Below are 72089 nucleotides of genomic sequence, written 5' to 3'. Positions count from 1 at the left end.
CAAGAGTAAATAAACCAATCAATAACCGCTAATTATTACATTTCCAATAATGCTAATAACTTTTGATTGCATTAGCCTATTATCATGAAACATGTCTCAAAATGATCCTTGGGACATGCCGACAACATACATACTAATTATGTCATATTAAGCAAAAACTTCCTGTCCGCCATTTGATTTCATGTTGAAAACCCTTTTTTTTTAAACTCATCCTCAACCGTTTGTCTGATTTTCACCAAAATTGAATCAGATCATCTTCAGACCGTGCTGACAAAAAGTTACGGATTTCGTGTCAATAGACGAAACCGTTTTTGTACAGCGCTGCTTCAGATGTCAGGCATCTTCACAAATGAGTCTGAGGCTATATCTCTGCAAAGCTTTGTCATAATTAAGCCAAACTTGTGTGTGCCATTGTCTAACATGGAGAATAGGCTCACAGACACTCACACACAGAAATGAAATGGTTCAACTATTATATGAATAATCAATAAGCATGATTACACACACACACACACACACACAGAGAGAGAAGTACATGCCCACACATTTTGTTGTATGTAGATATTTGAAATAAATTATAGGTGACACACAACTCACAGAAAGACTTTCTTTTCTTACATTTCTATGTCAGGTTTCATTGCATTCATATTCTGACATAATAGTAAACATTTGATATACATGTATGAATAAATTGTTGATCTTTCACTCAATGTGATCTTAAATGCTTGAACAGTAATATTAAATAATAGTAATATATATTTTTCTAGATGAATCAATCATCGAGACAATGAACTGTAATGTTTTAGTCTTTAGTGAGCCCATTAGTGGTCTTCCAGTGACATCTAGTGGTCGTAAATGCAATTTATCATACAACACTGTCTCTTTAACCTTTATAACTGTTATATGTTGTCTTAATTTCATTTCAAAGAAGCATACGCAATTTGTGTATAATTTCACAGTCTAGATAATAGTACTGCACTGATTTTAAATAACCTAGATATGGCTGACAGTAAAAGAATAGAACAGAATTACAGACACACACAAACATGAAATGTTTAAACTAGTATATTAATACTCAATAAGCATGCTTAAGCCCACACACAGATGCACACATTTTGTTATATATATAGATAATTAAAATAAATGATGGGTGATAAAACCTATTGCAAGTCTTCTGTTTTATGGGCTTCTATGTCATTTTTCAGGTTTCATTGCAATCATAATCTGGCATAATTATAAACATTAGATATATCTGTATGAATAAATTGGTAAACTTTGACTCAATGTGATCTGAAATGCTTGAACAGTAATATTAAATAATAGTAATATACATTTTTTCTAGATGAATCCCTCAACAAGCCCATAAACTGTAATGTTTAGGCTTTAGTGAGCTCATTAGTGGTCTTCCGGTGACATTCTAGTGGTTATAATTGCAATTTTTTATTCAACACTGGGTTTTGAAGCTTTATAAATATTACAGTGTTCTTTTTTACCTAATCTCTGTTAAATTTTGCATGATTGTTTAGAAAAAATACAGATCTAATGCATGTGTGATTATATTACCCCTTGTTTTTTTGCAGTTTAATGCCATTCACAACAGAAATCTTTTGTTTTTTAGGCCTGTTTAAATGTTATCTAACCAAAGGACAAAATACAACATATTTTTTCAAAGTTATTGATCTAGAGAGTCCTGAGAATATTACTGCAGTGGTTTGATCAAGACTGAACAAAAAACCAGGTGACCCAAAACATTCAAATTCGTGGACCAATTTTATGAAAAGGCTATAACTCGGGAACAAAAATGAGATATCTTCACCAAACTCAGAAACTCATATGCATGAACAAAAACTTTAGTCAAATTATTATTTTTTCTCCATATCTGCCACTTGGTGGCGCTACAGGATGAAAAAAAAACTAAAATGGCTATGACTAAGCAACCGCTGATCCAATCAACTTTGAAAATTGGTATGGCCCAATGTGGCATAAGTGTCTATGAGGAATTTCACTTATCTTAAAAAACATGGCCGCCATTGGCCAAACAACTTTAAGCACCTATTTGACAAGGTTAATGGAAGTCGATCGGAACGAAACTCGGTGGGCATGTTCGACTCATTGCCCTAAAGGTCTGTAAGTATTTTGAAAGAAATTGCCCACAACATTGTCACCTCCCACAGAACACAACAAAGCGATTTGATTACAGCGCCACCTATTTTCCAAAAATGATAATGCATCATTTTACTGGAGTTTTACTGGCTGTTTCAATTACACTCTTCCAATAATTGCTTTTCTTACTCGTTGCATTTGGTCTGATGCTCCATGCCATGCTTAGCTCCTCGCTGTGGAACTTTTATTAACGATTTTCAGCCATTTCAATTACAATCATGCAATTATTAATTTCATTATTCATTGTTGCATTTGGTCTGATGCTACATATGCTTAGCTCCTGATGTTGCCGCTGGAATGCTTGGCCCCGTGATTGCTGCTTGCAGCTATATTTAGGGGCCAAGCACCGAAGGTGCGTAGGACCCTCTTGTTTTTGTTGGCGTTCTTATTATTATTATTATTATTCTTCCGACTGGGGGTCTATGGCAGCCCATAGAACCGAATGCGGGAAAGTTGTAATGGTTGGACATTCTGATAGAGGACAGTGCCAACATTAAGTACACCAATTTAGGTGTGTCTAAGACATTCCCTCTAGCGCCACCAACTGTCCAAAATTTCACTTTAATTTTGTTAATAACTTTTTGACCGTAAGGCCAATCATCAAAATTCTTTTTACATCTAATTTCTGAGCTCATGCCAATTTGATTGCACCCTAGCAAGTCATTTTCCGTCATAGAAATGTGGCCGCCATTTTGAATTTTTTTGAAAAACCTACTTTTTCGAACTCGTCCTAGACGGTTTGTCCGATTCACACAAAAATTGAACCAGATCATCTTGAGTCAGTGCTGACCAAAAGTTATGCAAATCAAATTGATTCGTCAAACCGTTTTTGATAAACGCTCAAACAAATTTTACGTAGCGCCTACAAAAATGGTCGTTAGGCTGTATCTCTGCAACGATTTATCATATTCAGACCAAACTTGGTACATGTCATAACAAGCATGGCCTGAGGCTACTTGCTGCGTTTCAGCGCAGCGCCTCCTACTGGTCCGGAGATATGAAAAACTGCTATTTTTGCTTATAACTTCTAAACAGTTTGTCCAAAAATCATAAAATTGGTATTGCTAGATTCAGGGCAACATGCCGAGTCGACTGATATCCAATTTTACCATTTTGGCCATTTTGACTGTCGGCCATTTTGAACTTTGTGCTAAAATGCTGTATTTTAAGAACACATCAACGGATTGTTACGAAACTTGGTATGGGTCATCAGCACAATGTCCTGAAGGAGCGTGAGAAGTTTCGAAACAGCGCCACCTAGTGGTGATCTTCTTTTTTAAAATGCTTATAACTTTGGGTGTGGTCGACTTATTTTCACCAGACTCATGAAATTGGACTCCTGAAACCTTACCGAGTCCTACGATACCAAAAATGCTAGGTTCCGCCTTACGGTTTGTGTAGCGTTGTGATTTAGCGCTTAAAAAACATTTGGCTATATCTTCGAAACCGCTTGTCTGATCGAGACGAAACCACCGTCAGAAGTTCGGAAACATAGGTCGATAGCTATACGCCAATGCCCAAATGCCAAAATATTGATAGTAAGGGGTAGTAATATTCAATCAAAGTCAAGAGTCAGTCATTTTTTACATGCTTTTTCATATATATGTCTATAACTCTGAAGTGAATTGAGATATTTTCACCAAAATTGACACACATATGTATGTGCTCACTCTGAGGACACATACAAAAAATGGTGGGACTGAGCCTCTTGGTCGCGCTATAATAGAACAAAACATGAAATTCCCATTGACTTCAATACAGTTTTGTGAAATAAAATGCTATACTAAACAAATGCATTTGTGTAATATTACGAAACTCATAATGTGCCAACAACACCATCCCCTGAATGTACTCAAAATATTTTGCAACAGTGCCACCTAGTGGTCAAAAGTTATAACTCAATTTACATAAAGGCTAATAACTTTTGAAAAGATCTGGCTATTGACATGACGCTGATATTAATAGATTCCTTGGGTCAGGCCGAGAACATAGATACCAAGTTTTCCTTATTTGGCTGAACTTCCTGTCCGCCATTTTGATTAATGTTGAAAACCTACTTTTTCGAACTCCTCCTAGACCGTTAGTCAGACTTTCACTAAATTTGACGTGGATCATCTTCAGACCATGCTGGCAAAATGTAATGGATTTCGTGTCGATATACGAAACGGTTCTCATTTAGCGCATCAACGAATCAGCTCGAAGGGTTCCAAAATGCATTTGAGGTTGTATCTCTGCAAAGCTTTGACATATTTGCACCAAACTTTGTATGTGTCACCGTCACCTCACACTGACCATTCCAAACTAATTTGGTAACAGCGCCACCTATTGGTTACACGTGATAAGCCAATAAATCCTATTACTAGTTGTTGTGTTTATTGTTTTCAAGCCATTTTGCCTAAAATAATCTTAAAACTGTCTTAATTACTCATTCCTGCCGTTCGTCTGAAGCTTGCTTCTGTAGTGCTTGGCCCCGTTATTGCTGCTTGCAGCTATATTTATTATTATTCTTCTTCTTCCACCCCAAGTCTATGGTAGCCCATAGAACCGATTGCGGGAAAGTTGTATAATTTGGCACACTAATAGAGGACTGTCTGAACATTAACCGTAGCAAATTTGAAGTCTCTAACTCAAACTCTCTAGCGCCACCAATTGTCTAAACTTTCAAAAACTTGATGCTAATAACTCTTGAACCGTAAGCCACAAAATGAAAATTATTTTTTCCTGTGATTCCTTGGCTCATGCCGAGTCGAATGGACACCGAAATTCAAAAATCGCAAGGCTTAGTTTTTTCGCTATCGTCAATTGTTCGTAAAACCTACTTTTTCGAACTTGTCCTAGGCCGTTGCACCGATTGTCACGAAAATTGAATCAGATAATCTTCAGACCACGCTGGCAAAAAATTATGGAATTCAAGTTCATTTCTCAAACCGTTTCCGAATAGCTCATGAACAAATTCTTCGAAAAGCACGCAAACGTGAACGTGAGGCTATATCTCCGCAACGGTTTGGCCTATTGAGACCAATCTTGTTGGGTCTTATAACAACCTTTCCCTGGGACTACCTGCAGTGTTTCGGCGCTGTGCCCCCTAGTGGTCAGGAGATATGAAAAATGCATGTTTTTGCTCATAACTTCTGAACGGTTTTGCCAAAAATCACAAAAGTGGTGTCTTTAGATTCAGTGCATCATTCCGAGTCGAATGATACCGAATTTTCCCAATTCTGCCATTTTGGGCGTCGGCCATTTTGAATTTAGTTGTAAATTGCTGTATCTTAAGAATGAAGTTCCGTATCGTTTCGCAAATAATTACAAAAATGTCCGGCTCCATGCCCTGAATGTACACAAAAAAATTGGGGGCAGCGCCACCTTGTGGTCAATAGTTATAACGATTTTTTGGAAAAATGCTAATAACTTTTGCATACATTAGCCTATTGTAACAAAGCTGATGTTGATAGATTCCTTGGGTCATGCCGAGAACACCGATACCCCATTTGTCAATTTTGGCAAAATTTCCTGTCCGCCATTTTGATTCATGTTGAAAACCTACTTTTTCGAACTCCTCCTAGACCGTTGCTCAGATTTTCACCAAATTTGATTTGGATCATCTTCAGACCATGCTGGCAAAAAGTTATGGAATTTGTGTCGATACACGTAACCGTTTTCAATTAGCGTACCAACGAATTTGCTGGAAAGATGCCAAATTGCATCTGAGGCTGTATCTCTGCAAAGGTTGGAGATATTTACACAAAACTTAATATGTGACATTGTCACATCACATTGACCACGCCACATCATTTTGGTCACAGCGCCACCTATTGGTCAAGAGTAATAAACCAATCAATAACCACTAATTATTACATTTCCAATAATGCTAATAACTTTTAATTGCATTAGCCTATTATCATGAAACATGTCTCAAAATGTTCCTTGGGACATGCCGACAACATACATACCAATTATGTCATATTAAGCAAAACTTCCTGTCCGCCATTTTGATTCATGTTGAAAACCTTTTTTTTTAAACTCATCCTCAACCGTTTGTCTGATTTTCACCAAAATTGAATCAGATCATCTTCAGACCGTGCTGACAAAAAGTTATGGATTTCGTGTCAATAGACGAAACCGTTTTTGTACAGCGCTGCTTCAGATGTCAGGCATCTTCACAAAATGAGTCTGAGGCTATATCTCTGCAAAGCCCATTAGTGGTCTTCCAGTGACATCTAGTGGTCGTAAATGCAATTTATCATACAACACTGTCTCTTTAACCTTTATAACTGTTATATGTTGTCTTAATTTCATTCCAAAGAAGCATACGCAATTTATGTATAATTTCACAGTCTAGATAATAGTACTGCACTGATTTTAAATAACATAGATATGGCTGACAGTAAAAGAATAGAACAGAATTACAGACACACACAAACATGAAATGTTTAAACTAGTATATTAACACTCAATAAGCAGTAGCGGTTTTAGGCACGGGCGAACCGGGCAGCCGCCCGGGGCGTCATTTTTTCGTGACACATTGGGGGCGGCAGCACGAGCAGATAAAAAAAAAAAAAAAACATCTGCATCGCTAAGCGGTTTTTCATCATTTATATAATTTCACTGTGTGTGGAACTGGCAAATTGGCGCTCCCTGCAGCTGCCGGTGATAAAATGTCAGGACACCGGCGCCCCTGCTTGCTGAAAATGTACCGCGGGCGACATTTCACCTCTGGGTCTCTCTCAAATGGAACGGACAGGGCGCGGGGGTGGACGGGGACGGGGGATCCACACTAGTAATATAATTAATAATAGGCTAAAGTCAGTCACACACCTCGACTTTCTTCCAAATAACGCACATTTCATTCATAATGTTATAATACAGGCCTATAGTTCCTGCAAATGAAACTAGGTGATACAAAACGATTAAGCGGTCATCAAGGTGAATTGGTTTAGTCTTGACTTCTGGTCGTGAGTGACAGTTGGGGGGATGGGAAATCTGTTGATTGTCGAGTGCCAAATAAACAGAGATGGAGAAGAAAAGGTCAAAGCCATCAGATGCCCAATTTCGAAAAAAAAGAAAAAAATAAGAGGAGAAACGAGCAAAAGATAAAGGTATGCAACTATGTTCTCTCTCTCTGTATGATTACAGTATCCATTTCATGAATGAAGGGCTAATGTTAATTGGTGGTGGGTATAACTCTTTGTTAGCCTTTTTGCTATGATGCTTGCTATGCTTATACAACAATAATTTGATTTCAACTCAATCACGAGATCTAATTTATAATATTGTGCTTTGCAATAAAACTGTTACAAGTTCAGTTATCATTTCCATCAGTTGGTTTAACGTTAGGCCCTGTAAATAACCAACGGCATTTTCAAATCTGTAGGTTAAAGACGAACAGTGTGTCAGGCATAGAATTTGTCATGCATAGAATTTGAGGCAGTAACCAAAGAGCTAATGGTTCCTCCATGAAAGTTAGATTAATATACAAATTTTGGTTGAAAAATATCCTGAAACCCAAAAAGATTTTGGTGATTAAAAAATAAAATCCCATTGTTTTTGCCTATACATATAATTTAAAGTCATTTTATTATTTAAACAGCTGAGTCCTAGTGACCATAGCATAACATGAATAAAATATAATTTTTCAATATATACATATATATATATATATATATATATATATATATATATATATATATATATATATATATATATTTTACCATTTGTTTCTATGCTCTAAACAATGTGATGACATGGGGGGAAAAAAACGAAATAAATAAATGTTTTTTTTTGGGGGGGGGGGGTCTAGGAGGATATAGCATGTAATGACAGACATTTAATGTGTAAGAGCATGTTTATGTAACCCTTCTATTATGTTTTGAGTCAATTTGACCCCAGGCTGTTTTAGCTTTATAAAACATTATCCTATGGTCTTTTGATTTCAAATGCAATTCAATTGCAATTTCAGGGGCACTTCTAAAATATTTTGGAGCATCCTCTGCCACTGGTCAGGATGAGCCAACCACCTCCTCCGCTACACATATGTCTCCACAAATATCTGATATTGAGGATGAAGACCTCTTTGCCTCTACTTCTCCCCAGCATGAGTTTTCAGGTGTGCATATCGTGTGTGTGTGTGCGTGTGTCAAGTCAAGTCAAGTCACCTTTATTTATATAGCGCTTTAAACAAAATACATTGCGTCGAAGCAACTGAACAACATTCATTAGGAAAACAGTGTGTCAATAATGCAAAATGATAGTTAAAGGCAGTTCATCATTGAATTCAGTGATGTCATCTCTGTTCAGTTAAATAGTGTCTGTGCATTTATTTGCAATCATCAAGTCAACGATATCGCTGTAGATGAAGTGACCCCAACTAAGCAAGCCAGAGGCGATAGCGGCAAGGAACCAAAACTACATCGGTGACTGAATGGAGAAAAAAACCTTGGGAGAAACCAGTGCAGAACTTTGTTTTGGGGGGGGGGGGGCGCTCGAAAGGGGGCTCGCCCAGGGTGTATTTCAATGTAGAACCGCCACTGTCAATAAGCATGCTTAAACCCACACACAGATGCACACATTTTGTTATATATATAGATAATTAAAATAAATGATGGGTGATAAAACCTATTGCAAGTATTCTGTTTTTATGGGCTTCTATGTCATTTTTCAGGTTTCATTGCAATCATAATCTGGCATAATTATAAACATTAGATATATCTGTATGAATAAATTGGTAAACTTTGACTCAATGTGATCTGAAATGCTTGAACAGTAATATTAAATAATAGTAATATACATTTTTTCTAGATGAATCCCTCAACAAGCCCATAAACTGTAATGTTTTAGTCTTTAGTGAGCTCATTAGTGGTCTTCCGGTGACATCTAGTGGTTATAATTGCAATTTTTTATTCAACACTGGGTTTTGAAGCTTTATAAATATTACAGTGTTCTTTTTTACCTAATATCTGTTAAATTTTGCATGATTGTTTAGAAAAAATACAGATCTAATGCATGTGTGACTATATTACCCCTTTTTTTTGCAGTTTAATGCCATTCACAACAGAAATCTTTTGTTTTTTAGGCCTGTTTAAATGTTATCTAACCAAAGGACAAAATAAAACATATTTTTTCAAAGTTATTGATCTAGAGAGTCCTGAGAATATTACTGCAGTGGTTTGATCAAGACTGAACAAAAAACCAGGTGACCCAAAACATTCAAATTCGTGGACCAATTTTACGAAAAAGGCTATAACTCGGGAACAAAATGAGATATCTTCACCAAACTCAGAACTCATATGCATGAACAAAAACTTTAGTCAAATTATTATTTTTTTTCCATATCTGCCACTTGGTGGCGCTACAGGATGAAAAAAAAATCAAATGGCTATAACTAAGCAACAGTTGATCCAATCAACTTGAAAATTGATATGGCCCAATGTGGCACAAGTGCTCTATGAGGAATTTCACTTATCTTAAAAAACATGGCCGCCATTGGCCAAACAACTTTAAGAACCTATTTGACAAGGTTAATAGAAGTCGATCGGAACGAAACTCGGTGGGCATGTTCGACTCATTGCCCTAAAGGTCTGTAAGTATTTTGAAAGAAATTGCCCACAACATTGTCACCTCCCACAGAACACAACAAAGCGATTTGATTACAGCGCCACATATTTTCCAAAAATGATAATGCATCATTTTACTGGAGTTTTACTGGCTGTTTCAATTACACTCTTCCAATAATTGCTTTTCTTACTCGTTGCATTTGGTCTGATGCTCCATGCCATGCTTAGCTCCTCGCTGTGGAACTTTTATTAACGATTTTCAGCCATTTCAATTACAATCATGCAATTATTAATTTCATTATTCATTGTTGCATTTGGTCTGATGCTACATATGCTTAGCTCCTGATGTGGCCGCTGGAATGCTTGGCCCCGTGATTGCTGCTTGCAGCTATATTTATTATTATTATTCTTCCGACTGGGAGTCTATGGCAGCCCATAGAACCGAATGCGGGAAAGTTGTTTTGGTTTGACATTCTGATAGAGGACAGTGCCAACATTTAGTACACCAATTTTGGTGTGTCTAAGACATTCCCTCTAGCGCCACCAACTGTCCGAAATTTCACTTTAATTTTGTTAATAACTTTTTAACCGTAAGTCCAATCAACAAAATTCTTTTTTCCTCTGATTTCTGAGCTCATGCCGATTCGATTGCACCCTATGCCGTCATTTTCCGTCATAGAAATATGGCCGCCATTTTGAATTCTTTGAAAAACCTACTTTTTCGAACTCGTCCTAGACGGTTTGTCTGATTCACACGAAAATTGAACCAGATCATCTTCAGGCAGTGCTGACCAAAAGTTATGCAAATCAAATTGATTCGTCAAACCGTTTTCGAAAAACGCTCAAACAAATTTTACGAAACGCTTAGAAAAACAGTCGTAAGGCTGTATCTCTGCAACGATTTATCGTATTCAGACCAAACCTGGTACATGTCATAACAAGCATGACCTGAGGCTACTTGCTGCGTTTCGGCGCAGCGCCACCTACTGGTCCGGAGATATGAAAAATTGCTATTTTTGCTTATAACTTCTAAACAGTTTGTCCAAAAATCATAACATTGGTCTTGTTAGATTCAGGGCAACATGCCGAGTCGACTGATATCAAATTTTACCATTTCGGCCATTTTGTCTGTCGGCCATTTTGAATTTTGTGCTAAAATGCTGTATTTTCAGAACGCATCAACGGATTGTTACGAAACATGGTATGGGTCATCAGCACAATGTCCTGAAGGAGTGTGAGAAGTTTCGAAACAGCGCCACCTAGTGGTGATCATCCTTTTTTAAATGCTTATAACCTTGGGTGTGGTCGACTTATTTTCTCGAGACTCACCAAATTAGACTCCTGAAACCTTACAGAGTCCTACGATACCAAACATGCTAGGTTTCGCCTTACGGTTTGTGTAGCGTTGTGATTTAGCGCTTAAAAAACATCTGACTATATCTTCGAAACCACTTGTCTGATCGAGACGAAACCACCGTCAGAAGTTCGGAAACATAGGTCGATAGCTATATACCAATGCCCAAATGCCAAAATATTGATGGTAAGGTGTAGTAATATTCAATCAAAGTCAAGAGTCAGTCATTTTTTACGTGCTTTTTCATATAAATGTCTATAACTCTGAAGTGAATTGAGATATTTTCACCAAAATTGACACACATATGTATGGGCTCACTCTGAGCACACATAAAAAGAAATGGTGGGACTGAGCCTCTTGGTGGCGCTATAATAGAACAAAATATGAAATTATCATTGACTTCAATACAGTTTTGTGAAATAAAATGCAATACTAAACAAATGCATAGATGTAATATTACGAAACTCAGAATGTGCCAACAACACCATCCCCTGAAGGTACTCAAAATATTTTGAAACACTGCCACCTAGTGGTCAACAGTTATAACTCAATTTAAATAAAGGCTAATAACTTTTGAATAAATCTGGCTATTGACATGACGCTGGTCTTTTTAGATTCCTTGGGTCAAGTCGAGAACATAGATACAAAGTTTTCCTTATTTGGCTGAACTTCCTGTCCGCCATTTTGATTAATGTTGAAAACTTACTTTTTCGAACTCCTCCTAGACCGTTAGTCAGATTTTCACCAAATTTGACGTGGATCATCTTCAGACCATGTTGGCAAAATGTTATGGATTTCGTTTCGATATACGAAACTGTTCTCATTTAGCGCATCAACGAAGCTGCTGGAAGGGTTCCAAAATGCATTTGAGGGTGTATCTCAGCAAAGCTTTGACATATTTGCACCAAACTTTGTATGTGTCATCGTCACCTCACACTGACCATTCCAAACTAATTTGGTAACAGCGCCACCTATTGGTTACACGTGATAAGCAAATAAATCCTATTACTAGTTGTTGTGTTTATTGTTTTCAAGCCATTTTGCCTAAAATAATCTTAAAACTTTCTTAATTACTCATTCCTGCCGTTCGTCTGAAGCTTGCTTCTGTAGTGCTTGGCCCCGTTATTGCTGCTTGCAGCTATATTTGGTTTTATTATCTTTCATAGACATACATGATAGGAAATGTGTGCATAGTTGGTGGAGTATGCTGTTTAAAAGCTAAAAACACTGAGCAGTTTTACAAAGCCTTCATTATGATGCACAAAAAATATATATATATATATTTTTTAATAACATTAGCATGTAACTCGCTATGTCCCTGAAATTTTTTTGTTAAATTAAGCTGATCTTTTGGCTAACAGACGAACAACCCACTACATTAAATAAATGAATCGGGTTGATTATCCACAGTAAGACAATCAGGTCTTCAGATTAAAAAAATAATTATAAATTAAATAATATTTGGAAAAAAGTACATTTCATATCATCAGAGTATGAGAAAGGAAGTGAAAAGGAAGTATCAGTATTGTTTTAATTTATATAGCCTATAATTATCTGTCATGCAGTTGATAAATGACACCGCAATAGTCTAATGCAGTGGTTCCCAACCTTTTTCAACTCGCGGCCCACGCAACCAACATATGTTTCCGCGGCCCACTGAAAAAAATTATAATAATACTCTACTGTTGAGTTAATAACTTAGTACTCAGCTAGATTGTTAACTGTCTTCATTGAATGAACTGGCAATGAATAACTCGGGCTGGCACCGCTTGGCACAACTGCTGTTGTTCTGTAGCGTATGCAGCAAAAATATCTAAGATAAATTGGTAGTTTATTCTTAAACCAATCAGCGAGCTCGAATAGTGGAAGCATAGTTACAGTTTGATATTTAATATTTAAACAATAAAAAAAATCTTATTTTATTATATATATATATATATATATATATATATATATATATTTATATATATATAATGTGACGAGTCAGCTGCCTCCTCCCTGATTGTCACCGGCACCCCGTCCTAAATCACCGCCCTTCACCAGGCTCCCGACTGGAGTGGGTGTGTGAGAGGAGGGGTGCTGTACGAGTCTGGGCTGGCGGCGTGTGATGGGGCACACCTGAAGGAAATGGAGCCTCATCACCGCCACTGTTTAAAAGCCCAACGCGCCTCTCCTCAAGGGACCGGTCTCTTCCCCATGCATGCACACTGGTGTCCTCGTGGGTCCAGGAAGGGTGCGTTGAGGGCAGGGCCGTTTGAAGGAATTTGGGGGCCCCAAGCAAAATGGACATAGAGCCCCCCCCCCCCCAACCCCCCCCCCCCCACGCACGCAAAGCCTACAGGAACAACAGCATAGCCATACAGTTTAAGTTCACCCGCACTTTATATAAATTAAAAAAAGTTTACAGTGCAAATACTGCTTGAAAAAAAATAGTTTGGTGGGAATTCACTAGTGATTTGCACTGTTTTTTTCTTCTTCTAATAATATGACAGCACAAACTTAGTTTAAACTCTGGGCTGTGCAGGATATCAGCTATAATTATAGAGCTTGTGGTACCTTTTGCTTTATAGAGGAAAAATCAGCACTGAGAAGTGATGCATCTGTTGATGTTGAGGATGTAGTTGATGGTGTAGCTGGGAAAATAATTGAAACAAAAATCTGAAATTACCTGTGAAGTACGTTTTACCATTTCACTGTTAGCATATTGAAAGAGGTCACTATTACCAGCTCAGGGGTGCGTTAAATGAACAACTAAGTATCCTTTTTTAGATTTTTTTTTTTTAAATGCATAGAATGCAATGCATACGTAAAAAAAAAAAATAAAAAAATAATTATTAATAATTGTTTCTCTGTCTGTACTTGTACTTTGAACAATGAAAATAAAGTTGACAGATGAATTAAGTGCATTTAAGTGCCATTCAGGTGGGTTTTTAAATAAAGCATTTTCTGATGCACATTAAACACCAAACATTAATTTATCTTTTAATTATTGAAAATTAAGCAAACTAAAGTTTTTGTTAAGAGCAGTTCTTTAGATGTTGTTCATGTGTTCACATTCTTATCGAGTGAGACATCAGACGCGAGACTGAAATCACCGCGAGCGTCACGCGCTTCAGTGCGTCTTCAAGGAAGACGCGCTTCTGCTCCTTTCATTAACAGAGACACGCAGAACATGCAGGATTCATATTTAAACAGACTGTTTCTGCTTAATATTTACAGATATTAGTCCGTATCGTGGTTTGATGTAAGCCCAATGACCTATTTTTAATTATTTCATTCAAAATCTGGCAAATTACGTGTCATTCTGCGTTAAATTGTAAATTCCGTTTTTATGACTGGATTCCGCGATTCTTGCAATCGAAACACGCCACGACGTTCTCTTTAGGTTTGCCTGAGCCCTCAAATCAAAACACTGCTGACTCCTTGCAGTCTGCGATTTCTGATCTGTGTTTTCCTTATCCCGTAAAAAAAAAAAAAAAACATATTACAGTAACCATATTCCTTCCGTTCGAAAAAAAAAAAAGCAGAGATCACTTGACTTGGTTGGCTGGCTGCTGTCAGCGACTACTGAGAGGGGCCCCCTTGAGGGGGATCCCGATAACAGTGTCATTACACGTTACTGCATTGAAGATCAAAGGGGCGCTCACACAGTGTCATTGCATTTTATTCTTAACCAGTCGTTGTCTTGGGGCCCCAGGTCAGCTCGGGGCCCCAAGCAATTGCTTGGTTTGCCTGCCTTGTTGCGACGGGCCTGGCTGAGGGAATCCCGCGCCACCAAGACGTGAGCTGCCGGACCCGCGATCCGGATGGGAACCGCACCCGTATACACGGCCGACGGGCCAGGATGCTGGGCCGTCCATCCCCTACCAGCGCCGCGGCCAACGAGAGAGACGCGGCCGCTAGGAGAAGCCGCCACCCCACGCGCCCCGGACCAAGGAGGGGAGCACGTGCGGCTGCCGGACTCCACCCCTTGCCTGGACCCTTCCTTGATGAACACTGCCCGACCTACACAAACCCCGCAGCACGACGAGGACACCAGATTCCCTGTTATTTTGGACACATTCCCCCTTTGGCCACTTTTATTCCCTGTGTTATTTTATGATTTCTGTTAATAAAAGCCTCTCCGAGGCCTGACGCCACGCCTACTGTGTCTGTCTTGTGCTCCTCCCGTGACAATATATATATATATATATATATATATATATATATAAGAAATTATGTTATTAAGTTGTGACTTAGACATTTTAATGTATATGAACAATATTATTATTTATTTTAATAGCATATGACAATAGTGTATCTCAGTGTGGTATTGGAACAGCTCCAGTCAAGACTGCAAAGTCCTGCAGAGAGTTGTGCGCTTGGCTGAGCCCATCTCCGGGTCTGCTTTCCCCTCTCTGCAGGACATCTACCTCAAACGCTGCAAAAAGAGAGCTGCTAAAATCATCAAGGACTCCACCCACCCCAGTAACCATCTCTTCATTTTGCTGTCATCTGGTAAGCACTTCCGTAGCCTAATGGCAAAAACCCATGACACTCAGGAAGAGTTTCTTCCCCCAGCCAATGGAAAACTGATGCATCCTGAATAGCAGACTGCGAAAAGCTGACAAGGTGATTATGCTCAGTATGTTCCTTATTAAGCGCAGCTGAAGTGTGGCTCTTTACAATACGCACCAGCACGAACTGTGTATTCTCTTTGATAGTCATCAATTCTGCTCTGTATATCTTTAGCTCTCCACTCATGAAAGCAGCCTGGAGACGACTGTTTCTTCAATCTGCGTACCTAACTGGCCCATCATATCTGTGAGGTGGCTAAGAGCATCCCTCTCAGTATAAGGTGTCGAAGTTCAAAGGAACTCAGCTGTGGCACGACCAACAGGAGAATTATCTGTTATCTGTAAACCATGACCCCCAATGTGGTCATTGTGAGACCTTGACTGACCCACCCCCCTTCTGCCACCATCACTAAAAACATCATTCCCAGAAGCTCCAGCGAGCCAAGCACCTCTCCCTCTGGGAAAACCAGCGGCTTCCATGAATATCCTGTCCATTTCAGTATCATAGTGATTGTTTTCAGTCATATCTTAGTCACAGTTACTTACAAGTTATAAATGAATATGTATTATAGACCGCAAAAAGAGAATAATGAGACACTAAAACAACACTCCACTTAGAAAATATGTATAAAAAGTAAAGAAAAAAAAAAAACTATATCAGTGTAAGTGTGCTCAAAAGTCCTTATTCAAACTGTGTTAGGTCATCGATAATCACTCAGCTGTGGTCATGTTTTGTGTATGCGTTAACTGTCTTTGGCCATAACACTGAAGATACAAACAGGATTCAAACACAGCTGAGGAGCAGCAACCACGGCCGATCTGCATCGAGCTGATCAGGGATCCAAAAGAATCACGGCTCCAGTGTCACGATTGTTGTCCCCAATGTGGCCTTAACGCATCCCACACAACCGTCACAGATTTTGAATGGACGACGCACACAAGACTCTGGTTGTCTGTTCTTTCTTTTATTCCCCGCAGCAATGATGTTCATGTCTGAGAAATACATCAAAATGTATTATAAGACAGGGTGATAACACTGCAGACATAGAAACACATGAAATGAGGATAAGTGTGTGTACTCCATTAAGCTATCTGATGTTGCATCAGAAGCAGCCCCTTAATTTCACCGCATGAGTCACGCGGCACAACTATAAGTATCCATCAGACATATAAACCCATCCAACTCACTGCACATTTATTGATATAATCACTACAAACGATTACATCTGAAAAACTCTTATTAAACACACTTTTATCACCTTTTTAAAACACCATAAACAGGAGAGAAGAAAAACACGCTTGCCGCAGCAGTGTGAACCATTTTCTGCTGAATTATGGTAAGCATGCAAGGACAAAATAATGAATGTCTGCAATGCTTTAGACACTAGGAGGCACTAAAATGCCTTTGGATTTAAATTCACGCAGAACCTGATTTTACCAAGTGAGACATGTTCCTGGGACAACATCGTTGTTGACCCTGGAACAACATTGTGATTAACCAATCAGATTTGAAGAACCAGTTTATAGATTTTGTGAAGTTTACGCTTACGATCACTGTTTGGTGCTTGTACATCAGTGTCATTCATCTATCATTTCCTCTGATTTTAAGGATCACTCATGGTTAAGGTTAGGATATGGATATGGTCAAGACTACATTTTTTGAGTAAAATGTTGTTCCAGGGTCAACAAAATATGTTGACCTAGGAACACATCTAACTCAGCAATATCATGACATGCTAAATTCACCCTCTAATTTCATGGAATTCAGCATCCATTAATATCATTATAGTTAATGTTCTTTTTAACTCCGTTACACATGCAGATGTCATATTGCTGTTAATTTAGGTTACAAAGGTTTTTGGATAAACTAACTGACAATACCAAAGTGGCTAACAAACTATACTTTTTTCAGTATTGTAACATTGCTGCCATCCAAAGCCAATATTTAATCTGTGATCTGTTATTTGTTGATTTGTGAACTGAGATCTGTTCGGTGACTGATGAGTTTCAAATGTTCAGATTTGCGAAAAATAAATAAATTTAAAAAATAATTCTAAATCGAATAATAATATAAAAAAAAAATTCCATGTCAACTGAAGCCTTTTCTTTTAATTGCAGTTGTTAGTGAGCATGTACATTTACTGGAGTGAGTAGTAACTCTTTATTAATACAACTTCCTGCACAGGGAAAAACATTTAAGAGCTTCAAAAAAAGATGTAATTGTTGAAATGTTTATAATAATAATAATAATAATAATTGGATGGCCATTTATGTAAAAATATACCTTTGTCCACATAATGTTTTAGATACAATATTTAACGGCACTGGTTAACTGATAATCTTAACTAAACATGGAACCTTTGGCATTTCAGTAATTATAAAGTATGCATACCATACAGTCTATGGTGCTTACCAGATCATAGTGTGTCATCTAGCGTCCAACATAAATGAAAAACCACTTGCAACTAAAGGGATAGTTAACCCAAAAATGAAAATTCTGTCATTAATTACTCACCCTCATGTCATTCTCTTAAACTCATTCTTTCCTCACTTTCTCTCTTCCTGCAGCTTGTGTGAATGTGTGAGTGTGTGTGTTTAAGTGTTAGATTAGTTTTATATATCTTAGATTTATCCAATAAAGTCTTATTGACATTGAAAAGAAAATTACAGTGTCTTGTGTTTTGTGCTTACAAGTTAATGTCTTAAACTGCCGATCTTGTTACTGTGCTAATTGATAGTGTTTCACTATAGTTTTGATATTAATATCCAGCGCAGATTTGATGTTAAACGGCTCATTCAGTGAATCGCATGAAGGGCGTCTCAGTGATCAGCCGTGAAACAGTGATTCTGTTCAAATTCCCTTTGAAATCTTAAATGATTCCCTTTTAGGTTTAACAGGCTGGAGACTGCAGATGTGGCAAACTTGCAAGTGACAAAACCAACAAATATTGATAAAATTCTGTAGTGCAGGGCAGGGGTCTCCTGAGATCTTCTGTCCTGTAGCTTCAACACCAATCAAACACACCTGAAACAGCTAATTAAGTAGATTAGGGTTTACTTGATAATTACAGACAGATGTGTTGAGGAAATGTTGCTTTGTTTATTATTTTATGTTTTGTTGCTTTCTCATGCAAAATGACTAAATATGATCCGAGCTTTTTCCAGCTAATATTAGGGCTATTAACCTTGTGGGTCCTGTGTTAATCAAGGACATTAGATCATTGTCTTAAGCTTTTCCAATCATCTTTTCAATTCGAAAGTATGTGTACATGCTTGTCTTACTATGCAGTCTTTTCACTAAATGTAATTTGCTCAAATAATGATCATTTAAAGCATTTAAACAGTTTATTTTAAAACACATAACAATATACATGTCATACCCCAAAAGTTAATAAAGTGCAACAGAGACATCAATCTTTGGCTCTCTGAAACCAGCCAAGATGAATCACAGCATTGCAAACTTGGCTGAAGAGAGAGAGAGAGAGAGAGAGAGAGAGAGAGAGAGAGAGAGAGAGTATACAAGGTCTAAGGTATAAGGCCACATGGGATTCATTATAAAATTACAAATAGAATAAATAGAATAAGCCCAGCTTCCACCAAAGGCACGAGTGTCCTTTCTAACATGACATGTGTGAGGCTGGGCTGGTGTAAGATTAGCATCTGTGGTTAAAAAGTTGTAAAAAAAAAAAAAAAAAAAAAAAGATTTGTTGGTCACCCTTTTTAGGTGGCCCTAACTACTACTTGCATTAAACAGTAAGAATAATGTAACAATGTAACAATGTGATTATCAATCAGAAATTTCAGAAGTGACTTTGAACAATTTAACGGAATCACAAAAATGACTTTTTGGATTCAAAATCAATTCAACACTTAAATATTTCTATCAAATCTGTCTACTCAAATCTGCAAACCGGGTCCAACTTTTGGCAAATACTGTCAACTTATCCAGACTGTAAATTGGTTCAAAAGTCACTAGAAGTTAGTTTTAGGGTTTATTTGTTGCTTTTTGATACACTCAAAAAAGTCAACTAGCCACTTGTTTGATTTGCAAAATACAAATATGTCTGATTAATAAGAATATAACACGTTTACTTATGTTAAATGATTCATTCTTGTTATTTGTAACTAAATTATTATTCGAAGCATTGCAAGTTTACTTGATTTGATTAGATGCATAATGGGTGCTACGAATAAATCATGTTCATTCAACAATTTATTTTTTTGAGTGTACAAGCAACTGCTGAAGAGCTAAATTATAATTGTATGAAGCATTCATTTGGATACATGTATCAGCAAGAAGCACAGCCGTATTAAAAGCCATGCTCCATGAGCCCCTTTTACACTTTGAGCACCTGCCACTCCAAAGGTCTCTGCATGGCCCCCCTTACGAAAATTAACCATGGTTTTACTATAGTAAAACTGTAGTTTTCCATGACTGTAGTAACTGGTATTTTTAAAAACCATGGTTATGATTCCATGGTTCTACTACAGTTATATTGTAGTAATACTACAGTAAAACCATAGTTACCATGGTCTTTGGAGCAAACAATGGTTTTTAAAACCATGGATCATTACCATAAATTGGTTATAGTGTAGCCATATGGTTTTACTAAATTATCTTGAATTACATTTAAGTCATTTTAGTTACAACAAACATCTACAAAATAACAACAGAAAGAAGTTCCCATGATACAGACTTTATTACAGAAATTACATAATCTGAAAGAAAATATAAACTTGCATTTGTTCTCACGTGTGACATAAAACAATAAACTACAAAGTTGTACAAAATTATTGCTGATAAAGTGGTGCTGTGCAATGGTTCAGTTGCTCATTTACAAATAAAAAATAGCAATTTGTTCTACTGTAATAATGATTTATATACAAAAATAACATTGTACAAATAAACATGACTAAGAGCACCTTTAAATACACAGCTACCTCCTCTAAAATGTCTATAACCTGTAAACACGTGCCCAAGCATAAATTTGCAATTTATACTGTATATTAACATGATTACAACACCATTACTTAACAATGAATTACTTCATTACTTAAAAACACAACTAAAAGTTTATTTTTCTTTTAAATGGAAAATTCTTACATACTACAAAATAAATTCAGAAGAAATGAGCAGTTCTGTAAAATAATGTTTAAAATGATATCCACTCACAAGAGATGAAGACATAGAGTCTCCTCATGGGGGATGAATACTCCACACTTGAAATTCAAAGGGAAATTTTTTTGTTCAAAAACATGTGATGCAGCATCCATGCCAGTAGCTGTCAGTATGAAGTCTGTCATATAGGCCAGTAGGTTACAGTCCAGCTTTGGTTTGGTTCTGTCTTGACCTTCAGCCCAAATGGACGCAGGAGCTAAAATGAGAAGAATACACACCACATTAACACACAGCTTGCTGGAATACTCAACTGTACTATTGAGTAGCCATGTAACAATGTCCAAGTGCAATAATGTCCATTCAGCCAGTGTTTTCATAAATAACCCATAAATTATTAGGGCTCCAAAAGCCAAGCAGAAAGAATGTACATTATATGATCAGCTGAGTGTATTCTCCTTTAAAGTGTATACTCTTGAAATGTTAAACAAAACAAGAAGTACTAGTCTCATATATACATCATTTCACAAAAGAGAAAATGGGTTGGAATAAAGGACAAAAGACATCTAACCAACAAAGGGATAGATCTCTAGACACTCAATTCAATCTTAAATGCATAAATAATAAGGAATTGAGAAATACCCAGATAGATAATCAAGAAAGGGTTTTTATTTACCTAAAGCTATTGTATTGTTTCAAACTGGACCTATTTTATGGTTATTTTTTATTCCTTTTACAATTTAAAAAAAAGATTGGCTCTGTTATATTTCACTTCATGGTAAGAACAAATCAGAACATTCTTCCAAAGTTCACGTTTTGTGTTCCACAGAGTCATAAAGGTCTGAAAAAACATGCGAGTAGATGATGACAGATATAAGATATTTTTTTTTGGTAAGTTAATTATCCATTTAATATTTATCATATTTAATTTGGGGAGTTATACTGACATTTGTTAGACAAACATTCATTGGATTGTAAATGTACTTGCCAATAGAACTCACTTTCTTTCAGTCCAAGAATTATTTCTTTTTTTTTTTCATGTTGGTATACACTGGACAGGTCTTTTTTAGCAGACTGGGGACCAAAAAAAAATTAGATATACAGTACATACCATATAATCATTATATGTTTATTGATGGCATTCACTACGACTTTACTATTTACCTACAGTAAATAAATCAGCAAACAGCTGATGGTTTCACACTCTCTCTTTTCTGTATTAAAGAAGATGATAATTAGAAATGACATTTTTGCCAGTCACAAGTTATCATTAAATGTAATGTTTAAAGGGTTAGTTTATGCAAAAAATGAAAATTCTATCAGTAATTACTTACGCTCATGTTGTTACAACCCCGTCATTTTCGTTCATCTTCTGAACACAAATTAAGATATTTTTGATGAAATTTGAGAGCCGCCTCACTCCTTCATAGGCTTCTTGGTAATTTCATCCTGCTGGCCCAGAAAAGTTAGTAAAGACATCGTTAAAATAGTCCAAGTGACTACAGTGGCTCAACTAGAAGTTAATCAAGCAATGAGAATACTTTTTGTGCACAAAAAATAAAAATATATAAATAACAACTTTATTCAACTATTAACTTTCTTCAGTGTGGGCCTCTGACGTTATGGAAGCATATGGGTAGCATTATTCAATTTGGGATGTAATATGCAAAATGACAATGCAATATGTAAAATGGCAATGCATTTCTGTATTTACATTTACATTTTCCAATACATTTGTGCAACCTTTGGTGCAAAATGAAAATGAAAATTAAATTACATAATTTTCATTTGCCATTTCCTACACCAGTTTTAATATGTAAAATGAATATTAATTGTAACGCTTTATAAGTTGCAAAATTAAAATGAAAATGTATTACAGAAATGATTAGATATGTCTAACATGTTCAAGCAAAAACTGTGGCAAAATGATCATTTAAATGCTATTTTTGTTAAATGCATTAACACTCACAGTCAAGACACTTACGATTGCATTTTCATTCAATGACCCTCAATGAATGTAGCAAAATTCAAAGTGCACATTGAAAATGTATTCCAAACCAATCAAATCTCTGCCCCCTCCCGCCCTGTCAATCACTGCGTGAACAAGGCGGGGCTTACAGAAGGTCAAGAGACTCAAGTGAGAGAAAATGGACAAGACAGTTGGCCGGTGTACGTTTTGATCATTTCGGTTTATGGCTTCAATATTTCATTCGCACTTGTGGGCGGAGCTGAAACGCTGCTTTCATCTGATTGGTCGAATCGCTCCGCCTTCAGCTCGGTCTTTTTATTCTTTCAGGCAGAATAAGAGTCAGTGCGAGTGAAGCACTATGTCTGAAACCACCGCTCACTGTTAATTATCATAATATTTGAATCAGATGTAGCTGGGCACATAATTCGTGCTGTCGATACCTGCAAATTATTTCTAGGTTGTAGTATTGTATGATTATTGTCCCACTGATAAATACAGAGCAAATAGTTCTGTCTCTTTGGATAAAAGTGAAGTGGAAATAAAAATCAATAATAGACTGAACAGTTCCATGTCTGTAACATTTACCACTCTCATTTTTAAGTCAAAAGGCACTAGGTATGTGTGTGTGTGACATTAATAAATAATTGTAAAAATTAATATAGTTACATTTCTAAATAAAAATAGTAAAATTAGCTCTATGCTGCTCAGTGCTCATGCTGCTCAGTGCTCCTGTAGCCTAACCCAGAGCGCCCTCTCACGGCTGTAGACGGTAATGTTTTCTCTTGGTCCTGAATAAATGCGATTTATAGTCCAGTGCGACTTATATATGTTTTTTTCCTAGTCATGACGTATTTTTGGACTGATGCAGCTTATACCGAAAAATACAGTTAACATTATTATTATTATTTATTATGACAGTAATTGATACAGGCTAGAACTTAAATGTTTCACCCAATTCAGCTCAGATCTTCAGACTCGTCCGACCCGTGTTGCTTGTATAACTGGCCAGACTTACCTTCCCAAAAAATCCTATTTAATTTTATTTCATAAATTTAACTATATTTATTTCCACTTCACTGTTATCCAAGGAGACAGAACTATTTGCACTGTATTTATCAGTGGGACAATATTCATACAATTATTTAACGGGGTCTCTTGCAGGTCTCAGCAGCACAAATTATGTGCCCAGCTACATCTGATTCAAATATTACGCTAATTAACAGTGAGCGGTGGTTTCAGACATTACACTGCTTCACTCGCACTGACTCTTATTCTGCCCTGAAACAATAAAAAGACAGTGCTGAAAGCGGAGCGATTCGACCAATCAGATGAAAGCAGCGTTTCAGCTCCGCCCACAAGTGCGAATGAAATATTGAAGCCATAAACCGAAATGATCAAAACGTACACGGGCCAACTGTCTTGTCCATTTTCTCTCACTTGAGTCTCTTGACCTTCTGTAAGCCCCGCCTTGTTCACGCAGTGATTGACAGGGCGGGAGGGGGCGGAGATTTGATCTGCTCGAAATGCATTTTCAATGTGCACTTTGAATTTTGCTACATTCATTGCAGGTCATTGAATGAAAATGCAATCGTAAGTGTCTTGACTTTGAGTGTTAATGCATTTAAGAAAAATAGCATTTAAATGATCATTTTGCCACAGTTTTTGCTTGAACGTGTTAGACATATCTAATCATTTCTGTAATACATTTTCATTTTAATTTTGCAACTTATAAAGCGTTAAAATTAACATTCATTTTACATATTAAAACTGGTGTATGAAATGGCAAATTAAACCTATGCAATTTAATTTTCATTTTCATTTTGCACCAAACGTTGCACAAATGTATTGGAAAATGTAAATGTAAATACAGAAATGCATTGCCATTTTACATATTGCATTTCCCAAATTGAATAATGCTACCCATATGCTTCCATACTGACGTGAGTTCATGAGAGCGATGGGTCAGGATCTACCATTATAGATAAGTCTGGATGTAGTGTTTAAAATGGTTATAAAGTGTGCATTTCCTGGATGTCTGAATCGTGAGAAACCAACAAGAAAACGTAAAAGTGCCTTACCAATGCCGCAAAATTAATGGCTTACATTTCACTTTCCCATCAAATGATCGTGAGCTTCATCTTCTCAGTTCTCGCGCATGCGTTTTGGATTTCATCAAAAATATCTTAATTTGTGTTCCAAAGATGAACGAAAGTCTTACGGGGTTGGAACAAAACGAGGGTGACTAATTACTGACAGAATTTTCGGGTGAACTAACCCTATAAGATCTGTGCATGGGAGACAGTGGATGTCAAAATATATTAACAATACAAAACAATTTTAGATTTAAATTCAATTTCTATTGTTTATAGATCTGCCAGGTTCTCACACCAGCCAATCACAGTGCACTCCCTCTCCCGAATACTGATTACTCAGACCTGCACCTCATCATCACACTCATCACCTCCATCATAAATACACACACCTTACCCCAGCTCATTGTCCGGTCTCATTACCTTACCTCATCCAGCAATCTCCCAGCTTTGTCCTTGTTCCTTCTCCATTGTATCTGTCTTGTCACCCATCGTATCATCCATCAGTCCTCTCACCTGTAAGTGAAAACATTCCATTCACCTCCAGAATCCAGTTCTCCAATTTATCATTGTGCATCTCACTTACCTGCTTTTTTCTGTACCGCTCACTGTTTTCAATAAACTTCCTGTTAACTTCCCTCTTCCTTTCCTGAGTCTGCTTCCAAAACAAAGTTCTGTGAATGTGAGATGCATTACACACGGAAGAAAATGGTGGGTAACAAAGAAATCTCCAACCACAAGAACTCGTTTTTCTCAAGCCATTTTTCCACACCTGTCGAATGTAGTAACATTTTCAGTGAGACGAGATTAAACGTGACTTCCGAAGAAAAGCATATCAACATTGCGATTTGGCTTAGTGCAGATCAAGTGTGACATGGGATCATAGTCAAATACTTCATATATAGATGTTCATCCATATTTTATTTGGGAAGTAAAACTAAAACTAGTTTGACAAAAGTATATTTTTTTTTTGTACAAATTTACTTATCACAAATGCATTTGAACTAGAACACATCTTCAGGTCCTTTTTTTTTCATGGGGGTATAGTTGGCTGGAAAAAAGGTTTTAAAAAACAAAACAATTCATTATGTACCATATATATTCATTAATGTTATTTTAAGGCAATAGTTAGAATTTATATTTGAACAAGCAGCCACAAGTTGAAAAGACAGTTTGAAGATGAAAATGTGATTGAAAACTTAACTGACACTTTTTTTTAATTTTGGTCCAGAAAATTTTTGTTTTATTTTTTTATTTGGAAGTGTATTCTTACTGTATTTTAGTCTTGTCACGTTATTTAATGATTTCTGATTCATATAATTTGTCAGATACAAAGCAATAAAATCAAAAGGCAGAAAATGAACCCAGATTGACTAATAAACCTATAAGGACATACAGTAAAAGATTTGGCAGTTGTATTATTATTACCTTTTCCCATCTGATTGAACACATTTAACAAATTTCTTTTACTGGGGTCCAAAGTAATAACATTTAATGCACTAAAAAGATAACTAATAAAACAATGTATTTTAAAATAGATTTATAGAAAAGTCAGAAATTGTATCCAACATCCTTCCTTTACTCCTCATCCAGAATTTGGTAAGATCTGTAAATACACAAACACACAATACATCAGCATAAAGCAGAAGTCACAAAACTATTTTTTTTCCTCAGGTTAATGCATTTACATACTGCACGAAATTGTAGTAAGAGACAAAAAACTAAAAAGTCGACCTTACTCCGGTGTGCTTTATTGGTTTATTAAGCATAATTGGATGTTTTTAAAAGAGAACTGACAAAAAAACTAGGTGTTAGTTTTATGGCTGGACGATATAACGAAATGTATAACATTGATATGAGTGATCACCGGGATTTTGACCTAACTATATTGTATTTATATAAAGCATTCACAGGCAAATTTTGCTTTATATCTTGGAAAAATCTGACATTGAGATATGTTTTTTCCTTCTACACATATTTGCGATTTGAAATTATACCCTCGTCTTCCATTGCTCATAAAAACAGCTAGAACCAGCTCAAACTCAAGTCAGCTCAAACTCACTCATAAAAAAGCCACAACTTGACCCCAGAGAACTTGTTAATTATAGACCAATCTCGAATCTCCCTTTTCTGTCCAAGATACTAGAAAAGGTGGTATCCTCACAATTATATTCCTTCTTAGAGAATAATGGTATATGTGAGGATTTCCAGTCAGGATTTAGACCGTATCATAGTACTGAGACTGCTCTCCTTAGAGTTACAAATGATCTGCTCTTATCATCTGATCGTGGGTGTATCTCTCTATTAGTTTTATTGGATCTTAGTGCTGCGTTTGACACAATTGACCACAACATTCTTTTGCATAGACTTGAACACTTTGTTGGCATCAGTGGAAGTGCATTAGCATGGTTTAAATCGTACTTATATGACCGCCATCAGTTAGTAGCAGTGAATGAAGATGTATCATACCGATCACAAGTGCAGTATGGAGTACCTCAAGGCTCAGTACTAGGGCCGCAACTCTTCACGCTTTATATGTTACCCTTGGGAGATATCATCAGGAAACATGGTGTTAGTTTTCACTGTTATGCTGATGATACGCAGCTCTATATTTCCTCGCAGCCTGGTGAAACACACCAATTTGAAAAACTAATGGAATGCATAGTCGATATAAAAAATTGGATGACGAGTAATTTCTTACTGCTAAATTCAGAAAAAACAGAGGTGTTAATCATAGGGCCTAAAAACTCTGCTTATAATAAACTAGAACACTGTCTAAGACTTGATGGTTGCTCTGTCAATTCTTCGTCATCAGTTAGGAACCTAGGTGTGCTACTTGATCACAATCTTTCCTTGGAAAGCCACGTTTCTAGCATTTGTAAAACTGCATTTTTCCATCTCAAAAATATATCTAAATTACGGCCTATGCTCTCAATGTCAAATGCAGAAATGTTAATCCATGCATTTATGACTTCAAGGTTAGACTATTGTAATGCTTTATTGGGTGGTTGTTCTGCACGCTTGGTAAACAAACTACAGCTAGTCCAAAATGCAGCAGCAAGAGTTCTTACTAGAACCAGGAAGTATGACCATATTAGCCCGGTCCTGTCCACACTGCACTGGCTCCCTATCAAACATCGTATAGATTTTAAAATATTGCTTATTACTTATAAAGCCCTGAATGGTTTAGCACCTCAGTATTTGAATGAGCTCCTTTTACATTATACTCCTCTACGTCTGCTACGTTCTCAAAACTCAGGCAATTTGATAATACCTAGAATATCAAAATCAACTGCGGGCGGCAGATCTTTTTCCTATTTGGCGCCTAAACTCTGGAATAACCTACCTAACATTGTTCGGGAGGCAGACACACTCTTGCAGTTTAAATCTAGATTAAAGACCCATCTCTTTAACCTGGCATACACATAACATACTAATATGCTTTTAATATCCAAATCCGTTAAAGGATTTTTAGGTTGCATTAATTAGGTAAACCGGAACCGGAAACACTTCACATAACACCGTACTTTCTACATCATTAGAAGAATGACATCTACGCTAATATTTGTCTGTTTCTCTCTTGTTCCGAGGTCACCGTGGCCACGAGATCCAGTCTGTGTCCAGATCAGAGGGTCACTGCAGTCACCTGGATCCAGGACGTATCCAGACCAGATGGTGGATCAGCACCTAGAAAGGACCTCTACTGCCCTGAAAGACAGCGGAGACCAGGACAACTAGAGCCCCAGATACAGATCCCCTGTAAAGACCTTGTCTCAGAGGAGCACCAGGACAAGACCACAGGAAACAGATGATTCTTCTGCACAATCTGACTTTGCTGCAGCCTGGAATTGAACTACTGGTTTTCGTCTGGTCAGAGGAGAACTGGCCCCCCAACTGAGCCTGGTTTCTCCCAAGGTTTTTTTCTCCATTCTGTCACCGATGGAGTTTCGGTTCCTTGCCGCTGTCGCCTCTGGCTTGCTTAGTTGGGGTCACTTCATCTACAGCGATATCATTGACTTGATTGCAAATAAAAACAGACACTATTTCAACTGAACAGAGATGACATAACTGAATTCAATGATGAACTGCCTTTAACTATCATTTTGCATTATTGAGACACTGTTTTCCAAATGAATGTTGTTCAGTGCTTTGACGCAATGTATTTTGTTTAAAGCACTATATAAATAAAGGTGATTGATTGATAGGAAGGCAAATATTCTATCACTTGCCCAAGATCAAAAATTGCTGTCTTAACCTACCCTTTCTTGAACAGCTTGCTTGCATTGTTTAATTTATTTCTTGCTGCCACTCTTAGCTCGTTAATATTTGAAGAAGGAAACTTCTTTAAAGTGTACTCTAAAAATTAATTAAAAACTATTATGAGAGATATTTAGTGACAATTAACACAACTGTACACAATATAATGAATAAAAAATAATGTATGAAGTATCATACCAAAAATGGCATTGACATGCTTCTTATTCAAGGAAGGTTTCACACTCTCTGATGCACCTCCCTTTAATCCAGTTAAGGATTGTGTTGACAGCTCCTCCATTGTGAACATCACCCCAAGCAGATCACACACAAGTTTTGAAGGTCTCTGATGGTTGCATCGCATAAGCTGTATTTTGTTAACTGTAACGCCATCAGCAATGGTCACCTAAAACATAATAAAATAATAGTAGAACATCCAAAATGGCATTTAAAAAAATGGTAACACTTTACAATAAGGTTTCATTAGTTAACATTAGTTAACTACTATTGTTAACATGAACTAAAAATTAATAATACTTCTACAGCATTTACTAATCTTCGTTAATGTTAATTTCAACATTAACTTATATATTATCAAAATCAAGTTGTATTCGTTAACATTAGTTAATGCAAAGTAGGGCTGGATGATTGAAACCTCGATTAATTGAATATTTTACCTCGATTTACGATTAATGAACAATTATTTTGTTTCTGTTTTTTTTTTTTTTGCCCTCATAGTTCACTGACAAGGTTTGTACTGTAAATATGATTGACTATTAAAGGTGGGATATTTTTTCCTGTTGAGAGAGCGATCTGACATCATAGCTCACTATCAGCAGTTATCTTATCTATGTTCGTAACATTTCTTACAGATCTCAGTGTAAGAGATAAATAAGGATCAGATAAAGATAAATTAGCACAGTACCAGTACCAGTGATTGCGTGTGTAAATCGTCTCATATTAATTGTGAAGCAGTGGGTTGTAAAAAGCAGAGATCTAGACTAACTTTTTGCATATACATTCACATTCAACATAAAACACACTCTCACATATATAAAAACTGTTGAAAAATAAAAGAAACTAAGAAAAGTCGATCGCTGTAAGTTCCGCCTCCATCAGCGGACAGGTGCGTCAGAGCGCGTCACGAGCCCACAGGAGAAAGCGCCAAATTCAAATAAACTATCTTCCGCCTATTTTTCATTCATTCTTTTTTCTGGTTGATCGCCTCATTCTGTTTGTGACACTGTACGCTGCAAAACCATGCCATGTTTTTACTACCAAGATGCAGTTTCCGGCCGTGAGTTATTCCATAACGGACACAAACAATTCTGTCGCTGAAGAAATGAAATGTAAACAAAGGAATTATGATCCATATAACAACGTTATTGCTTTGTTGGACTAAACGTGCTTCATGAGATGTCGTTCAGTGGACCCTTACCTTCCTAACTAAACCGGGATTTACAGCTGTGGATGTGTTTATGACTCGTTATTATGACGGATCTGGTATGTACAGCGTTTTCATTGCTTATTTTTTTTATGTGTATTGCTTACACAAATGTAGCAAATACAGTCTTTATAAGCTTTCCATTGAAAAACAGCGATCTGTCGTCGATGCTTGGGGCTTAGATCTTTATAATGATACATAGTTTGTCAAGATTACATTTTTTTCATTTAATCTATTCATAATCACTGACACATACAAGTGGAGAGGCTTTGAGGACGAGGTCGTTCTGGTGCAGGCTAACAAGAGTACCTGCCCACGTTTTTAGTTAATAAAAGATTCTATTTATGTCAAAATCTTTGAATCCTTATGACAAAATAGTAAGAAATGTACTCAGCTTTTACAATTTTATTTTATCAACCAATTGTGCTTAAAAACAACAACTAAACTTACATCATCCTCAAGGGGTTCCACCTGGTTGTCTTGCGATGAGTGTGGATGTGCAAATATGGCTGGTTTTTGATGCTTTGAAGGGGCACTTCTTTCTTCTAAGTCCCCTTTCAGCGCACACACCATGCTCTTCAACTCTGAAACAGTGATTCATAAATTGTGCTTTATTACATGACATATAGCTTATAACACGCTCTTACACATTTATTTTTTAGCATTGTTGGGAGGAATACAATTGTGTATATGTGGTTTTCACAATATGTGGTTTCTTAAACCAGATGCATTTACACCAGTTTTGTCTGGAAAGTGGCCCAGACCCCCTCCTGAAGTGGTTTGAGCGATTGGAATTAAATCTGCCTCGAATGCATTATGGAGAGCATTTACACCTGATCTTTTCATGATCGAATAGATTAAACGCATGAAGTGGCCAGATGTAAAGAGCCCCTATAAATCTCTATCAATTATAACAATGCACTATCTGTACATAGACTACAAAGAAGGCCTGAAATTAGGGCTGCACGATTAATCGAATGCGATTGTCATGCGTGTCTCATCAGTAAAGATGGTTCTGTGATTAGCGGTAAATGTCCATCAGCTGCTTTCAAATGGAGCCGCACCTAATATACAGAGCCGTAGATCGTTGACAAGCTACACTGTTAGCAATTGATGTAATTTTTACAATAAATTTTACAACAACGCACTGTATTCATGTTTTTGTTGTAAATGCAAATGCATGATGGGAAATTAACGGACAGTCCTGTAAAATTATTGTAACTACACTGTAGAAGCATTTTTTTACAGCAACCGCATAGCATTGTGGGATCGCTGCTGTTTGAATTTTGAAATTACGCGGCCAACGGACGGTACTTTTTGGAAGAAAGAACATGTCTCAGGTATGTAACATAACATTTGTTTTATAAGTCTTTATATATTAATACTGGTGATCTGAGTGAGTGCTGATTGTTTCATTTGGTATAATTCGGTGGAATAGGGTGAAGTTAGTTAAAATCGCGTCTTCATACTCTATCCAGATTTACATCGCAAGAACTTTACCCAGAAACTATGGACTTTGGGCTGGAACTCGGTGTGCTTCCACCGCAGCTACCATGATCTAAATAAAGTTCTGGGTAAAAAAAAAATGCCCCTCAGAAAGTCCCTGCTCGGGAGGTACTTGTTCAAAGGTAACGTTACTGAACTTTCGGGAGTGGCAATGCAGCATTGTAGTTTCAACCACCATTTCTTTTGATAATTTTTAAAATATTACTGTCATCGTGTCATGAAAGGTATAGTGTTTTAACTATTTCAGGCGAGAATGTAGTTGTTTAAAACTCAAATATGGGGTTTATTTATAAAGACTGCGTCTACTAAAAAATGTGTTTCGCTGATGTCGGAGACGGTCAACTCCACGCGATCAGCGGGAGCTCAGTGATCATTAATCCGTCGGGAGCACTCTCAACTCGGCTAGACCTTCTGACATTTGCCGCTGGCTGTGATGTCTCTTTAGTGGTAAAGCATAAAATATAATTCATTTTGGGTGAACCGAACAGGTAATCTTTGGTCCTTTATTCAGTTAATCTTTTAATATGTTAAAATGAAAAAAGGAAACAATAGGCTACTGTTTGGTATAATATTTTGTTTTATATAATGAAGGCCTAACGTTACACATTTCCCTGAACTTTATTTCTGCGGCTATTAATATGTTTAACGAATGAAAATGAGAACGAAAGGAGGCAGTGGTGTTTGATATCATATTTCGTCTTATTGAAATGAGGGGGGGTCGGTGGAAACGCGGCATAACTGTACCACGGTCATGAACGGTCAAGGCAGAAGGAAAAGACTGAGCGGGAACAGCTGTAGACACTCCGCAGGATCAGCTGCACACTGGCTGCTAGATGGAACATACGTTTGCTTGCTTTAAGCCCTGTTAATATGGTTATATGTCAAAGAAGAAAGGAAAGGCTGTAATTCAAAAATACTTAAAATGCCTAGTCTAAATTAGGAAAAACCATACCATAACTTTGTCTCCCACCTGATAAAATTGGTACTTTTGCCCATCCTGCCAATACTGCCACTCATGCGTGTGTAGTGAAGGGTTCTAGTGCTCTTTTAGTTATCATATTGTGTATGCATTTCAGGAGAGGCACTAAGTGCAGACAAATGGATGATGTCTTTGGAAGGGACAACTGTGATGGTGCCCCACAACAACCTTCTGAATGGAGTGCAGCGACCTTCGCTGTCTACGTTTTTAACTAACAGTATCCTAAAGAGGCCTCAAGCACTAAAGGTATGTTAAAACTGTTTGCACACTTATAAAGAAAATAGACTCTATGATAGGTTTCCATCCAATTCCTTTGCACCTTTTAAGCGCATTCGTAGAAATTTGGCAAAGAAACCCTATAACTGGAGAGCATTTCCATCAGCTCTGTTATGTAAATTAGAAATGGACAGGAGAGTAGTCATGAAATGCTGTGGGATCAAAACTTAAGGGGCAACTTAAAACAGCCGATAGAGTTGCAACAAATGTGCATTTATGTTGCATTTATTAGCAAGTCAATCCACATAAAAAGTTTTATTCACATTAGAATATTTTATGTGAATTTGAACCGTTTCCATTCAGGATTTTTTTGTTTGTTTTCAAAATGTTAAAATGTGCATTAAAAAGCTGGATGGAGACAAAGCTATTGCTATTAAGTGTCTAACATAGAGTTGGTATTGCCCTGCAAGACATTTATGTAAACACAGAGAAGTCTGACAGACAGCAGTTTAACATTACAATTTTCATTAAGTAAATTTTGGGGGTTAAAGTCATTAGATGTGATTTTACTTTTTCCTTTCTCTTTGGAGTGTTACAAGCTCTTGGTGAATGAAGAAGATCTGTATAGGGTGGCCATATGCGCCTTTCATACGGGACACGTCCCCGCCAGGATTTTAATATTGCCTAAAACATTCAGGTCGATCGAGAGCTAAAGAGAGCAGAACAGACAGCTCCTTATGCTTTTGAAATTGCTCTCATGTGTTTGTTCGTTCGTTTGAATTGAAGCGTCACTCTTAAACGCTGTTTCTTTAAAAAGGGAAACTACTTTGTTTGGCCTTCCAAAAGAGAACACGACTAGAAATCACGTTTATATCACATTTATAATGGGTTTTGACATTATAATGAAATAAACATTATAATTAAATGTTTGTCTCGTTGCTTCGGCCGGACAGGGCACAGTATGTTAAGAGGCATAACATTTCAGTCACATTATAGATAGATTGGATAGCTGGTCAATCAGAGCACACTTCGCTTTTCAGAACGATGAGCTTTGTAAAAATCAACATGTTTCAGAAGTTGAGGAGAGGAGTACCTGTAGAGGAGAAACAATAATGTGTTTTTTTAACCTTAAACCGCTTAAACATTTCATTACACCAAATACACAAAATAATGTTCTTTTTAGCAACGTCATATGACCCATTTTGCAGACACTTTTGTCCAAAGCGACATTCAATTTACAGTGCATACAGTGACATTATATATTTAAGAAAAACAATGTAAAAGCCAATGTAATTCTAAATGTTATGTTGTTAAATGTGTTGATGTTAAATAAATACATCAACGTCATTTTTTTTCTACAAGCAAGTTTACTTTTTATGTTATTTTTTTTACACAGTATTTATCATTACCTGATATGAAAACTTGTTTTTACTCTCTCTGTTTTCAGAGCTTTTTGTGGAATCAATTCCAAGATGTCAGCAAAGCAGAGAAGAGACGGGGGATCAACGCACCTGTCTACACACTATTAAGAAGACTCCTGGGCTTTGAGTTGATGGGCTAGTATTGATGCCCACCCACACCCCACAGCTACCCCAGTTCAAGACTGGTTGGGACCTTTTGTTATTTATTACCATGTTCCCCCTGATGATAGACTGTCTGGACGTCTGGAAGTGAGCTAGATTCTTCAGTGAAACTGTAATTTTGTTTGTATGAAAAAAAAAAGATAAAATAAGTTTGTAATATGTGATGTTGCATAGTGTGTTAATAATAAAAAATAATAAAAAGTTGCCATTGTTTTGGTTTTAATTTTGGAAGATGGAAAATTGCAGTATTTTATTATATTTAGAAATTACAATATATTTTGAATTACAATATTGTAATTGTCTCCTGTAAAATTACAGGAAATTCCTGGCAACTGAGTTGCAGTAAATATACAGTAAATTTAAATAAATTACAGCATTTTACTGTAATAATGCTACTTTAATCACAGTAGCACTGCTGTAAAAATACAGGACTCTATTGTATTAAAAAAACAATATATTACCTGTATATTACTTGCTGTAAATTCACGGCAATTAGTTGCCAGGAATTTCCTGTAAAATTACAATAAATTTTTAACAGTGTACGCAATATCGCGTTCATAACCGCATGCGATTAATCTGCGATTATGAACGTGATATTGCACAGCTTGTCAGTGAATTACGGCTTCCCATCACACTAGATGTGGACTGACATTGCTCAGAAGTCAGATGTTGGTTGAAAGTGAAAACCCAACCTCTGTTTGGTGTCAAACTCTAGCGTAAATACTCCAAAAACATGACAATCTTCACTTATTATAAACAAGATTTATTTCTGTCATAAATGTAAAAAAGTTCTTATTGAGATTAACAGAGATGTTGATGGTTTATTGAAAATTATAGTTTAGTTTGATGTCACCATTATGGTGATCAGTACTTAGGAAGTATGAGTCTTTTCAGTGTTAGCGTTCATTTAGCTGCTGTAATTATATCTGTTACAGCAAAAACATTGAGAAAAAGATGTCATTCGATAATGTTGGTTACTGGCTGATATTAGAGATGTCTTAATGTAACAATCTGATCAACTGATTTTACCAGGAGTCTGTTCTACGCTATTAATTTAATATTACTGTCTATAGCAGATGTGCTGCAATACACAGGGTCCTGACAATTTATGTTATTTTATTTTTATCTGATCTTTTTAAACTACATTGTTTTAGAATCACTTCAAACCATAGGATGCTTAGACATACAGAGACCTTAAGAATTAGTGTAAGAATCTCAACAATGGTGACATGCTTCATGCCGCAATGCATTCTGGGTGCTATGGATGAGTTTTGCATGATGTACCCAGAATACATTGCAGCATAAAGCATGTCACCATTGCTGAGATTCATACACTGAATCTTGATGTTTGTGCGACAAATTTTGTAAAATTTTTTTGAAATTATCTGCTTTAAATTCAACTGGGTGTCAGGCTGTTGACCATTGAGTCACTTTAATAAATAATACTTAACTAACACCACACAGTAGCTTGGGTGAAAACAAGTAATCAGACATATCATTCATCAGAAAGCAAACAGCACCATTGAACCACATATTCGTTTGCTGTTTTAGCCACAATAAAGATGACAGCAGCTAAAAAACAACACCGTCAAGTCAAGTGTCAAATTGCACAACTAAAGCCAACACTTACCAGCATTATGGTGACATCAAACCAAGCTATTACTTTTAAACAGACATCAACATCCACATCTAAACATCCACTTAAATCTTAATTAGAATGTTATGGAATAATGTTCTAATAATGTTATTGATAAACATTTGTAGAATGTTTTTAGAGAACGTTATCCTATCTTTTGAGAGAACGTTCTGGGAACAAAAATAAAACTACCCGCTAAAAACATTGTTAGAACAATCCATGGGAATGTTCTTAGAACATTTTAGAACAAAGAAAATTCTAGCTGGGAAGTGCCGCTCCATTTGAAACCAGGTGGTGGACATTTACTGCTAATCACAGAACCGGCTTTACTGACAAAGACACGCATGACAATCGCATGCGATTAATCGTGCAGCCCTACCTGAAATGTTGTTTACCATTTATGGTGTCCAAGTGAAGAACTACTCTTCTGTTGTCTTCTTCCAGCTGCTTTATTTTTTCTTTCAAGGCACAGCAATTTGTGCATTCCTGTACAGCTGTACTGCCCTATACACACATAATATTGGTAGTACAAACTGTTGCAATGTATGTACCCATTTACAGCTAACAATATCTATAATCATGCACTAAATCATGATGCATTGACTTACAATTAACTGCTCCTTGCGCTTTTCCAGCAGATTTGATAAGAGACTAGGCCTCTTTTCAGGCTTAAAAGTGTAGAAGATCACAGTATATAATTTTTCTTAGCAGAGTTACAATATTACAGGTTAAATTATATAAATTTAATTGGATACTATTTTAAACACATGCTACATACCTTTTTCTTAATTATGTCCTTCTCCGCAGGCTCTTCATCATCAGAAGAGATGCAAAGAGCTTTTCTCTTCCTTTTTCCACGACCACAGTCCTCTTCGCTTTCATAGCCCTTTATAAGCTGATCTCTTAATTTGATCAGACTGTGCTTATCAGTTGTTTGGAAAATAAATTTGTGCAAAATTACATTGAAACCTCTCCTAAAAGCGGTTTAATTTTTTAAGCATTTGACAGTAGAGCAGAATCTGTGGGCTTGATAAAACTGCACAGTTTGTTTGATTGCATAAAAACACCAAAAAAAGTTAAATATTTTTTATTTGAATTTATCCACTTAAAAGCTTTTCACGCTATTAGATATATATATCGTGCCTGTGTGACGTCACTCGCTTAGTTTAGGTCTATGTTTGACGCCTCAGGGCGAAAGTTTTATTTTTATTTTGCAAAAGCACCGTTTTTTACGCAAATAAAAACATAACTACAGTATGAAATTATGTAACGTTACTTACACTCTTATTGTTGTATGACAAAAAAAAAATGAAAATGTGAGTGAATAACGTCGACCGTCCTGAGATGTTAGCAACGACTAACTTATTAGTTGGGAACAGTGACAGCGAGCAAAATAAACATTTTAAAAGGATTTTCACTGCAGTCCAAAAACTTAACTTACCTGACATTTTAAGAATTTTCGCAGGGTAGAGCTGATACTGGCCCTTTTTGTCAGGCCATCTCACCGTTATCACAGTATCTTTTTTCCAATGTTTTGGGTTCAATTTGTCTCTAGACACTCCACAACCACTCAGGTTTACCCACTTGAGGTCCCCTACAGCAAACGAGTCCTCTTCAAAAAATGAAGTGGAAATTCGGCACATCCATTTTCCCACAAATTAATATGAATAAAGGCTAAGCTTAAGCAAGCTGGAACTGGAACCACAATTTAAATTGTACTGTAACCGTCCGTTTACTTCTGAGCTGACGCATGCGACATCACGCGAGTACGCAATCGCATACACGCCAGTAAGTGGTATGTATACACGTATTTCGCGCCCTTTTCGTTTTGAAATGTGAACTGTGAGCCCGGTACTGGCTGCTATCAAGCTCTTGTCTACTGATTTTTCTGATTATTATAGTATATTAGTATATTAATTAATCAGTATATACTGATTATTTTCATACAAAACGTCTATTGACGGGTAACGTTACTCATCACTTAGTTTTTAATTTACTTTTTTTTTTTTTAATCGGAACTTTGCAGTGGAACAAGGTCTTGTTGACATAAATCAGCAAGCTAACATAATCCAACCAGTACGGGGGTGGACGACATGAAGGTGAGTTACAGTCTTTTTTCCGTTTAGCAGCGATACGTCTGTGCCTAATCTTTCTTTAACGTTACATATTTGTTTAGAAAATGTTAAACAGTTGTTGAATCATATCGACCTGATAATAGCGCAGCGAGGCCCATACAAGAAGTATCTTTTGGACGTGGAGGCCGAGATGCCTGCAACTACCAAAAGGCGCAGGTTGCAGGTAAATAATTCATGTAGAGAGGCATTAGGTTACATTGATATCCATGGAAAGCATCAGTTGTTAAAATACAATGTGTATGAATCAATAAAAATGTTTTGTGGTTGATTTCATGAGCTATATTCTTGAGTCAGCAAAAAAATCTAAATTGATCATATCATTTTTTAAATGTTACTGTAAACAATTTATCTGTTTATTTTTGTGAAACTATTTTCAATATGAAAATAGTTTTCACAATCCAATCAAACAGCCAATTTATGTATGTAATGAGTGGAGCTTGTAAAGTCTCCCAAACCCTGTCCATAAACATAATTAAGCTTCACCCAACTGTTATGTCCAGAGAGAGGCAGCTAGACATCAAGCACCACATGAAGTCAGTCGCAACTTCAGTTTCATGCTAACTTAAGCTTTTAATTTTTTTTTTCATCAGTGCACAAGTATCAGTTGTCTTGTTTTACAATGTGATGGTGAACAAACACTTATCAGTTTATATCTTAAAACATTTAGGCAAAAGATGCCCAAACAATACATGACGACATATGTTCTGAAATGGAATCTCAGGTTTGTGTGATTTAATTTATGTAAGAAGTTACTAAACTAAAAAAAGTAATTTAGATTTTAGTAAAATTTACTTTTAAGGCAAATAAACAGAAACACCTGTTAATCGTTAGTTATAATGTACATTTTAAAGAGTCAAGTATGTGGTCTTTGAATCATTTTTACAAGCAATGGCATGATAGATAAATACTTCTGTAATACAATATTTTTTAGGAACCAGCCAATTCAGAAAATTTTGAGGTACTTCCAGAAATTTCAGTAATACTTCCAGTATTAAATGTTATTGGATTTAAGTGTCACAGAGTATTTTTGTCTAAAATAAAAGGTCATAAAATCTCAGCCAAATAATAACTAATGTGAATAAATTTGTAATGTGATGTGTAGCAATACACAGATTCAGCAGAGATTGAAGATGTGAATGAATATCCAGAAGCTGAACCAGAGGTAAGCTAAAATAGTTATATATTACTCTTTAGTTTATTATAATGTTTGATTAGGATTCAAGCTAATCTCTGCAGGACATACAGCGACAATTGGTATTTCTATCTGATTTTAGAAACTATTTTAGAATATTTTAGAAAGTCTGACTGATAAAACTTTTGCTTTTGCAATTACATATTATGGGCCCTATTTTAACGATCTGAAACGCAAGTGTCAAAGCGCGAAGCGCAAGTAAGTTTGTGGGCGGGTCTCGGCGCTGTTGCTATTTTCCCGGCGGGATAAATGGCTCTTGCGCCCGGCGCAAATCTAAAATGGGTTGGTCTGAAGTAGCTTCATTATTCATAGGTGTGGTTTGGGCGTTACGTGAAATAAACCAATCAGAACTTCATCCAACATTCCCTTTAAAAGCAGGTGAGCAAGTTCCATTATGGATTGCTATTATTATGGCCGTATTTACCAGGCGCACGCCAGGAGCGGTTCACAGCCGAGGAGACTGATGTTCTTGTAAGAGCAGTGAAAGACAGAGAAGTTGTGTTGTATGGGGATGGGAGAAACCCACCCAAAATAGCGTCGGTTAAACAGGCGTGGGAGGAAATAGCCACAATTTGTCAGATGTCCTTATATACACATATGTCTTGCCACTATTTGGCCAACAGGTCTGATCCTTAATTACTACAATAAGCCTGAATAATTTGTAAGCTAGATTTATGCCTATTTTTTCTCATCTTGGTGGCACACCACAATGATTTCCGTCATCTCACGTGTTAATATTTTTTAGTGTAACAATTTATGAATTGCAAAAATAACTGTTGCATCTGTGTAGATTACATGAGCAAAGTGTATGCGCGTTGTGCACGCTATACATTATGGTCAAGCATGCGCCCTTAAAATAGCATAATGAACAACGCGCAACGCGCCACTGACTTTAGACTAGGTTTTTTCTGGTCAGTGGCGCAATTGTTTAATGGAACAGCAAAATAGCACCAGGGATCGTTTGCGCCAGAACACGCCTCCTTTTTTGTGCTGAACCGCCCAGGGAGCGCAAGTTCATTCACTAGTTTAGCAACGTGCTTCTGTGGAGGGAAAAGCGCGCTTTGCGCGGGTGCAAAATAGGAATGACACATGCATCGGTGTACAAAGTCAATTGCGCTGGGTGCAAGATAGGGTCATACTTGTGGTACAGACATTGCACACTTCACTTAAATTTTCGTCTCATGTTTTCTGCGTGTTATTGACTTATTGACTTCTGTGTTGTGTTTTACAGGAAAGCAATAATTATTTTGACCATGAGAGGACTAACAGTTCAGATGAGGAATCTGAGGTGTGTAGAATGAAGTGTTTACCCAGAAATTAAATATCTATTATTCAACCTCATATTGTTCATTTTTATCATCAATGGAACACAAAAGGATATTACAAAAAGATTATCAAGTTTACAAGAGCTTGCTCTATTTAATTAATTTAGTTAGTTATTCAGATTAATGCTTCTTTCTGTCATATGATTGAAGCTACAGTGACATTGAGCTCTCAAGTATGAGTTCCAAAAATTGAATGAGTTTGTTGAATGTCAAATTGAGTTTGACAAGATAAATATGATTTCACACAAAAATGTGCCCAAAATGCACAGAATAAGCATGTCTAGTGTGTTTTAACAAGAACTGGAGAATATCAGAAAAGAAAATGAAGAATCAAATATATTTATAGAAGATTTACCCATTAAAACTTGTTTAATTTTTCTGTTTGGGTGAAAGTGTGTGTGTGTGTGTGTGTATGTATATATATATATATATATATATATATATATATATATATATGTATGTATTATACACACACACACACACACCATACTTTCACCCAAACAGAATATACACATATATATATTAAACCCGAGTTTTTATCCGCTGAGTTTGCCATCTTGTAAACATATCGAAGTGTCTGAAATGACAAGATTGGAGCGGTTTTCTTGGTTGTTTTTGTTGTTTACTATTAACATGGGAATGTTGTACACCTCCCCATCTTAACAAACTTTCAAGACTATCAAGTTTTTAAATGACCAGCTTCTAAAAACAAATTTCTAGTTTTGTAAAAAAGCAGCTGCGTCTGCAGCTGCAGTGACGATGTAGTTATGCTGACGTGAAGCTGACGCGCCGTTCACGCTTGCGATGTGAAACGGCCCGTGAGCGTGAATACAATTCTGTAGCAGTTAAAAATAAAAAATGCAATGTTTTGTTGTTTTCTATTGTAGGAAGTGGATGACGCACAAAATGCTGAGTGGAGCAGTGATGTAAATTCTCAGACTGCACCTAAGGTTTGTTTGAATTTGAAATTAGTAAAGTGTTTATTTTGTAGTCATTATCTAGTAAGTGTTGGATCATTCCGTGTCAACTCAACCAGAGGGGTCCCTGGCAAAAAACTGTGAAAACTCACACTTATTTAAAAATAACATTAAATTACAATCGTAACTGTGGCTGCAAAGGAGCATTCATTAGCTATTTCCACTCCCTTATTTACATTTTCACTCGTTTTGATTTGAATTAATATTAAGACATTATGAATGATAATAAAGTTAATTTGATCTACAGCTCAACTCAAGCTCATTGCTTTATCTTCAGCCCCCCAGTGCTACCAAATACTGTCTGTAGATCTGAGTGGCTCTGGTAGGGCTGGGTGATATATCTGACGATATGATCATGTGCATCTAGTCAGTTAATCTGGTGATGGCGATTTAGCGGTAATCAGGGAACCAGATTTACTGACTAGATGCGCATGATCATATCGTCAGATATATCACCCAGCCCTAGGCTCTGGTGCTGCTGCCCTCAAATGTTAGTCTGGAGCCTGTGAACTTAAAAATAAAACTGCACATTGTAATGTCTGTAAAAGGCATTTGTTTGTAATACAGTAAAAATGGGGGGAAATGTGAAAAACTGCGTTGCAGATTGATTTAAGGTGTGCCTCTAAATTTCCTGCTTGTGCTCCTAAAAATGTTCAGTAACGGGCTACAGTGTTCCTAGTAAAAAAAAAAAAAAAGTTAGTCTGGAGCCCTGGATAGTATTGAAGAAAAATGTATATTATCAATATATACAATATATATACAATATAAGCTTCAACAACTTCTACAACTATGACAACAGCTGCTGCTGTAGTCACTACAAGTGTAGATACCGTAGGAAAATCGAGCAACATTTGAGCAGCATTTGGCTATTGATAATCTAAAGTCTCCAGAGCCATTTCTAATTCAGTTCAGAGTGATATAGTTTCATCATTGCATCATCGTCAAACTGAATGGTTGCAAATCAGAATTTGGGACATGGGTATTAAAAAAAAAAAGTATTGTGTATATATGTGTGTGTATATATATAAAATCTGTGGTTAGTCATGGGTCATGTATGGCATTAAGAATGTTAAAAATAACATTAAAAAGCATTAAATTGGATTTGAAGATACCTGCAGAAACCCTGAAAATAGGTGGAACTAACGTTCGCGCGAAAGTCTCTGTTAACAGTGACAATGATGGAGATAACTAAACATTCAAACGACTGGTTACACTTTAGCCCTGTGATATTAATCAAATTTTATTTTCGATTTCGGCTTCCTAGGATTATAATAAGAAGATATTTGAGGTAAAACTATTAAAAACTAGCCGCATTCAGTTTAGTGCATCTTCCTTCCCTTCACATTGCAGTGATCGCACGCTGTCATTTCTCCCTAAACCCAAATTTAACGTCGGAATCAGCACAATCAGTGATTTTTGTAAAATGCAGTCTCTGCTGTTGCTAAATTGCAGGACGTGTTTGATAATAAAAAGAGCTATTAAAAGCATAATCTGTGCAAGAGACGTTGCCCCGTTCCCAAGACGGTGCACACTCGGAAACGGACCGCAACTAAGCAAACTGTATTTTGGGTTTCGTGTGCGCGTCTAAACAATCAAATACACACAAAATATAAACACAGTTTATGTCTTAAATGGTAGTTAATAGTTTGGAGAAAATCTGTGTATTATTAGATCTGCATTCCGTCTTAAAGTGGTAGCATCTAACAAACCTGCTGATGATTAAGCCATTAATGTGAATCAAACAACTAAAGGCAAAGAGAAAATCACTCAAGCTCTTGAATGAATAACTTTAGCTTTAATAAGCATTAATCTATCTATAATAAACTATGAAGTGTTATTTTACATTTGATAACTTGGTAACACTTTACAATAAGGTTCATTAGTTAGGATTAGTTAACTACATTAGTTAACATGAACTAATCATGAACTGCACTTATACAGCATTTATTAATCTTTGTTAATGTTAATTTCAACATTGACTAATACTAATAATTGATTAAATATGAACTTTATTAATACCTTGTTAACGTTAGTTAATGCACTGTGAACTAACATGAACTAACAATGAACGGCTGTATTTCTATTAACTAACATTAAATATTAACAAATACAGTAACACATGTTATGTGTTATATGTCATGGTCATGATTAGTTCATATTAGTAAATGTATTAATTAATGTTTAATAAATGAACCTTATTGTAAAGTGTTACTGATAACTTTATTAATTTCTTTTGTAGGTCATATTACTTAACTGAACAGCATGTAGACCTTCCTTAAATTAAAGCACTGTTTATTTAATTTCTATCTTTGTTTTATTGTATATTTATTTTATTTTTGTTGTTTGCTTATTGTGTCTTATCTTATGTAGTCTATATAAAACACAAAAAATGCCAAACAATGTTAAAACATTACTGTTTCTTTTGCTGTAGATATTTATTTTCAAAATATAAAGCCATGTTAATGTTCTTAATTATTTCTTTAAATAAAATAACAAAAAGAACCGATAAGAATACTGTTAAACTGGGGAAGTTTCTCAAATTTGGTTGATTTGACATGAAATTACCCTATTGCAGTTTAAGTTCTTTTTGTAAGGTTGTTCCATCCAAAATCATGAAAGTTTGCACACATGGCTTAAAACAATTTAATCATGGTAATACTTAACTTTTTTTTAGGATCCCTTGCACTTGGATGATGGAGATGAACCTATATATCCAGGAAGTGATGTCACAAAGGCAGAGACTATTTTAATGATTCTCACATTTGTCCTGCGTCATAAAATAAGTGGAGAGGGTCTGAAAGATTTCCTGTCACTACTGCACATCTTGTTTCCAAGTATTCTGCCAGCCACAAAATACCTATTTGATAAGTACTTTCTATCCATTACAAATCAATTTGAAATTCACTTTTATTGTGAGTCGTGCAAAGGATACATTTGTAAGGAAGTAACAGTACTCACCAAATGTCCTCATTGTGATCTTCCTTTTGACATTGCCTCTAACCTTAAAAGTGGATCATTCATGATCTATTTGCCATTGTCTTCCTCATTGAAAGATGTCCTTGAAAGTCTGAAAAAGAACTCCCAACAGCTAATAAACAAAGCTGAATGGGAATGGGATGACACAATACGTGACATTTTTGATGGTGACGTCATGAGAGAGCACATTCAGAACAAAACAACTGGCCGGTGGGATTTGACTTTACTGTGGAATTGTGATGGAATTCCCGTATTTGAATCATCTCAGTGTTCCCTCTGGCCAATACAAGTAACTATCAATGAGCTGCCACCAGCTATGAGAAAAGAACATATCCTGCTGTCATCACTATGGTTTGGCAAGTCAAAGCCAGTCATTGAGACCTTTTTAAAGCCATTTGTTGAAGAGATGGAAGTTTTAAAAGAGACTGGACTACAGTGGATCGATGGTGATGAGATTCGCACTAGTAGAGCCTTTGCAGTTGTAAGTGCTTGTGATGCGGTTGCAAGACCAATGCTAAAAGACAGCACACAGTTTAATGGCAAGTATGGATGTGACTGGTGTCTTCACCCCGGTGAGCGTGTAGAAAAGGGAAATGGCTTTGTGAACACCTACCCTTATGATGATTCCCCTGTAGAAAAAAGGCAACCCCAACAATGGGAAGAGGATGCAGTCAAGGGTTTCGTCCCAGAGTACATGCATGCTGTCCTATTAGGTGTTGTTCGTCAGTTTATGACCCTGTGGTTTGACAGCTCATATCACTGCAAGCCATGGTATATTGGAACAAGAAAACAAGTCATTAGTAGTCGGTTGCTGTCACTTAAGCCCCCCAAGGAAGTCACACGTACTCCTTCTTCATTGGACAAGATAAGATTTTGGAAAGCTTCGGAATTTAAGAATTGGCTGCTTTACTACTCCTTTGCTGTTCTTCAAGGTGTCTTGCCCTCACAGTATCTAAACCACTGGTTGCTTTTGGTTTATGCTATGCATGTGCTCCTTATGAATAACATCTCATGGCAAGCTATACAAAAGGCTGATCTTGCTTTACATAAATTTGTGATACAAGTTGCACCGTTATATGGCAGAGAACACATCAGCTTTAATGTTCATCAGCTAACACATTTAGCTGATACTGTCAAGTTATGGGGTCCATTGTGGTGTATATCAGCATTTGCATTTGAAAGTAATAATCATAATCTCATGATGTATTTTCATGGTACCCAGTGTGTTCCTGAACAGATCTGCCGCACATTTCTCCTTTGGCGTTACATCTTTAGACAAACAATAACAGAGCAAAATAGTCTTGTTTTCCGTTACTGCAGGAGACTTACGGGAATGAGACAGGTAAAAAAACTGCTCATTTTAAACAATCTACATCTCTTTGGCACTCCAAAATTTCAACCACTGTCACCAAGCCAACTTGCTGCTATTAACCGAACATTTCACATTATCGTACTTCGTCCATTACAGTTCTTCAAAAGATTTTTACATGATGGCATTTTGTACACTTCTGATACGTACACAAAAATGCGAAAGCGCATTAATTCTACAGCGATGCTTCAGGATGGAAGCTTTTTGCGTATTCAGCATTTAGTTTTGCTGAGGGGTCATTGTGGCTGTGGATTTAGTGATTGTTCCTGCGCATCAATGCCTTTAATTCTGGGTCGTCCTCTCAAAAAACAAACAAAAGCGCCATTCACAGACAGACAATTAAACTTTAGTATTGATTTTGTGACCGAGGTAACGGAGAGTCTCAAAACAATTGCGGTTCCGGTTTCATCACTAAAAAACAAATGTGTTTTCATCAAGATTAGGGAAAAGCGGTATGTGATCCCAATTGTAAACACAATCGAAACAGACTAAAAGCTTAGTTTAGTGTTGTTACAAGCATCTGAACAGATAGGTAGCTTTACCCACTTGTGTTATTAGATCAAATATCTATATCTAAATATCTATACGCTACATTGTACACCATACAATTAAGTTTTATTCAACAGATTAGTTCTATGAGTTCAACACTCTTGTGTCAGGAGAAAATGTCTTTTTTAAACTTTGTAAACTACACAATCTGTTTACACAATGATTCATAACTATTGTACTCCATAATTAAACACACAAGTAGTCCTATATAGTAATGTTAAATAAAAGACAATAAGATGTCTATGTTATAAGTAGATGGAAGTTTTAAAAGAGACTGGACTACAGTGGATTGATGTTGATGAGATTCGCACTAGTAGAGTTTATGCAGTTGTAAGTGCTTGTGATGCTAAAAGACAATACACAGTTTAATGGCAAGTATGGATGTGACTGATGTCCTTCATTGTTAAAAGAAAATCAGATGTCAATGTACTAGCTGGATGAACATGTATGAATATTAAACATTGTAAACCATACAATTATTTATTTATTTAATAGACCAGTCCAGCAGTTCAACACTCTTGTCATGAGAAAATTTAATGCACTAGTACAACAGAAATGTGTGTGTGTTTTAAACATTGTAAACTACACAATTATCTGTTTATACAATGATTTGTTACTGTACTGTTATTAACCTGTTAAATGTCACCCCGTCCCGAATACGGGATGCCTATGTTGACTATACTATATTACAATCAAATTTAATTTGTGCACCCTCAGAAATCTTCATTACAAAAGGAGTTTTGACCTTTGTTTAAAAAAAAAAAAGACTTCCTCGTTGCCTTTTTCTCTATCACATTTTAGAAATCATCAGAAGTTATATATCACTTGAAAACATAAAATCTCAAAATTCATCCTTTAACCTGATAACTGTCACTCATGTTTTTGAAGATAGAGATGAATGTGCATGATACAAACCAAATTTTTATATTTCATGACTGAAAACATTTTGTAACATGATTTTGATATGCCATTTACATGGTAATGCAATGTCTGATTTTAAAATGGGTTTTGAAGGATGAATTTTGAGATTTTATGTTTTCAAGTGATATATAACTTCTGATGATTTCTAAAATGTGATAGAGAAAAAGGCAACGAGGAAGTCTTTTTTTTAAACAAAGGTCAAAGCTCCTTTTGTAATGTAGATTTCTGAGGGTGCACTCTTGTCATAAATTGATCTATTACTTTTCCTACATAATTTTTAACAAAAAATATTGGTATAATACATATTTGGGAGTCTTAGACCTTTCCAACGATATATTGTTTGTCAAGATTAGATTAAATTTGATTGTAATATAGTATAGTCAACGTAGGCGTCCCGTATAGGGGACGGGGTTACATTTAACAGGTTAAAACCCATTTTAAAATCAGACATTGCATTACCATGTAAATGGTAGATCAAAATCATGTTACAAAATGTTTTCAGTCATGAATTATAAAAATGTAGGTTTGTATCATGCACATTCATTTCTATCTTCAAAAACGTGAGTGAGAGTTAAGGGGTTTAACACAAGTAGTCCTATATACTAGTGGTAAAAGACAATTAGATGCACATGTTAAAAGATGTAAGGAAATGTGTATGTGCTTTTTAAATATTTTCTTGGCTTTATATGTCTGGATTATATAAAGATATGTTGAAATGGCACTTAAATTTGGATGTTGGTATAGTGTTGAAAGACTGTCATAAACCAGAAGTAATAAAGAGATTAAATAAAATGGTCTTACATTTTTTTGTCTTATTAATGACATGCTGCAAGTTGATTTAGAAATATTTTCAGGGAAGTTTAAACATCAATGTGTATAATTTTTTTAGTTCATTTATGATTGTTCATTTTAAAACATGCATCTTATATGGCTGCATTTTCGTCTTATCTAAAAAGATGACTTTCAGATATTGTTGGCTCTTATTTATTTTTGTTACCCCTGCATTCCATATTTTTCCTTTTAATTTAGTAATTTTATGAAAACTTATTTACTTTTATGAAAACTTAGATTAAATTCAAAACTCACAATTTGCAATTGCTAATTTTATTTGCCATGTTTACATTCAAATATAAAACATGTCAAGTGCTGAGAATTCAGTAGGCTAAAAAATTTTATATTTAATGAAAAATAGTAATGACATTTTGGGTGTATGAAAAATAAATGATAGATGACTAGACAAACTCATTAGTAGACCTGTCACAATATATATATATATATATATATATATATATATATATATATGTATGTATATATCTATGTATGTATGTATATGTATGATTTTTAATGTCTTCATTTAGTTTATCAAAAATACAGTGAAAAGTAATTTTGCATTGCTAGTTTAAATTTTTTTTTTAACTTAATAAAATGTAACTTATTCAAAGCTGTTTTATAAATGTTTTTTGTTGTAACAACTTACAAAAAAACACATTTGCCAACTTTTATGATTGTTTCATTTTCACAAACTATTATAATAAGATTAATTATAATTATTCTATTAAAACTAAGAAAAAGCTAAATCCCGAGTTAATATATACTGTAGTAAAAGCATTCTTCATTTCGTTGTTGGTTCTTCTGCAAATGCTGTGGTAAAACCATGGTTCATCATGGTTTTCTGTAAAAACCATGGTTCATTTTGTAGTTTTTTTGTAGTTACTATGGTTTTACTACAAAAACCATGGTTAAACCATAGTAACTACAAAAAAACCATGGTTACTACAAAATGAACCATAGTTTAACTATGGTTTTTGCAGTAAAACCATAGTAACTACAAAAAAACCATGGTTACTACAAAATGAACCATAGTTTAACTATGGTTTTTGCAGTAAAACCATAGTAACTACAAAAAAACCATGGTTACTACAAAATGAACCATAGTTTAACTATGGTTTTTGCAGTAAAACCATAGTTACTACAAAAAACCATGGTTAAACCATAGTTACTACAATATATATATATATATATATATATATATATATATATATATATGGTTATAAGTGCACTTTGAAACAACAACAAATATATATGTATATATGGTTATACTGTAAGTGCACTTTGAAATACAGGAAGTGTAGGAAAATATTTTACAGACGGAGGAAGTCATTCAAAGCCTTGGAATAGCAACAAGAGAAAAGCCCTATCACCTTTGCATTTTAAATGAGATCGAGAATCATCTGATGTAATTGATCATTAGACCTACTGGATTGATGCAAATGGATTAAATGGGAAATAAACTCTGTGTCACAGTGTCTGGGTTGTCGTTCCCCGGGGTTCCACTAGATGTCCTCCTTCTCACGGTGTCTGTCCCAGATCACTTCCTGTTCCCTTATATGGTCACCTTCCTCCTTGTTACGTAATTGATTGTTCCCCCCACCTGTCTCCTGTTTCCCCATTATCCTTCTGTGTATAAATACCCAGTCTGTCTCAGTCTATGTTACGGAGTCCTTGTTTAATGTTGATGTCATTGCATTTCATGTCCGTCAGTCTTGCCTTGCTTTGCCCTGTGTTCGTGTCCGGTTTATGTTCTGTTTGGATATCCTGGTTTTGACCCGGCCTGGAACGACAACCCAGACACTGTGACAGTTTTCAGGAACTAGAAGAGAGAACCATGTGCAGGTATGTATTTTTATTTATAGGGCAAATCCAAAAGAATAAACAGTCCAGGCCGGGTCAAAACCAGGATATCCAAACAGAACATAAACCGGACACGAACACAGGGCAAAGCAAGGCAAGACTGACGGACATGAAACGCAATGACATCAACATTAAACAAGGACTCCGTAACATAGACTGAGACAGACTGGGTATTTATACACAGAAGGATAATGGGGAAACAGGAGACAGGTGGGGGGAACAATCAATTACGTAACAAGGAGGAAGGTGACCATATAAGGGAACAGGAAGTGATCTGGGACAGACACCGTGAGAAGGAGGACATCTAGTGGAACCCCGGGGAACGACAACCCAGACACTGTGACACTCTGGTGCTAAAGCTTTAAAACATATAACAGCACTTTATAATGAATCCTGCATCGTACAGGAAGACAGAGTCGTTTAATAAGCACAGGATTAATATCTTGTCTCTTTGTGGTATACGTTAAAAGCTGCTGAATACTGAACAAGCTGAGGCCTGACTCACACCCAGATACAATGCATTACAATAAACAAAATGAGTTGACACAAAAGCATGAACAATTTTCTCCAAAAAAAAGTACACACTTCAACTAAGATATAGATCTAAGGTGGAAAAAAATATTTGTAACTATGGCAGATCAATCAACAGAATTTAAAACAAGCAGAGGAGTGTTTTCGATGGTTTACATCATCAACAGGAATAATGTTAGGTTCCTCACAAGTCACGTCCTCAGTCTTCCCCAGTCTGCAAAAAATAATAATAAAAAATTAAAAATAGTGTATAGACAGAAATGTGCAGCATTGTTCTTTCAAATTTGCACGATTGTTTTGCAGCAGAAGAGCAGAGCTGCTAATATATTTTTAAGTAAGGAATTATGTAAATCCAGATGGTTGTTATTGCTAAATAAATCCTGAAAGCTGATTAGGTGGTTTCGTTTCACCCTGAAAGGGTTTCTTCTATGTTAACCTGCCGGAGGTACATTTCAAAATATAAAAATGTCATTTTATTGCTTCAGTTTTACTGGGTATGAAGCACTGAAAAGTGCTATTTTATATAGTTATGTTCGAAAACATACAGTCAGTGGTGGCTCCAGGATTTGTTTGTTGGGGTGCTAAGGAGGGGCCTAACAGTTCAGTGGGTGTGCAAAAAAAAATAAAAAAAATAAATAAAAAAAAATAAATTGTGTTAAATTAATGAACGTCTATAAGCTTTAGTTATCTAAATTAGGATAAAATTTCAGCCACTTTGTGTTTTTTTATATACAGCAGCTTTGATATATATATATATATATATATATATATATATATATATATATACTTTTATATATATTAGCATAAAACAGATTGTGGCGAGTGGGGCGGGGCCGAGGGACGTGGGAACAAGGAGGGAGGCCGGCGGAATGATTGGGAAATCAGCGACACCTGTGACCCACCGCCGGTCTCGAGTCCCACGTAGGAAATGGAAGGATATAAAACTGGAGCGACTATAGTGAAGGACCAGAGAGGACCAGGCCTGGGCTTTTAGTTTATGTTTTGCTTTTTATTTGTGCTCATCAGTCGTCTATGAGGGGCTGGTGCGCTGTTTTGTGTTTATTTTGAATTATTAAAGTCTTTGATTGTCCGCCGGTTCCCGCCTCCTTCTTCCCGATGATTACGAAGGTTGAATACATTACACAGATATTTTTTTAAAATGTCTCCCTCAATTCTGATTGGTTGATTGGAATGTTGTTCCATGATCAAAAGGATGTCGATCCAGGAACATGCTGTACTTGGTGAAATCACGATCACCCAATACTGACACCATGGAACATTTTTGCTTGATTTAACTGCTTATTTAATTTCAATTCATTTTCTTTTAAATAAATGTAAGCTTGTTTAATTTTGTTTTAAGATCTGATCTTGAACAAGATCTTTTGAAAAAGACCGTGACCAGGACTATAATCTAGTCTTCATAAAATGAAATAATTAAGTTTTATGTATGCACTATAAAAAATAAATAAAAAAACACTGTATAACAAAATAATTTTGTCAGCTGTGCTTGCCAGAATAACTTTTACAGAAAAATAGTTTTCTGTATAAAAAAACGGTCAAAAACTGTTAATTTTACAGTATAAAGCTGTAATTTACAAACAAAATTTGAATGTAAACCAGTTAATTCAACAACACACACAATTAAAATCTGTTTTGTACCTTTAACATACTGACAACCTCCATAATAATGCAGGGGGTTAAAGAGAAAGTCACATGAAAAATCAAAACTAAATCACAAGTAGCTTCGCCACAAGCAGAAGTATATAATAATATATAGAAGGTCATTCATGCAAACACAAAAACACCATCATGGTAACACACATGATACTTAAATAATGCAATAAACTTTCATTAAACGAGTACTGTAACATAAAGTCCAAATGTGCATAACTGATAATAAAAAAATATTTTAAAACATTATTTAAACAAAATACTTTAAAATGTGAAGTGTTACGCAGGGAATTCTGGGAATATCAGTTTACAGTTTTTGACTGTAAATCAAACATTGATTTGTTCTTTTTTACTCTTAAAAGCTGTAAAAATGAACAGCATTTTACTGTAAAATTACAAAAAAAAAATATCTGGTTAGATCTTTTACAGTTTTTCTCTGTATATAGTACAGGAACTTTTTTTGTAGCGTTTTTACTAAATTGTAAAGTTAAAATTACACTTATTTTTCTTTCAGTGTAATTTTCCACTGTATGCACAAACGTAAGAAAGTTATAAACCTTTATTAGCATATGTTGAAGTAGTTCTCACCTTGTCTCAGAGAATATGTGCCGTTAATGAAGCATTAGAAAGCTCTTTCAGTTTTTTTACTTTCAATTTCTCTATAGTGAATTGACTGATGTTTACAAGCGTAACTCTTTGCATGTTCTTGATTGTGTTGCTTGACTCCTCTCCATAATATCAATTGTTTATAGGCCACATATTAGGCACTTTTTAGCTTTTTAATGTTTATTTTTCAAAGTTAATGAAAGTGACACCAAAAAAAATAGGAACATCATTAGGAAATTATTGGGCTGCACCAGGGCTAAGCAAGTTACTGGGGCAATAGCCCCGTCAAGCCCCACCCTAGCACAGCTTTAATAGGAGGAATGATCAGATTCCAGAAATTAAGTGTTTAATTAGTTTATATCACCATTTAAAATGCACATAATCAGATCACAGTTACAGTTATCAGAGCCCCTGATATAATGTCATGTTTAATGTATTTTGCCACCTAAACCTAAAATAATAAAGACACTTATGTTAGAATGCTGTTTATAGACTCATTCCTCAGAACCTGATTTGCAAGCTGATTCTGTTGGGCCTGAACCCCTTCCTCTGCAACCCGATCCTGGACTCCCTCTCTGAGAGACCTCAGACCAGTTTAGAAAGAGCTTCTCCAGCTCCATTACACTGTGCACTGGGGGCCCCCAGGGCTACGTGCTTCGTCTATTGCTGTTCACACTGCTGCCTCAAGACTGTGTAGCAATGCACACTTCAAACATATCATCAAATTTGATAATGACACGACTCTGGCGGGTCTTATAAAAGTATTAGATACATACTAAAATGCTTAACACAGTAAAACACTGTTTGACGAGAGGCATGGGAACAGAGCGACGCCGGTGGAGTACCTGTGCCATTCACCTGTATCGAGTCCCACAGAGGAGAACTGAAGGAGAGACTGATGACAGTGTTGGACGAGAGAGGACCAGGCTCAGACTTTATTTTGGGTTTTGGTTCTGTTTGTGTGCAACAGTCGTCCACGAGTATGGGCTGTCGCGCTCTTTTAGGTATATTTAATTATTAAAGTTTATTTTGAATGTTAGTCGGTTCCCGCCTCCTTCTTCCCATGACTATAACGTTTGTTACACACTGGATTATTAAATTCAGTACACAGATTACACACCATATTATTAAAGCAGACACACAAGCAGAATAGCCCAGAATATGAATGTAAACTGCACTTTAAACATAGGCTATCCCTCATAGAAAGAAATAGTTTTCTTTTTAAACTTGGACTCAATTTAAAATAGGCTACAGTCAGCTTTTCCTATAGTTTAAGACATGGTTTTGGGACAGAAACAAGCCAAAACCTAATGTAAAGCGAAACAAGCCCAGAATAGCTAGAAACAAGCAAAAACCTAATGTGCTTGCACTGGAGTGGGCAGGGGCTCATGATACGGCACAGACACAATACAGATTATTTAAACTGACTGTGTAACGTTATATCTGTATTGATGATTCTTTATTTTAATAATGAACAGGCCGCACTTGCAATGAATACGTGCGCATAAGGCGCTAACGTGATCAAAACGCTGAAACAAAATACCCCGTCACTTAGGCTACAGTAGGGCATAATTCTATTTTTTATTCAGTTTGAAGATTCAATAATATAAAAGATAATTAGAAATGTTATAAAGCAAACACTGTTATGTTCTCATTTTGCTCTGGAACCTATACGAGAATGCAATTTTCCCTGAATATCCTAAATAGTGCATGTGAAATTTATTTTATATATGCCTAACAGTTCAACAAAAAAGGCAATATTAAGTGTACATTTTACATTTTAAAAGAAGCCTACATTTTAAACAATATTTTCCATATTGTATTTTACAATGAAATAATAGTTCCAAAGAAATCCGCAACAGAATGTGCGTCTCAAAGCAATAGCGGTGTTTCGTCATAAAACATGACATACCATTAATAAAGCTAGAAAAACTTTGCCTCTATAACAGTAAAAATGAATCTATAAATGAATTTAAGAGGGCAAATATTGTCCCTTAACGGAAAAGGTGTGACTGGGGCTAATAATGTTAGGCTAAATGCCCTAGAGGGTACACCATTGTAAAAGGATTAAAAAACCACTGGCTTAATTGATTAGAGTGTTAATTGCCTGTAGCCTATATTTTTAATACAATATATATTTTTTCTTAAATTATGCCTCGTTAAGCGCATTTTCTATGGGTAAGAAAATGCTTATCATGCAATTCTGCCTGCATGCACACAGAATATATCTTCTTCATTAAGCCGCGTTTTCTTTATGGAAGGAAAACACTGCTGTTCTTCTAGGCTTATCTTCTTTCTTGTAGTTTATAATTTATTAATAAAGTGTATACCAAATTCTGCCATTTTTATATGTCTTAGTCCATTAATAAAGTGATTTCTTTCTATGAGGGATACGCTAAAAGTGCAATTCACCAGGTTATGTTCATATTCTGGGCTATTCTGCTTGTCTGTATATTTTATTAATAAGGTGTGTACTGAATTTAGTCATCCAATGTTTTACATTAAGCATTCAACTGTACGTTTATAAGCATGCTATTTCGTCCACGTTCAACATAAAACTCTATGAACCGCTCCATTGTGAACTTTACAGCTGTATGAACCACTACAAGCTGTAGAGTAAACAGGAAGTGTTTGTGATTTCAAATGGTTTTGGGAGAGAACACAAATGTTTTGCGAGGGAACGCAAAACAATCAAAAAAGTATTTTTTCAGCCACTCTGATTTTTTTCCACCACTAAGAACCTTTAGGGGCTCCGTAGTATCCAAATTATGATATAAACTACAATTTTTCCATGCAATTGGTAATCAGTAATGGATACTTAAAATTTTATAAGTAATCTACCCACCACTGAAAACAAGCAACACATCTGTTATTGCAGTTTTTCATGAAGTGTTCTTAATTTAGTAATATTTTAAAGCTGCTTACTTATTACTACCATTGGTATTGATTTGACACAGTCAATTTTGATTGTTTTAAAATTTAACCTATTTATTATCTCAGAATCCATAACATTTCATCAAGATGAGTTTGTATGAATCAAGAGGCTTAATAAGTGGACTGATATTCAGTGTTGCTGGTCATTATCAATGACCAATCAAAATCAAGCATTTCAGAGAGCCATATAATAATAATTTCTTTGTTTTATGTATATAATGTAATAATTTCTTTGTGTGATGTATGAATAACTGACCAGAATGGAGCCACATCACGCACAAACACTCAGTGAAATCAAACACTGATCTGAATCTGCTTTAAAGTCAGAGTGCAGTACAGAATCTTACCTCATCCTTGTTGTTTTGTACAGAAGCCTGTTCAATTTCCTCCTCGTCTCCTTTGAAAAAGTAACACATAGTTAAACTCAAATTTGCCAGAGGATGTTTTTCTCTCACTTGAGTATCTGTAGGTGATACTTGCCATTTCTGAAGCTCCTGCGGAGATAGTTAATTATACCAGAAACAACAGCTACAGCCACTATCATAATAGTAAAAGGAGACCGTATTACTGCTCTTAGAACTGAAGACTGAGCAGAACCTTGAAAAGATAAAAAGGGACAGTAATTAGTGTCAATGAATATGACATCTAAACTTTAAATACTGAGTCAACACTCAAAACAGAACACTTTAAAACTTTCCAATTGCTCAAGACAGTGAATGTTTGAATGGTACTCACTAATGTCAGTAACATTAAAGCTCTTAGAGCTGCTAATATTGCTGCTGCTGATCTCTCGATAATAAACTCCAGAGTCTGTGGTTCTGGTGTTTGTGATTTCCAGTCTGATTGTCCAGCTTCAGTCTATTTCTGAATCTCTCAGGACACTGCTCATTTACACTGGTCCTACTCTGATCTCCACTGATTTCAGCTATACAAGTGTCATTAAAATACCAAATCAAGTTATTATGATTTTTTTTAACACACCAGAATGTAAAGTGACAGATTTTCCCTATTTTTTCTTTATCTTCATTGCATCTTGTTTAGCAGCAGGAACACCTGAAACACAAACCAACAGATGCTAAAGGATATTTGGAGGAGGGGGGGGGGGGGGGGGGGGTGCATATTAATTTCCTGGATCTTGAGAAATTCAGTAGAAATTAATTAATAGCAAACCCACAAAATAAAGTGAAGGGTTTTTACATGAACATGTTTATCTGATTTAATTGATTATAGACGCATATATCTTATCAAAATGTATTAGTGATATAAAATACAAATTCTAGCAAATAATAAAGGGAGATCTCACCAGAATGAAAAAAAAAACTGTTTAATGTAACAACTCGCCAACTGAAAGACTATTTAGTTTAAAATCATGACTTTCTGCTCAGTGATGCAGGTAAACAAAATTAATAAAAAAATAAACAGATTTTACCTGATTTGTGATTTCAACATACTTTTAAACATTCAATAAATGACTCACCATTGACAGTAACTTTAAAGATCTTTGTACTGATCTCACTGTTGATGATCTTTAGACAATATTCACCAGCATCTGTTCTGCTGATGTTTGTGATGGTCAGAGATCCAGTCTGATCATCCAGAATCAGTCTGCCTCTGAATCTCTCATTACACTGAACATCTGTACAGATCTTACTCTGATCTCCATTTATTTCAGCGATTTGAATGCCATTAAAATACCATCTAATATTATGTTGTCTGATGTTTTCAACACCAGTGTGTAGAGTGACTGACTCTCTCTCCGTAACGCTCATTGACTCTTGATCTGTATCATCGGAACAAAGACCAGAAGAAGAAATGTTAAGATCATAATTATTATCACTAAATCATTAAATGCAAATTTTGAAAGAATATTTCTAAATGATATCAGCATCAGCAACACTTACGGTATGACATGTTTTTCTGCAGTCACTGGACCGAGTATTTACAAGGAACTCCTTTTCTTCACAGCCCTTTTTGTATAACAACACCTAGCAAACACATCACACTTTAATTCCTGGTCAGTAACTAAAATGGAATGAACGACTCATGCTAAATTTAAGTGCGTCACAGGCGTTTTTCGTTTTTATCAGTATCAATAAATGATACGGTCAAAAGACACTCACCGCTGACTGGATAACGAGAGACAGTGGTCCTCAGAAATGAATAAATAAACGCAGATTTTGTAAACGTGCTACGTTCCTCTAAATTGATGGCTGGGTAATAAGAGAAAGTCAATTATCTGGGCGCGGCTCCTCACACAGTCTGCAGCGCGATGATGGATGAGGTGACGAAGCGTAGTGACGTTTCTGATTGGCGATGTTAGGTTTGTTGAATGTTGCGTAGGCTTTATATTTTATATCACTGGTATGGTATACTGCCTAATTTCACTGTTACAATTTCAGTGTGAAATTACATTATATTCCAGGTTAATAATTAATTTCACAGTGTATATTTTATCTAACTGCACTCTCAGCAGTGTTCATTTTGACAGGCATTTTAATTTAGTTTTAGTTTTTATCTTGAGACGAAAATGCTTAATAGTCTTAGTCATATTTTAGTCATTACACATAGTTATTAATTTTAGTCAAGATGCAGTTACCAACATTTATTTTGGTAGTATTTTATAGTCTTCAAACAAATAATCTGAATCAAGTATTGCATTTGGAAAAACTTTAATAAATTATGAAAACTATTTTTTTGGGTGAAACGTCAGTGTTGTGAAAAGGGAGTAACTTATAAAAGTGAAAGTTGTTCATAAAGGAATTTTTTTTTTTTAAATGACATCCTGCCATTATTTATTAATAACCATTGTTTCTACCACTATGCAACTTTTGCTTTTTTATTTATGTTTATCAGTGAGCGGGAGCAGTGAGCGGGAGCAATTTGACAGCAGGATAAAAATAAATAAAGAAGAGTGGCAAGCAATAGGAGAGTCATCTACAGGAGTCATGGTGTTAAGAAATAACCAAGTCATGGAGTTAATAAATAATTTTTTGTGAACAACAAAATTGTCTCCTACTTTTAAATGACCTTTGGAACTTTAGAAAAGGGTTAAATTGTGTTTGTCTTCATAAAATGCTATGTAGGACATGTTTTTTTTTTTTTTTTTTGCTGTATGACATCCAGTTGTGAATTATGTTGGCTTGGCAACAAGCCAACATACTGTTATGCTATTTAAACTTCTTTTTTTTTCTTATTATTATTTTTCTGACAGAAATTCTAAACGCTACTCCTCCTAGGGCTTTAAAGCCACAAGCCCCAAACTTGGCAGACACCTGCGGGATAGAGCGGTGCTGGTTGCTATATCTTTTCAGACTGATCAGACTTAATTTTTTTTTTAAATTCATTTTTAAATGTCAAAATACATTACCCATAGACTTACATTATCTGAGAAAAATTGCGCCCCTAGTTGCAATACCCGAAAGTTTACTTTCACTTTTAAATCGGTCAGAAATTCCGTAAATAATACAATTTCCTTCAAACTGACAAGCTAAACCATGATATCTGATTATTACAGGGGTCAGGGCACATTAATAATTTATTTCTGGGCAGAAGAGCAGTCAGAAAGACGAGAGAAGAATCAACTGCTGGTCAGCTGCTGGAGGCATTGTCTCCACGGAGCTCACAACGAGCGAATTTAAGTAGTAAGTATAATGCTGCTTCTGTCAAGATGATTTATGACTTTGACCTTTGACCTTTTGACAGGTTGAACTTCCGGTAACCTTATGACGGATGGGCGGAACAAATGAGATCAAGGGTTAACCTATGACCTTTCCACGCATCGATCATGTGCTTTTGACAGAAAGTTTTACCCTATTGACCTGTTAGTTCTAAATTATAAAGGTATATGAAAGACTCCCCACACATCGATCATGTGCTTTTGACAGAAAGTTTTACCCTATTGACCGTTAGTTTGTTTGAAGTCTGTGTCAGTTAGCTTGTTTGAAGTTTATCACAGTTATACGGTTATGTGTGTGTGTGTGTGTGTGTGTGTGTGTGTGTGTGGTTATACGGCTTCTCCCCCTCCCATTACATTTATGAGCGGTGTATAAATGGGGTCGGTGTGTTCTACATTTTATATATATATATATATATATATATATATATATATATATATATATATTAGGGGTGCTCCGATCACGATGGGCCGATCGTTATGCGCATCTCGTCAGTAAAGCCGGTTCTCTAATCAGCGGTTAATTCCATCAGGTGCGTGATTTCACTAGGGATGTTCCGGTACTAGTACCGGTACCAAACGGTACCCGGGCTAATGAAATTTGGAAGTGATCATCCCTATCCCCTTGAAGTGAGGACTTTGGAGTGAGTGGGGCATGTGCGTGCCATTAAGTAGTCGTTAGGAATGCACTTTGCTAAGGGAGCGACAAAATGTCCTCATTATCTTCAGCTGAGATGTTCCCGTGACAGCAGATTCACTGATGGACATCGACATAAAAACAATATACATTTAATGTTTTAAAAAGTTTTAAATATATTCGTTTTTATATATTATATACACTGTAAAACCCGACATATAACTGAACTCAAACCGTTTGAGTAAACAGATTGCCTTGATTTAAACCATGTAAGTTTTAAAACTTTGCATTTAAGTAAATAATTGATTAACTAAGTGCTGATTGAGAATTAGTGAAGAACAGCTGCTGTTAACAAACAGAATCACTGAAGAAAAGAGAAACACAAGAACTACAACAACTGACTTCAGACACAGACTTAGATGAAATCAACTGAAATAAAATACATGAAATCTCTCAAGATCTGATTAAACAACCCACAAACAGCATCACCAGCTCCACTTATTAATAACCAGACTGACTTTATTTCTGTCAGACGTCTACAGAAGATCTTATTGAGAATGAACTAAGGTTTAGATGTTGATTTATTGTTTCATTTGAAGTAACCATGTTAGAGATCAGTGTTTGCTTTAGTTGGGCTCTTGACCCTTGATTTCTGTCTTAGTCTTTTCTCTGGCTGTTATTACCCTGTGTTTCTAAAACATGTTTGTTATAACTCAAAAGCCCAGAGAAGATATTAACAGATATTGGTTGTTATGCAGCTTTCTGGTGATGACAACTGTCAATTATGGAGCTGTTTAGAGTCCAAAAACTGACAAGGTACCCGATGCATGATTAGTTTACTTCATTATAATGGAATATGTTTAAAGAGCCCGTGGTTTCATCGAAATCAGTTTACAAAAAATTACTGAACACTTTATGCACATTCATCTTTTTTCTATGGCAGTAATTAGTCACATACAGACATCAATAATCAGAATATGAACCTCAACAATGGTGACACACAACACACACAAAAAAAAAAAAATATAGCAATGCATGCTGGGCATTATTATAGTACAAAACTAATATATGGCTCTCAGCATGCTCTGCTGCATTTTATTGTAATTATGGTCACCATTGTTGAGGTTCATATTCTGATTATTGATGTCTGTGTGTGACTGCTTGACACTGTAGAAGACCACACTGTTTAGAAAGTCTTTTATATTAAAGAATTGTCACAGAATTACATAGCATCACTTTTACTATATTATCTAACTAATTAATCACACATTTCAACAGAATTTACACTCAGATCATTTTAATAATTGCTAATTTCAATAATTGATGATTTTTATCAATGGGGTAAGTAAAAATGCTAATGTCATTTCTTCTGGGTTTTTGAGATACAACAAACAGGTTTCAGAAACACTCGGTTATAACAGCCAGAGAAAACACAAAGACAGAAGTCAAGGGTCAAGAGCCCAACTAGAGCAAACACTGATCTCTAACATGGTTACTTCAAATGAAACAATAAATCAACATCTAAACCTTAGTTCATTCTCAATAAGATCTTCTGTAGACGTCTGACAGAAATAAAGTCAGTCTGGTTATTAATAAGTGCAGCTGGTGATGCTGTTTGTGGGTTGTTTAATCAGATCTTGAGAGATTTCATGTATTTTATTTCAGTTGATTTCATCTAAGTCTGTGTCTGAAGTCAGTTGTAGTAGTTCTTGTGTTTCTCTTTTCTTCAGTGATTCTGTTTGTTAACAGCAGCTGTTCTTCACTAATTCTCAATCAGCACTTAGTTAATCACTTAATTACTTGAATGCAAAGTTTTAAAACTTACATGGTTTAAATCAAGGCAATCTGTTTACTCCAACGGTTTGAGTTAAGTTTACTGGTCGGGTTTTACAGTGTAGCATATTTTTAAAACGTATTTAAATATTAAATGTATGCTTATTTGCAACGGTTATGCTAACAACAATAAAAATAAAAAAATAAACATTTATAACAGTAAAACAGCGACATCTGCTGACGGACACATGCTGCGCTGTCACAGGAACATCTCAGCTGAAGATAATGAGGACATTTTGTCGCTCCCTTAGCAAAGTAGTTTCCTAACGACTACTTAATGGCACGCACATGCCCCACTCACTCCAAAGTCCTCACTTCAAGGGGATAGGGATGATCACTTCCATTTGGAATTTGTCCAGACTAGTACCGGAACATCCCTAGATTTCACATAGAGCAGCTGTTACTACACAGAGCCGTTGTTAATAGAGAAGATGCGCAAATCCACTTCATTTTCAGGGTTTTTTGGCGCATCTTCTCTATTAACAACGGCTCTGTGTAGTAACAGCGGCTCTATGTGAAATCACGCACCTGATGGAATTAACCGCTGATTAGAGAACCGGCTTTACTGACGAGATGCGCATTAACGATCGGCCCATCGTGATCGGAGCACCCCTAGTATATATATATATATATATATATATATATATATATATATATATATATATATATATATATATATATATATATATATATATATATATATACATTCTATATTTTATATAATTCTAAAAAATAATTAAAGGTTGAAAACACATTTTAATTATTTCACATTTATATATATAAAACATTATATAATTTATATAATCTAAAACACATTTTAATTATTTCACATTTATATATATATATATATATATATATATATATATATATATATATATATATATATATATATATATAACATTATATATAAAACATTATATAGTTTAAATAATATACATAATCTAAAAACAATTTAACTAAGGTTGAAAAGCTTACTAAAGCAATCCACCTACCTTATTTAGACAGAAGCTTCAGCTTTGTGAGAAACGGGCTCCAGCTCCATCTGTCGGACTCTCTATGAAAGATAGCACACGGTTGAGCCGTGCTCGTGCCCCAGGGAGTGAGACAGAGAGAGAGCGTGCCTGCCACAGTACAACAGACTTTGAAAACACGTAGTTCTTTATATAATATACATATTCTAAGGTTGAAAAACATTCTGTTCTTTTTTAAAAAAAGGTTATAAATGAAACCGTTATAAAAAATATACTGAAACCGACTGTTTCAGATAAAACGAGATCCATTTTTTTAGAGAGCTGAAAGGAGTTGTTCCCTTTCGAGGGAACTTCGAACTGCGTCCTCTAGGGGACGCTTTGGGGAACACCTCGTCGTGACCCGTGTCTGAAGCATACAATGAAAAAACACCAACTTGTTGGCCGTCGACAGCCTCCGACGTCACTACCGGCGCGACTATAAATCAGCACCGGGAGAGCACGTCATTATCTTCTTCATCTTCAACTGACTGTTTTGTTTGAAGCGTGCATCTGAAAGAACCGGTAAGGGCGATCTTTCTCTGTTTATCATGGCGACAACTAGCAAGCGTTTAGACGATGTGTGCATCCGTGTCGGCGTTATTTGACACCCGATGACACACGCGATCTTTGCGTCATTTGTTTGGGTGAAGAGCACGCACGCGATGTCTTTGATGAGGCAATCTGCGTGCACTGTGAGCGTTTTTTCAATGGAAAAAGCTCCGCTCTCGTTCGTCTCTCTTCTGAAAAAAAAAAAAAAAGGCAAGCCATCTGCTTCCCGCGGTTCAGGATCTGTCCACGCTGAGGCAGGAAAGAAAATGAGCTCGTGAGTATACAGATGGATCTGTCTGAATGGTTTAAAGAGGGACTTTCCCTTTCGAGATCATAAAAAAAAAAGGGGCGGCGGACGAGAGAGAGCCTTGGGAGGATGATGTTATATCTTTAACACTTTCTCATACTGAGGTTAGTGTTCTGCTGGGTTTTTACCCAGGAAAAGCAGGAGATATTTGAGGATGATGAAGAAGCTAAGGCTGAGCCTTCTTAATTCTCCTGCCCTGCGTATGTAGAGCTGTTGGGGGTTATTGAGCGAAAATTACCTTTTGACCATAACCCTCCAGCTCAGGTGAGCCTTTCATTTGTGCATGATCTCCATACAGAGATTAAAAAGAAATGAAAGATGCCGTTTTCTTTTTGCATCCATCGGTTTCGGCATTAAAGTAATCTGCCGACATCGAGGTGATGCGTGAAAGCGGCTAGGAGGGAATGCCCCTGTAGAAAGAGCTAAAAATTTTATAAATAATTTATACATTTTTATATGTGAAAAATGTTTTCTTTCTGCAGGGGAAACCTCCTCTCTTAATCTCCCTCCTTGCCATCTAAGCCCCTTCAGAAAATCATCTCGCTTAAATGGCAAGGCATACGCAGTAGCAGGTCAGGCTGTGGCTTTATTACACTGTAAAAAATAATTCAGTGGCTTAGTAAATTTCACAAAAATAAAGAGCTATATTAACTTAATAAAATCTTTTGAAATCATTTAAGTGATATTTTGAGTGGGTCAGATTAAAAATAATAATTAAAAATCCAACAAATAATTTCTCTAAAATTTACATATATTATTTAAGTTTATGTAATGAAAATAAATAAGTATTTAACTAACTAATTTTATTTTTAATATACCTTCAATATTTCTGGTGAATTCTAATATAAATATTTGATAATTATTTACTTGTACTGATCTGTTTTAGAAACTAAAATTATTAAGTATTTCCAACCAATTTTCCTAAATAAAGTTCCAGCTTAATAAATGAAAGTTTAAATAAATTGAGTAAATTTCGCGGCTAAAGTGATCACGTGTGCAGCTCCGCAGGAAAAAAAAATCTGCTTTCCTCAGCAGCGACGTCGACTAGCCATACACCTCACAGCTCCTGGTAAGTAACTTTAGTCAGCTAATCCTACTTACGTTTGTAACACTTTATTAAAAAGTTAATAATTATTAAGCATTTCCTAACAATTGTCTTTGTATTTTACGTCATATTCAACATGTTTCGTAGCTCAATCGAAGTCACCTGAAGGACGGCTTTCCTCAGCAACGGCAAGACCCGCACTCCTCTCATATAGTGGTACGTTATGTAATTGTAGGCCAGCTAATACTAATTATGTTTGTAATGTTTAATTCAGAAGTTAATTATTAAGGATTTCCTAACAATTGTGTTTGTATTTTACGTTATCTTAAGAAGTTTAACAAGTTTCGCGGCTCAAACAAGAGGCACTTGTCACTGAAGGACTGCTTTTCTCAGCAACGACGTGAACAGCATTACTCGAATTTCCTGTAAGTAACGTAGTCCTTTTATAACTATGTATATTTGCAATAATGTTTTCAAAAGTTGATTAAACATTGACCGTGTGTACGTGTACATAACAGTGTAGTTTTCGAAGTTAGTTAGTGGGGCAGCCATATGTATGTTAGTTTTTTTTTTTTTTTTTGGAGTGGGTTAACGTTCGTACTATTTGGATCACGGTTTATTTCAACCGCCATTTGAAAGTCTAACGATAAGTGTACCGTGGTCCAGCAACTATAACTATACATGCCCAATGGAAAACGATTTTGTACAGGTTCCCCTTTGGGGTCAGTGGCTTGTCAAAAGGGAACACATCATTTATGAACTTTCAAATGATATTCTGTCTTGTAAAAAGCTGTCACGTTGTTGTAAAACATCATAATTACTACACAAACTCAAGTATGAGCTCTTAAATCACCACTACAAATACGCCATGCAAAAGTATTTAAAATGGCGTGGACATAACATAGACTGGTGCGCTTTAATCAGCTCCCACTATAGGGAGTCGGACAGTTTAAGGCCTGCTCCATTGTAAAATCATTCTAGTGCACTGAAACCTAGATCACATACAATATCGGTCAAAAGTTTGAAAACCGTAAGCTTTTTAATGCAACAAATCCAGACCTGGTGGGTATTGAAGGACAGCGGAGGCTGGGGGAGGGGTACGTTGTTTTAATTGAGTAAACTTACTAAATTTGTTAAGAGTGTGTTTAAATATATTCATTTTGATTTGAAATTATTTGTAATATTTTTGTTCCCTGAAACAGATCAGTTTAATTTTCCATCCTTAAATGAATTAATAGAAATTTCACAAATATATTATGTGTATTATAAATAAACAATTTGTTAGTCTAATACTAAATTGTTTTAGTGGAAAAAATAAAATATAACTGTACATTTTAGATAAAATAAACTGTTGTATTTTTAGTCCGTTAATATGTTTACATTTATGCATTTGGCAGACACTTTTATCCAAAGTAACTTACATTGCATTTCAAGGTACACATTTACAATTTAATCAATTTTTGCTAGCGCCGACGCTCTACTGTTTGAGCTACAGGAAAGCCATCTTTTGTATAATCAAGTAAACTATATTCAGAGATTTTATTAAGTTAATAAAGTTAAATATTACTGTAATATTTACTAAGCCACAGAATTATTTAGAGGGTTAAGGGTTGAGTGTGAGGGTTAATGCAATGCATATTTTTTTCAAGTAGTGCAATTAAACAAGCTTTTTTTTTTCAAAACCATTAGTCATTTTACTTAAATATTAAACATGTTTATAAAGAAATTGGTTGAAATAATGCAGACCTCAATAAAAGCCTATAGCATTGATTTACAGCATAGAAGCTCGCAGTTGGTCTCTTTTCGTTTTTCTTTTAGGTTTATTGTTAAAAATAAATGTCCCTATGTAGAAAATTAACCTGTCTTGTTGTCAAGAAGAATGCTGTTAATTTTTGCAACTCCTCCCCCTAGTAAACTTTGTTTGAGATTTTACCTATCATATGGTCCAACAGAATGTTTGCTTCTTCAGGTGCTATTTGTTTTGTGTATTTGTCACTTTCTTGTAACATTCAGTTTTGAATGTTAGCTCTAACCATTTATCTTTAAAATTTGCCTGTAGGGTTCAGCTGATCTACCCGTCTTCGTACAAGCAGAGTTGGCAGAGGAGGTCATAAAAATCTACATCCTTCGGGACAATGATGGGGCAGTCAGCGACGTAATCTTGGGAATCACAGCAGAGCCTGCTGCCATCTTTCAGGAGTCACATTGGATTTGAGATCTCCCAAGACCCACAAATACAGGTCCTTCTCCAAAAATTAGTATATTGTGATAGTTCATTATTTTCCATAATGTAATGATAAAAATTAAACTTTCATATATTTTAGATTCATTGCACACCAACTGAAATATTTCAGGTCTTTTATTGTTTAAATACTGATGCTTTTGGCATACAGCTCATGAAAACCATAAATTCCTATCTCAAAAAATTAGCTTATTTCATCTGACCAATAAAAGAAAAGTGTTTTTAATACAAAAAAGTCAACCTTCAAATAATTGTTCAGTTATGCACTCAATGCTTGGTCGTGAATCCTTTTGCAGAAATGACTGCTTCAATGCGGCGTGGCATGGAGGCAATCAGCCTGTGGCGCTGCTTCGATAGATGCCTCAAGCTCATCCAGAGTGTTTTGTCTTGCGTCTCTTAACTTTCTCTTCACAATATCCCACAGATTCTCTATGGGGTTCAGGTCAGGAGAGTTGGTAGGCCAATTGAGCACAGTAATACCATGGTCAGTAAACCATTTACCAGTGTGAGCAGGTGCCAGGTCGTGCTGAAAAGCGAAATCTTCATCTCCATAAAGCTTTTCAGCAGATGGAAGCATGAAGTGCTCCAAAATCTACTGATAACTAGCTGCACTGACCCTGCCCTTGATAAAACACAGTGGACCAACACCAGCAGCTGACATGGCACCCCAGACCATCACTGACTGTGCGTACTTGACACTGGACTTCAGGCATTTTGGCATTTCCTTCTCCCCAGTCTTCCTCCAGACTCTGGCACCTTGATTTCCAAATGACATGCAAAATTAGCTTTCATCCGAAAAAAGTACTTTGGACCACTGAGCAACAGTCCAGTGCTGCTTCTCTGTAGCCCAGGTCAGGCGCTTCTGCCGCTGTTTCTGGTTCAAAAGCACACGCCTGTGCACGGTGGCTCTGGATGTTTCTACTCCAGACTCAGTCCAGTGCTTTCGCAGGTCCCCCAAGGTCTGGAATCGGTCCTTCTCCACAATCTTCCTCGGGGTCCGGTCACCTCTTCTCGTTGTGAAGCGTTTTTTGCCACACTTTTTCCTTCCCACAGATTTTAAAAGCCTCAGGAATCTTTTGCAGGTGTTTAGAGTTAATTAGTTGATTCAGATGATTAGGTTAATAGCTCGTTTAGAGAACCTTTTCATGATATGCTAATTTTTTGAGATAGGAATTTTGGGTTTTCATGAGCTGTATGCCAAAATCATCAGTATTAAAACAATAAAAGACCTGCAATATTTCAGTTGGTGTGCAATGAATCTAAAATATATGAAAGTTTAATTTTTATCATTAGATTATGGAAAATAATGAACTTCATCACAATATGCTAATTTTTTGAGAAGGACCCTGTACTCACTTGAGTTGTTCCAAAAACTGTTTCTTGAGCTGGATCCTCCAAAACTCTGTTAATGTTCAGAGGTTAAAAAATTATCTTCTTGCACAGTAGTGGTTCATGGTCATCCCACAGAATGGGTATTCCTGATGGAAGTGTTTCTGTTATCTGATTAATTCTGTTGAAGACATAGTTCACCCCAAAATATGATGTTGTCATAATTTACTCTCCCTCAATTTGTCCCAAACCTGTACGAGTTTCTTTCTTCTGTTGAACACAAAAGTGAAGTGAAGTGACGTGACATTCAGCCAAGTATTAAAGAGTGTTGGTTAACGCAATTAAAGGTTGCCATTGACTTTGCATAGTATACTTTTTTTTTTTTCCTATCATGGAAGTCAATGGCAACTTTCAACTATCTGTTAACCAACATTCATTAAAATATATTTTGTGTTCAACAGAAGAAAGAAATTCGTACAGATTTGGGACAACCCGGGGGGGGGGCGAGTACATTATGACAACATCATCTTTTTGGGTGAACTATCCCTTTAATATTGATGTAAGTGTTGCTTTTATATTTTTTTATGGTTTAATGTTGAGTGTGACTGCAAATGGCTGGTATGCACCAGGAACAAAGATGTCATTTCTCTTACGGCTATCGTATTTTACATGTAATCTACTTGAATACTAAGATGGATGAAATGTTTCATAAGGTTTAATCATTTCCCTTATGGCTACTTTACAGTTGTTAATTTTTGCAATCTACTGGAATATTAAAATGGATACAATGTTTCAAAGGTTGATTTTAGACTTTGTCTTATGTTTAATTGACAAATAAATTTTCAATAAAAAATGTGTTTCTTTATTTGGTTTTATTATATTAATTATAAAGGGTAAATGGTGTAAAAAAAAAAAGTGAATGCAGCATTTTGATAATTTATAGTCCAATATTAAGTTAAATTCACTTTTACATGTAGTAAACGTAGCACATTTTTTTTTGGTAAAATTTCATCCAATATTTCAATTATATCTACTCAATATTTTTTGTTTATTTTACATAGAATTACAGTTGTGGTGTTTTATAATTTTGATTATATCCAATTAATTTTATTTCTCATATAAAGTAATTCAGTTACTCAGATTTACTTAGTTTTTTTACTGACAATTACTCAATTTAAACAGTGTATTTCATTGATTTCACAGCTTTAAAATTTACTCAATTTTTTTGAGTGTAAAAATGTTTCACCAAAAAAATTGAGTAAATAATGGTTAAACTTTTTACAGTGTACACACAATCTGGTGCTTCAAGCATATCAGACTGATCTGCTAAGAGACCTGGATAGAGGCTGGGGCCTTTTTCCGATCTGGTAGCTGAGCTGCGCCACACCACGGATCTCTCTCCATGCTACCAAGCAGGCCGCCTCCGCCATGGGGCAGGACTATGGCGGCCGTGGTGGCAGCGGAGAGACATCTGTGGATGAACAGACATCGGGAGGAAAGAAAATGCTTTCTGCTCGATGCTCAGGTTTCGCCTTCTGAACTTTTCAGTATTTCCGTTGAGGCGGCGATTTGAAAAGTTCAGGGAGACGAAGGCGCGCTCTGCTGCTTTCAGATCCTTCGTCCCACGAAGGTCCAGGTCTGAGCCCAAACAACATAGGGGTCCTGGCCTGTCTCGATCTGAGGATCAAAGATGGGCACAGAAGGCTAGTGTCGCAACTCGCGCTCCTCCCCCACCTGCGGGCAGGGGTTAGAGGAATCGTGGGTCACGAGGAGGTAAGCAGAACCTAAGAGGTATGATCTAGACGAGGCAGCGTTCTCGTCTGAATCAGAATGATACCGAGGTATCTACTAAAAGAAAAGACATAACGCGTATATGCGTTAATCGACTTCAAAAGGTTAACTTCTGCTTTTATCCTCCCCTTCCTAATTCCCCTGTAACCACCAGCTCTCCACCTGATCGAGGTTAGGTGGAAACCTCTCGCATAACAGTCTCCTATGCTGGACCTATAATATTTTTTTATGGTTCTATGTTAGGGCTGGGCGATATATCTAACGATATGATCATGCGCATCTAATCAGTAAAGCTGCTTCCGTGATCACTGCTAAAATCTCCATCACCTGCTTATAATTGGAGTGGCATTTAATAGACAGCAGAGGTGGGACTTTCAAGTCACAAGCAAGTCTTCAAGTCATATCCAAGTCCTCAAAGGGTTAAAGTTAATCAGATCATTAAGTGACTAATTAAATGATGATTGTACCTTAGTGATGAACTTCTGCTGTTAACAATCAACATCACTGAAGTAAAGCGAAACACAAGAACTACAACTGAATTTAGCCACAGCACTTCAACTGAAAAAAAAAAAAAAGTAAAAGAAAAAAAAAAACACTATGCCACCATAATTGTGGTCAGGGTTTGCTTTAGGTAGTCTCTTGACCCTTTTACTAATTCAAAGAAATTTGATTCAAAACAATTTCAATATTGTTTTCACTACAAACATGTATGCATTGCTGAATCCAACCTTGTAATGACAGATGATCTTATGCTTTTTCTGTTTATAACTCATGGTGATTTGGACATCATGAGATAGTCTTCTTTGGATTGTTGACTGACTTTCATCTTTTACCAGAGTTGGGGCTTTCAAGTCACAAGCAAGTCTTCAAGTCATATCCCAAGTACTCAAAGGGTTAAAGTTAATGAGATAATTAAGTGACTAATTAAATGATGATTGTGCATTAATGATGAACACCTGCTGTTCTTGAGAATTACAGAGGATCAGATGTTGATGTTTTATTGGTTAAAGTGATGCAACCATAATGGAGATCAGTGTTTGCTTTAGTGGGGCTCTTGACCCTTGACTGTCATGTTAGATCTCTTTACGTAGCATTGCATGAGGTGCTGTAAAGCAGAGAGAAGAAATTAATCTGTATGTGATAGGTGGTCAGATTACAATCAAATTAACATTATCTCTATTTAAATTAAGCATAATCAACCCAGTAAAACTACACTATGGGAAAAAAAAATAAAGTGAATTTTAAATCTACTAAGTGCATACAAAATTTGAAAAAACTATACTCTGTAGACACACACAGATATCAAGAACCAGCATATGACTCTCAACAGTGGTGACAATCAACAAAATGTTGCATGCTGGGTAAAACCTTAGTAAAATC

General features: G+C 36.0%; 1 protein-coding gene and 2 long non-coding RNA genes across 5 annotated transcripts; 1 reads left to right on the top strand and 2 right to left on the bottom strand.

Annotated features, from left to right (window-relative positions):
- Nucleotides 1-20277: 20277 nt before the first annotated feature.
- On the bottom strand, nucleotides 20278-38036 carry LOC113040411 (BEN domain-containing protein 6-like). 2 transcript variants are annotated; one of them, XM_026198764.1, is made up of 11 exons: nucleotides 37858-38036; nucleotides 37195-37346; nucleotides 37025-37084; nucleotides 36812-36920; nucleotides 30947-31080; nucleotides 29254-29458; nucleotides 25227-26404; nucleotides 22074-22191; nucleotides 21908-21953; nucleotides 21741-21813; nucleotides 20278-20998 (listed from the first exon to the last, which is right to left on the bottom strand). In XM_026198764.1, the coding sequence occupies exons 1-7, from the start codon at nucleotides 37862-37864 to the stop codon at nucleotides 26328-26330; spliced, it is 744 nt and encodes a 247-aa protein (XP_026054549.1). In that variant the 5' UTR covers nucleotides 37865-38036; the 3' UTR covers nucleotides 20278-20998; nucleotides 21741-21813; nucleotides 21908-21953; nucleotides 22074-22191; nucleotides 25227-26327. The 2 variants fall into 2 exon arrangements, with proteins under 2 accessions (XP_026054549.1, XP_026054548.1); XM_026198763.1 differs by lacking the exons at nucleotides 20278-20998; nucleotides 21741-21813; nucleotides 21908-21953; nucleotides 22074-22191; nucleotides 25227-26404 and adding an exon at nucleotides 29034-29154.
- On the top strand, nucleotides 31690-34737 carry LOC113040412 (uncharacterized). The gene is made up of 3 exons (XR_003275221.1): nucleotides 31690-31836; nucleotides 33079-33227; nucleotides 34645-34737. It is a non-coding gene; the product is annotated as an uncharacterized LOC113040412 (long non-coding RNA).
- Nucleotides 38037-56772: 18736 nt separating the features above from the next.
- Nucleotides 56773-63782, bottom strand: LOC113040720 (uncharacterized). 2 transcript variants are annotated; one of them, XR_003275298.1, is made up of 5 exons: nucleotides 63429-63782; nucleotides 58195-58278; nucleotides 57771-58073; nucleotides 57275-57346; nucleotides 56773-56890 (listed from the first exon to the last, which is right to left on the bottom strand). It is a non-coding gene; the product is annotated as an uncharacterized LOC113040720 (long non-coding RNA). The 2 variants fall into 2 exon arrangements; XR_003275299.1 differs by having other exon boundaries at nucleotides 56779-56890; nucleotides 57029-57346.
- Between the last annotated feature and the right edge of the window lie 8307 nt (nucleotides 63783-72089).

Source organism: Carassius auratus, chromosome 22, assembly GCF_003368295.1.
Source record: "Carassius auratus strain Wakin chromosome 22, ASM336829v1, whole genome shotgun sequence".
In the NCBI taxonomy this organism is placed as follows: Eukaryota; Metazoa; Chordata; class Actinopteri; order Cypriniformes; family Cyprinidae; genus Carassius; species Carassius auratus.
The sequence above is the reverse complement of the archived record's forward strand: the minus strand, read 5'-3'. Positions and strand labels throughout refer to the sequence as shown.

Excerpts from the sequence above, each read along its gene's own strand:
- LOC113040411 (XM_026198763.1), bottom strand. Across the intron at positions 31,081-36,811 it reads TCACTTGGACACCATAAATG|AGTTGAAGAGCATGGTGTGT; the intron begins GTAAACAACATT and ends TCACTGTTTCAG. Across the intron at positions 29,459-30,946 it reads TGGAACCCCTTGAGGATGAT|GTGACCATTGCTGATGGCGT; the intron begins GTAAGTTTAGTT and ends ATTATGTTTTAG.